The 72089-nt window shown below is 37.6% G+C and overlaps 1 protein-coding gene and 1 long non-coding RNA gene across 2 annotated transcripts; one reads left to right on the top strand and one right to left on the bottom strand.

Annotated features, from left to right (window-relative positions):
- Nucleotides 1–23320: 23320 nt before the first annotated feature.
- On the bottom strand, nt 23321–24386 carry LOC145001046 (uncharacterized). The gene is made up of 3 exons (XR_013661471.1): nt 24287–24386; nt 23541–24199; nt 23321–23450 (listed from the first exon to the last, which is right to left on the bottom strand). It is a non-coding gene; the product is annotated as an uncharacterized LOC145001046 (long non-coding RNA).
- A 19695-nt stretch (nt 24387–44081) lies between these two features.
- Nucleotides 44082–46136, top strand: LOC145045326 (annexin-like protein RJ4). The gene is made up of 6 exons (XM_078993668.1): nt 44082–44253; nt 44347–44492; nt 44587–44805; nt 44889–45101; nt 45212–45301; nt 45741–46136. The coding sequence occupies exons 1-6, from the start codon at nt 44181–44183 to the stop codon at nt 45942–45944; spliced, it is 945 nt and encodes a 314-aa protein (XP_078849794.1). The 5' UTR covers nt 44082–44180; the 3' UTR covers nt 45945–46136.
- The last annotated feature ends 25953 nt before the right edge of the window (nt 46137–72089 follow it).

Raw genomic sequence — 72089 nt, 5'->3', positions numbered from 1 at the left:
ACCAGTAGGGCCCTCACTTGGTGTAATGGCCAAGTTAATTCACTTAGTCTCGTAGTGGCTAACTCCATAAGCTGGGAAGACATGAAAGTTATGATGTTGAAGGAGTATTGCCCAAGGGGCGAGGTGCAAAAACCTGAACAAGAACTTTGGAGTCTCAAGATGTCGGGCTCTGACCTTGAAACTTACATTGCCCGATTCAATGACCTAGCACTTCTTTTTCCAGCCATGGTCACCCCATAAGAGAAGAAGGTGGAACGATACCTTTGGGGACTATCATCCCAGATTCAAGATAGTGTGCTAGCCTCAAGACCAACTACTTTTGACAGTGCCAAGCAATTGGCACAACAACTTACTGACCATAGGGCTAGCCATGGTGCAACAAAAAGAAACAGTCGGTACCAGACTCCGCCAAGAAGCAACACACATTTGTTGTTTGTGCTACCACTACTTCTGCCACTCCAACACCTCTGAGGCAATATGATGGAACCCTTCCCAAGTGCAACAAGTGAAACTTCCACCACACCGGTGCTTGTTGGGAAATAAACTGCAATAATTGAGACAAGAAAGGGCATACCACTCGATTCTATAAAGCAACAGCCCAACCCATCACTCAAGTCACCAACATCAGAGCAAGTCGAGCTTGCTACAACTGTGGGGAAATGGGGCACTTCAAACGAGACTATCCAAAAGCACAAAACGCCAATGTTGGGGTGTAGGAAGAGTCCTGGCCATAGGACACGGGGAAGCAATCAAGGACCCGACGTTGGTTAGTGGTACGTTCCTCCTCAATAACTCATATGCATGCATACTTTTCGATAGTGGAGCAGAGAGGAGCTTCATGAGCCATCAATACAAAGAATTACTTAAACGAAATACCTAGTCACTAAAAGATATATACGTCGTAGAAATGGAAAACGGAAACGCAGAGCGCACTAGTGACATATACATAGGGTGTACCTTCACTTTAGACAACCATTCATTCAAAATCGACCTAAGTTCGGTCACAATAAAAAGTTTCGACATCATCGTTGGTATAGATTGGTTACGTTCTCATCATCACAACATTTTATGTTAGAAAAGGGTCGTCCTCCTTAATCTGGCAAATGGTGAAACCCTTCTCATATATGGCGATAAACCCACTACGAACTTACAAATCATCTCTTGCATCCAGGCTCAAAAGTATCTTCGAAAGGAATACCACGCCTTCTTAGCCCATGTGGTAGATAAGAAACAATAAGCGAAGGACATCAAAGACATCCTAGAGGTCTGTAAATTCCCCAACGTGTTACCAGAAGACCTTCTAGGTATACCACTTACACGGCAAGTCGAATTCCGAATCGATTTGGTCCCTGGAGCTACTCCCGTAGCCAAAGCTCTATACCGTCTTGCACCAGCGGAAATGCAAGAACTGTCCAGTCAACTGAACAAGCTGTTAAGAAAAGGGTTCATCATACCGAGCTTTTCACCTTGGGGAGCGCCAGTCCTCTTTGTGAAGAACAAGGACGGCTTTTTTGACATGTGCATCGACTATCAGGAGTTAAAAAAAATCACCGTCAAGAATCCATATCCTTTACCCCAAATCGACGACCTCTTCGACCAACTTTAAGGAGCGAGTTACTTTTCAAAAATCGACTTGAAGTCGGGTTATCATCAACTACGAGGTCAATAGGATGATATTCGCAAGACAACTTTCAGAACGCGCTACGGTCATTACGATTTTGTAGTGATGCCCTTTGGTCTTACAAATGCACCTGTAGTATTCATGGACCTAATGAACCGAGTGTGCCAACCTTACTTAGACAAATCCGTAATCGTATTCATCGATGATATTTTAGTCTATTTTCGAAGCAAAGAAGAACACATCGAACATCTACGACTAATATTGGAGACACTAGAACCGAGAAGCCTTATGCTAAACTCTTAAAGTGCGAATATTGGATCCGAGAGGTGGGATTCCTAGACCATGTGGTTAGAGAAAACTGGATACACATGAATCCTCTAAAATAAAGGCGATCAAAAACTGGACTATACCGAAAACACCCACGAAAATTCGACAATTCTTAGAGCTTGCGGGTTACTACTAGAGATTCATTCAAAATTTCTCCAAGATCACAAAACCACTCACCACCCTGACTCAGAAGATTGTAACATTTAATTGGGAGGCTAAACAAGAACCTGCCTTCCAAACATTGAAACAAGCCCTGTACAGCGCACCGATCTTGTCTCTCCCAGAAGGGACTGAGGATTTCGTGGTCTATTGTGATGCTTCAAATCAAGGTCTTCGATGTGTACTCATGCAAATAGGAAATGTCATTGCCTATGCCTCGAGACAACATAAAACGCACGAAGTTAACTACACTACCCACAACCCCGAGTTAGGAGTAGTAGTGTTTGTCATGAAGATGTGGAGACACTACCTCTACGGCACAAAGTGCACTATCTTCACTGATCAAAAGAGTCTCCAGCATATCCTAAATCAAAAAAAGCTCAACATGAGATAGATACGATGGGTTAGTCCAAACCACATAACCAAAAACTCATAGTGTCTATATCTTGTTCTAAACGCAGTCTTCTCAATATCCTGCTCTCTCACCTTTAGTTAATGATATCCTAACCTACGATCGATCTTCGAGAAATAGCTCAAACCTTGCAACTGATCAAACATGTCATCAATCCTTGGCAATAGGTACTCGTTCTTTATTGTTACCTTATTCGGCTCTCTATAATCAATACACATTATCATACTCCCATATTTCTTCTTCACGAATAACACTAGAGCTCCCCAGGGTGATGAACGAGGTCTAATGAAAGTGTTGTCCGACAACTCCTAAAGTTTCTTCATAAGATCCTTCATCTCTGTCAGTGCTAATTGATATGGGGCTTTTGCTATCGGTGTTGTTCCTGGTAACAAGTCTATTTTGAACTCCACTTGTCTATCAGGGGGCAATCCAGGAAGGTTTTCGAGAAAAACATCCAGATAGTCACACACCACTGGTATATTGTGCATTCCTTTCTTTTCCTTCTTGGCATGAATCACGAACGTTAAGTATGACGTATATCCTTTAGACAAACATTTTCTAGCTTTCATTATGGAAATGATTCAAGAATTTACTATGTGCTTATCTTTGTACACCATAAATGTTTCTTTTCCAGGAGGATTTACCCTTACTATCTTTTTATTGGATAATATTTCGGCATCATTGGCGCTAAGCCAATCCATCCCAAGAACAATGTTAAAACCATTTAACTCGATGGGTAATAGCTTCTCCTGGGATTCTTTTCTGTTTAAATTGATGACAACGTTCTTAATATAATCGCTAACAGGTATGAATTTGCAACTAGCAACTTCTACAATTATGGCATCATCTAGCTTTTCTATAGGCAATGCTAGTATTTTACCAAATTTATGTGATATAAAGGAGTAATACGCTCTGGAATCAAACAATAAATTGGCAGGCAATCCATTTACTAGAAAGGTACATGATGTGACATCCGTTGCATCTTTTTGTGGCTTCCAAAGTTACTTTGAAAGCTCTCACTTTTGGCTTTGGCGGAAGATTAGGCTTTACTACATCCTTTTTCTTCGGGCAATCCTTCCAAATATGCCCTTCTTCGTGGCACCCGTAGCACACCCTTTTACTGATTGTCCAGTTGCTAGCATAGTGCCCTGGCTTTCCACACTTAAAACAAGTGACCTCTCCATCACATTTTCCATGGTGGTTTTTCTTGCATTTGTCGCACCATTTGGCTTCACCTCCTCCAGACTTCTTTGTACCAGATTTCGAGAACTTTCTCTTCTTGTTGGAATTTGACGACCCATCAAATTTCCTTTTCTCACCAACCTCCTCTCTCTTCATACCCTTTTCTCAAATTTGGGTCTCTACATTCTTAGCAGCCTAGATGGCGACTTTCGGATTGGTTGCTTGCTTGACCATTGGACCAAAGTCCGCTGGTAATCTGTGGGCAAACTTATTAACCTTGGAGAGTTCAGTTGGAACTAGGTATGTAATAAGCTTCGTTTTCTGCATAAAACTTACAGCGTATTCTGTGACGCTCGTTTTTCCCTTCTTTAAATTCTGGAACTCATTGTGGATTTCTAGAATTTCTTGCTCTGAGTAGTATTGCATCTTCAACTGTATCAGAAAATCTTCCCAAGACATCTTACTAGCTTTTCCCTTAGGCACTGAATCACCTAGTAGTTTCCACCAGTTCAGTACTCCATATTTTAATAGAGGAATTGCGAGAGCAGTTTTCTGCTTGTTACTACACTCGCAACTTTCAAACATTGTCTCCATTTCGGAGAGCCAATTCATGACTTCCACCGGTGTCGGGCTTCCAGATTGGCACGGTGGTTTGGATGCCATAAAATCCTTGTATTTGCATCCACGTCCTTCATTTCCTTCATTCTGATGGTTTTGTCTAACTATCGGTTGGTTGGCTTTACTAATAGCCCCACTATAGTTTCCTTCTTCTTACTGCCCTTCATACAGCTCAGGCTGTTCAACACGCACCGAAATTTCATCTTGGTTCCGTTGAAGTAAAAGCCTTGTTTGCACCATTTGACGATCCAAAATCATTTTCATCATCGCTTGTACCCCAGCCATTATCAATGGTTCAGGTGCAGCTGCTACAACAGGTACCTGCTCCCTTTCTTAGGGTTGAGGTTGTTGATTTTTCTTTGCATTTCTGGCTCAATTCTAGGTTTTCGCAATTATCATATACATACCAAATAAGGATAATTTAGATCTTCATTACTCTGAAAAGTTACATGCTTGTTCTAATATCATAATCGCACGCTTAGAATTCTTAACACATAAGGTTTCCAGATCCGGACGACAACAGACCATAGATCCGAACAAATAATGACATATATGGCAAACATATAGCATTTAGCACATAAAAGCATTTTAGGCATCTTTACTAAAATATATTAGTTCTTGTGTCTAAAATATGGTATACACTCATCTCACGATCATTACTTAGCATTCTAAGTTTAGGTCTAGAAATCCTACAAATTCCTAGTTCTCTTAAACTAATGCTCTCATACCAACTTTGACATCCCCAATTTTCTTGACCAGAAAAGACCGATTTAGTTTATGCTTTTAAAGTAAAATTAGTGTAATTTTCCAAAAGATGTTGTAGAATTTGTTCCCAAAAAGAATATAATAAAATTTAACCAAACATTTCTTAAGAAATAAATGTTTTCATTATATATCAAAAATGTCGATATGTCATGTTCGGAAACAAACCAAAAGCATAAACAGTAAATTATAAGCCTTACAACAAATATTTACAACTACTGGCTTATAATTCAAAAATCCCTCTTCAACCTCCAAACTACGCTCAGGGTCCACTACCTATAATACAGAAACTTGAGTCGGTCAAGCTTGGGAGCCTGCTGAGCATATAGGGTTTTCAACCCACAAATAATTAATTTATTAATTTTCATCAACCGAAAATAAATTTATTAACTTCATCACCCAAAACTAAATTTATCAATCTAAAATAAATTTATTAATTTTATCAACCAATAATAACCCTGATTACCCATTCCCGTTATCCTCACTTTACGTCCCTAAACACCTATCACAAGGGATCTTTTCTAAGAATTTTCATCTAGGTGAAAACACTGCTTTAGGGTTTCCTCAACAATTTATGTCAAATTAGGCAACCATGTGGGGGATGGAGTATACCACTAAACACTAAGTTCACAAACACCTACGGGTTGCGAGTCTGCTAGTGTTCCACTAGACTGTCTAGAAAAGTCTGTTGTCGTCATCTATACTCCGTTAGATGACTAAAACAACAACAATATCGAGATCTTTCATCATTTTAACACACACCAACTATTTCATCAGACCATGTTATACACAACATATTTGTATATAAAAATACATACACCGTTTAAATTGTTTTAAAACCTATATAAAACATTCATTCAACACCCATCTCGAATAAACAAACAATGTAATTACACATAGCACGTATTTTATATAAAATACTTCATATCTATGTGTAAGTTGAAAGTGACCACACACTCACTTGATAAGATGATAATCGGGCAGCACCTCGTCTCTTAAAATGATCGTTTCCGATAAAACTGGGATGTTTTCTCAAAAACCGGGCTCCACACAGACAGACTTTCGACTCGAAAACTCTTTTTCTTTGGATCTTCGGGGCTCTCGGACTTTCTTCGGGTGTCGGGATGATACCGGGGCTTCGATGGTACTTCTCTATATGTAAATCGAGGTAATATGGGTGAGAGAAGAGTGAATTAGCAACCTTGGCTGCCTGCCCCTTCAATTCTATTTATAGGGTGCAAATTCAACATTCACGTCGTGAACCAGGCTTGTTCACGTTGTGACTTTTGATCCTGGTCATCCCCTAGGCTTGTCAGGTGTCTTCTAGGCTCGAAATGCATCGTTCACTGAGTTCACGTCGTGAAGACTGTGTTCGCGTTGTGAATGCAGTCAAATTCTCGAAGTTTATGCTCCAAAGTTCAGAAATTCATATCATTCGCATACGAACTCCATTTTTGACGTTCTTTATATCCACGCGTAGGTGAAATTATGCTCTACAACTTTCGTTTGTACTCCATTGGCAAATTTTTAATATTATTATATTATATTTTTAACGGGTCGAGATAAGAAAAGTCCGTTAAAAATTCATAACTTCTTCATCCGACGTCTATTTCCGTCTGTCTTTTTATTATTGAACTACTATCAACAAGATCTCCAATTCTCGTTTAGATTGTTTCAGCTAAAAATCACTTGATCTAAATTTCGAGTTTTTAGCTGTCTACCGTTAAGTTGAAACTTAGAAAAATCATAACTTCCTCATACGAAGTCCGATTTCAGCGTTCTTTTTATGCACACTCTTGGTTTAACGAATATTGGAAATTTTGTTTTGATCACTAATGCTGAAAAGCACTTTATTGTTAATTCATTTTTTACTTCATATAGCGTTGTGTCGGTTTTGTCGTAAAACTTTGACAGACCATAACTTCTTTGTTATAACTCGAATTTTGGTATTCTTTATATCACCGTAATCCTTATTTCAACCACTACAACTTTCTACATATATATCATCTTTATCTAAATGAGTTCGTTCACATAATATTCACATAATTCCTCTTTAATAATTCAAAATGAGGTACAAAGGTCAACCTAGACTATTACATTATCTTTAGTGCTTAGCCTAGAAACACGGGCGTTACAATTCTCTCCCCTTAGGATAATTTCATCCTTGGAATCATACATCAACAAACAAATGTGGATAGCAACTCATTATGTCACTCTCCGTTTTCCAGGTGAGATTTGGCCCATTCGTATGATGCCAAAATAAATTACATATGATGCCAAAATAGTTCAAAAGAATTCTTCGCCTTAGCGTCTTGTCTTCAAAAATCTTGTGGTTACCTGTATTACTGAATACCTGAGAATACAAGTTGTTTTTGAAAGAGTATCAACATTAAAGCTGGTGAGTTCATAAGCAATTTATGAATGAAAAATGGATGTTGTTCCTGAAAGTTTGTTACAAATTTGTTTCCAGAAAATCCAATATTTTTTAAAAGGTTTGTTGTACTCTTAACTGAACCAAGACTTAGTATATGTAAGTAAATAATCATACTTATGTGTGATTTTATATTTAAGTAAAACTCCTTTTTGTGAAATCCTTCAATTCCCGTGAACTGTGAGTTTTGTTAATTTTCCATGTGAGTTGTTATAACCATGCTAAGACTCGTAGACCTCATACTCGACATTTTTCAGGCATTGGAATGTTATGACACTTGTCACCCGAGACCTGCCGGTCTAGCTATTGCAAGCAGCTTAGGTGTGGGTTTGTCAGACCCAATATAGATCTATACACAACTATCACGCTCTCCATTCACGAGATTTTGATTATAACTATAGGACTTTTCTATGGTACTTAAGAGTACCCCGAAGGTGAATGTCACACAAATTTATTCATTAACAAGTTCATGGTGTTTATAATGAAATACCCGTTTTTTAAATTGATTGTATTATCATTTCTTTGTTAAATGAGGTGTTCAAACTATACATATTATAGTTTATTAGTTGTGTGTTATGATGTAATAAAACCTTGATATGTATTAATTTGTATTTCAGTGAAAAGACATTGAAACTACTAAGTGTAAATCTTACAGACCTTGCTCAGCATGTTACAAGGTGTGAAAAGCTCTTAAACTTGTGTTTGACAGTTTTATCCTTAACTGTCACTGTTTTAGAATATTTATCGAAAAATCAATGCGAGTTGAAAACTAAATCCGTAAACTCGGAGAGTTTGGAAAACGAGTCTACTGTGTTCATAAAATTTCCTAGAGTTTTTGGTGGTCTCAAATCAGTGTGAAGGTGTTCATCTCCACAACCTGGTCCGATTTCGTTGCTTTACTGACATGCAGTTTTGTAAAAATCACCATAAATTCTAGGAAAAACTTATGGAGATGGGTAAGTAGTCATTTTAAAGATATAAACCTGAACTATTTGAATATTAAACATTTTTGAAAAATATTAAGTTTAATTTGGGTAAAACAGTTCATGAACAGGTCATAACTTTTCTATTGTAAGTTGTAAAGTTAAGTTTTAAATATGTTTTGGTGTTTTAACTTGTATTCTCCCCCCCCCCCCCCCCTAAAAACTAAAGAAAACTGGAAAATGTAGAGGTATGAACTCACGTTGAGTGATTCTTTTAAGATTGGAAGGTTGAAGACGAGGAGTATCAAGTCGTGAACACTTGATGACCATGTGAAAGTTTGGATGATCCTAAGAACGATTTTTGGTGTTAAAATGTGTGTAGATGATTCAAGGATGTTATCAAACATGGAATAAAACTTGATTTTAGATCAAATAATTACCAACAAGTGAAGTAATATCTCAAGAACACTTCCAAAAAGTGGCTAGAAGTAGAGAGAAAATAAGCATCCTTGTTGGGTAAGAAAAGTGTAAACGTGTGGAAATGATCAAAATAAATCAAGAAATTTTTCAGGTATTTCCTTATATACAGGGTTGCTGGTGTGTGTTCCAAACATGAAAGGATGTTTTCCTTGGTTTGTGTGATGTGGATATGGTTGGGTTAAAAGGGAAGTAACACATGGAGGCAAGTGGGCACACATGACCCACTCATGGGGTAAAATATCCATAAATATTTCTATTAATGAAGTAATGATTTTAAAATTAATAAATCCCTTGGATATGAATAAAATATGAAGATATAGGGTATTATATGTCAAAATATGAATTTGGGTGAAAATCCCACGCTAAAATCATGAAAAATGGGCTTAAAACGCGAAAAGGGTAAAAAACCAGAAAAATGTGCGAATTCAGCGTAATTTCGGAGCTTAAGACCGAAGTTCGGTCCTCATAGGCTTAGAGTCGAGAGTGGGGAGAAGGGGGCGAAGGTAGCTAAATGGACCGAAGATGCGAGGGTAGGGGTGGAGGAGAAGCCGCGTCTCGGAGCCGAAGGTCGGAGGGAAGGGAAATAAGCCTAGGACTCGGTTCGGTTCGGCTGTTGCTGAGGTTCGGTCTTGTGGTCTCGATCCTACCAGCAGTTTCGGTTTCGACCGTTTGTTATTTCAGTCATGAGGGTCGGTTCTAATGGGGCTTCAGTCTTATTAGGGGCTTCGGCACTATATGGCTATTTTCCACAATATCTTCTCGTTTTGCATGATTTTTGGCTAAGTTAAGGGTCATGATGACCCGGATGACTATAAAAAGTTGAGAGAGATTTTTAGAGAGATTTGAGAGATATTTGAATTTAATTAATATCATTGTATAGTCTCGTAATGCAAGGTCTGTAAACCCCGTTATACTTCAATTATAAACATTTTAAGTCCCCAAAAGGGTCAATAGTCGTGTTTTGATGCGTTTAACTCCCTTCTTAGGGTTTTACATTGATAAACACATAAAATATCCGTGAAACTTGAATTCTTGACATACTAATGTACATTTTCATAGAGTAACTTTTAATCATACAAGTATTAGATAATTTTGACTGTTTTGACTTGTTGACTTTGACTTTGATTTGAATTTGACGGTTGCCACATTATCCCCCCGTTAGTAGGAATTTTGTCCCGAAATTTTCATTTTTTAGAGGGACTTCAAGGTTTGGGGAATAGATGTGGATATTTTTGCTTCATTCGGTCCTCACGTTCCCATGTTAATTCGGGTGCTCGCTTGGCATTCCAGCGGACCTTTACGATATGAATGTGGCTTTGTTTCGTCGATTTCACCTATTGATCCATGATTTCAACGGGTTCCTCTATGAAGTGGAGGTTCTCATTAATTTCAATTTCTTCCAAAGGAATAACAAGGGTCTCATCAGACAAACATTTCTTTAAGTTCGACACATGAAAGGTAGGATGAACGTTGTTGAGTTCCTGTGTTAATCGTAGCTTGTATGCCATAGACCAATCCTGGCAAGGATTTCGAATGCTCCGATATACCTTGGATTTAATTTCCCACATTTTTCAAAACATATTAATCCCTTCCAATGTGATACTTTCAGTAGTACTTGATCCCCAACTTCGAACTCCAAAGGCTTCTGTCTCTTATCCGTGTAACTCTTTTGTCGGTCTTGCGAAGCCTTCATCCGTTCACGAATTTAGACAACCTTTTCTGTTGTTTCTCTTATGATCTCCGGGACAGTGAGTGTGCTGTTAGGAACTTTCCCTCTTGCTAGTTGCGTATCCCCCACCTCAGCCCAACACAGGGGTGATTTGCACTTACAACCATAGAGGGCTTCAAACGGAGCAACTTTGATGCTAATGTGATAAATATTATTGTATGAGAATTCGATAAGGGGTAAATGACCATCCCACGCTTTCCTAAATTCCATCACACAAGCTCTTAGCATGTCCTCTAACATCTGAATGGTCCTTTCACTCTGCCCGTCGGTCTGTGGGTGGTAGGCTGTACTCATGTCCAGCCTAGTCCCCATAGCTTGCTACAGTGACTGCCAAAACCGTGAAGTGAACCGACTATCTCTATCGGAGATAATAGATATCGGTACTTCATGAAGTCGTACAACTTCTTTAGTGTAGATCCTTGTCAGTTTGTCCATTTTATCGGTCTCCTTTATTGGTAGGAAGTGTGCGGATTTGGTTAATCTGTCGACGATTACCCAAATGGTGTCCATGCCACCTGTTGTCTTCGGTAACTTGGTAATGAAATCCATCATAATCTGCTCCCACTTACATTCGGGTATCTCTGGGTGTTGAAGTAGTCCCAAGGGCTTCTAATAGTCCACCTTTACCTTGGCGCAAGTCAGGCACTTGCCCACAAAGGTACCTATTTCGACTTTCATGTTTGGCCACCAATACAACTTCTTGAGGTCTAAGTACATTTTGTCTGAACCGGGATGTACGGAGTAACGAGTTTTATGAGCTTCATTCATGACAACGTCCCAGAACCCACCAAATTTTGGTGTCCAAATTCGGTTCATGAGATAGCGAACTCCGTCATCCCTGACTTCAAGGTTTTGTCCATTCCTCTTAACGCTTTGTCTGCCACGTTCTCTGGTTTTAGGGATTCTTCTTGTACCTCTTTAATTTGTGCGGATAGGTGTGAATGGATGGTCATGGTTAATGGATTTACTCGGCGGCCCGAGTATTCCTTTCTGCTCAAAGCGTCTGTAACAACATTGGCTTTTCCTGGGTGATAATTAATCTTGCATTCGTAATCGTTTAGTAATTCCACCCATCGTGTTTGCCTCATGTTGAGTTCTTTTTGATTGAGGATATGTTGAAGGCTTTTGTGGTCGGTGAAGATAGTGCACTTGGTGCGGTAGAGGTAATGACTCTAGATTTTTAGGGCGAAAACTACTGCTCCTAGTTTGAAATCATGCGTCGTATAGTTTACCTCATGCGTCTTCAGCTGTCTTGGGGTGTAGGCAATGAACTTTCCTCGTTGCATTAACACACATCCAAAACCTTGGTTTGAAGCATCGCAATAAACCATAAAGTCTTCTGTTCCTTCTGGTAGGGACAAGATCGGAGCACCGCACAGGGCTTGTTTCAGCGTTTGGAATGCAGCCTCTTGCTTATCCTCTTAGACGAAAGTCACTCCTATTTGATTCAAGTTGGTGAGTGGTTTTGCGATTTTGGAGAAGTTTTGGACGAATCTTCGATAGTAATAGCGAGTCCTAAAAGTTTCCGGATTTCTGTGGGTGTTCTTGATGCTATCCAGCTTTCGATTGCCTTGATCTCTGAAGGGTCCACATGAATTCCTTCCTTACTGACTACATGTCCAAGGAAATCCACTTCTCGAATCTAGAACTCGCACTTTGAGAATTTTGCGTACAATTTCTCTACCCTCAGTGTCTCCATGACTTGACATAAATGTTGGTTGTGTTCTTCCTTACTTCGGGAGTAGACTAGTATATCTTCGATGAAAATAATCACGAACTGGTCTAAGTAAGGTCGACACACCCGATTCATCATGTCCATAGACGCTGCGGGGGCATTTGTTAGGCCGAAAGGCATCACTACAAATTCGTAGTGACCATAGTGGGTTCTGAATGTTGTCTTTGGAATATCCTCCTCTTGAACTCGTAGTTGTTGGTATCCTGATCTAAGGTCAATCATTGAAAATGAACTTGCTCCTTGTAGCTGGTCGAAGAGATCATCGATTCGAGGCAAAGGGTAGCGGTTTTTAATGGTCATTTTATTCAATTCATGGTAGTCAATCAACATACAGAATGATCGATCCTTCTTTTTGCGAATAAGACTTGTGCTCCCTAAGGTGAGAAGCTTGGCCTTATGAAACCTTTGCTTAGTAGTTCATTCAATTGACTAGACAATTTCTGCATTTCGGCTAGGGCTACACGGTATGGCGATTTGGCTACGGGTCTAGCTCCAGGAATTAGGTCAATTCGGAATTCGACTTGTCTAGCAGGGGGCATTCCGGGAAGGTCTTCTGGGAATACGTCGGGGAAGTTACAGACCTCTGGAATGTCTTTTATGCTTTCACTTCTTGTTTCTCGTCTACGATGTGAGCTAGGAAGGCGTGGTACTCCTTGCGGAGATAATTTTGAGCCTTAACACACGAAATGATCTGAATGTTTGAGCTAGGTTTGTCGCCATAGACGATGAGAGTTTTGCCATTTGGCAGATTAAGGTGAACGGCCTTTTCGTGACATAGGATTTCAGCATGGTGAGGGTACAACCAATCTATGCCAATGATGACATCAAAACTTTTTATGGTGACCTGCATAAGGTCGATTTGGAAAGCGTGATTGTTTAGGGTGAGGGTACATCCGGTGTAAATGTCGTTAGTGTTCTCTATTTTTCCATTAGCCATTTCAACGGTGAATGTGTCTTTTAGTGTTTGTGGTTTTTGTTTAAGAAAGCGTTTAAATTGATGGATCACAAAGCTTTCTCCGCACCACTATTGAAATGAATGCATGCGTATGTATTTTTGAGGAGAAACGTACTGGTGACCACAGTTAGATCTGCAACTGCTTCCTTATGACCTATCGCTAGAACTCTGCCCACTTCACCAGGGTTGGGGTTTCTTGCCTTCGAGCAGTTTCGTTTGAAGTGTCCTGCCTATACATAACCATAGCAGGTTTGACTTACTCTGGCATTGGTAGCTTGTGCATTTTGTTGGACTGGAGTTTTACAGTTGGTGCAATGCATTTCACGGCATGCACTGTTGTGGTGAAAGTTGCACTTGTTGCACTTCGGTAGGTTCCCGACGTATTGCCTTATCGGAGTTGGGTTGGCAGTGGTTGTGGCAGCGTGCACAGCAACCACTTGTTTCTTTTTGGCATGGTCTTGAGCAGGTTGACCCTTCTTCTTGTTCTAGAACTTCCTTTTGTTGTTTCCCCCTTTAGCTTGCTCGGGGGTGGTTGTCACAGTGCCATGACTGGCTTTATGGTCGATGAGTTGTTGCGCCATATGTTTGGAACAGTCAAAGGTGGTTGGTTTTGTGGCCAATACGTTTCCTTGAGCTTGGGGATATAGTCCCCATATGTACCTTTCTACCTTTTTGCTTTATGACGGAACCATCCCGGGACACAGTATGGCTAGATCACTAATCCTTGAGGTATAAGACAGGATGTCAGAGCCTGCCATTTTTTAGACCCCAAAGTTCCTCTTCCAATTTCTGTATCCCGCCCCTTGGGCAGTACTCCTTTGTTAACATGGTTTTTAGGTCTTCCCACGTTATCGAGTTAGCCACCTGAAGTGTCAATGTCTTGATGTGGTCGTTCCACCAGGTGAGTGCCCTTTTAGAGAATGTGCATGCTGCCAATTTGACCTTGTTTGCTTCAGGGCATGAACATATTTCAAAGATGGATTCCGTTTTCTCGAACCATTGCAGCAATACTATGACACCCCCACTCCCATTGAAGGTTTTGGGTTTGGCATTAGTAAAGTCTTTGTATGTACACTTTCTCGAGCGTCCTTGACTGTCCCTATTGTTAGAATTTGCAGCACCATTACTCATACTACCCGCATTGTTGGTGCTGATTTGGGATATTGCAGCTGCCACTGCAGCTATTATGGCTGCCTGCAACATTACTTGATCCAACTGAGGGGGTAGTGGAGGCGGTGGTGCTGCTGCATTTCCTATAGCACCGCCACGTCTAGGATTTCTATGAGGTGGAATTTTCTTCCCTATTAAGAATGAAAAGACACTAAGTCTTTGCTAACACTCACAAGTCGAGAGTTAAAACTAAAAATTATTAGTTCTTTATATGCATCATGATTCCTACTTGTAATGACTTTGTATGAATCCTTTCATAATAAATGTCTATAGATAATGAAATATAGACTTTATGAATGCTGATAGTTTTGATTCACATGACATGTCTGTAATAGAATCCATACCGGGCCCATCCATCAATCGTTTGAGGTATAATATTTATATATAATTAAGGATAAATAAACTTTCAAATCTAGTGGGTCTGTTCTGGGCCCACAACCAAACCATGAACATGATCCATGGAGGAACCACCATTTCTAGGTCGACATGGTGTTAATTATACATAACTTTGATTTATACATCAAACAATCATAAATTGGCAACTGGTAATTTAAGCTGAAAATAATCCATGTTATGAACTCGATGTAATGTTTTTAATAGAACAAATAGCGTGTCAATTTCATTGATATAACTTAGTATACAATATTGGAGAAAATTTGACCCTACGAGGGGTCTATGTTACATCAATGTATGGAAAACTTTTGACCACCTAACAGATCCCGAAAATGAAAACACTTTAATCACGAGATCGTACATATAAAACTAGAGATTAATAGTAGTATTTATCCGTGAAACTAGGTTAAACTAAAGCGAGCAGTGCATACACTATTTTAGGCGGTTGAAGCTCTGAGGATCACAAAGTGAAGACACGAAGTTCCTTGTTTCCCTAACTTCAGATCTGGATTCTACTGTTTGGCGCTCTGCTTCTATCAGACGTCCTTCTAAAGTGACTCAGTGTTCTCGGAGTTCTTTCACTTTAGCTCGGGTTACAGCCATTTCCCATTGAAGAACTTGTTGGATTTTGAGCATTCTAACACTCCTAAGTGTACATGCAACCCTAAATACCTTGGATCTATGTTTTCTCTATTATACATGAAAATATGAACTTCCAAGGTATTATAAACAATGAATATAACAAGATAGAATACATACCTCTTTGATGTAGAATGTCTTCATGAAGCTTGAGTGCCTAGTGCCTCAAGTGTGACACCTCAAGTGGTTCACACAACACCAAATACACTTGGAATAACTTGAGATAAATCCACAACTCATGAAATCGACTAGCCCATCTTTTTCACACACTAGTGAACGATTTTGGTCAAGAATAAAATGCATATATAGTTAGGGTTACACCATGTAAACCCTAATTAACACGGCCTTTCATTTCCATGATCGATGGGTAGAAAAACACCATGGAGCATCCATGGATCATCATATGGGTTTTAGCCCAACTAGATAATCCACCGAGCATTACCCACTATATAAGTATGGATGATTTGCACAATCAACCCATACATTTAATTAGTCTTCTTTTGATCACTTAATTAATCATAGATTAATTCTTGATCAATACTAATTAAATAATCTTATTATTCTTATTATTAATATACTAGAACTTATAATATATTAACAACCATAAGTGTCTTATTTCTCTCATTATAGTCTATCCAAATGCATGATGCCATGCAACCCAAATGGACCATGCCGGGTCGGGTCAAGTCTTACCAATTATAGTTATGGACTTAGACATTAATCCAACAGTCTCCCACTTGGATAAGTCTAAAACTATTATTGCGTATGACTACAAGAACCGACCGGCAATCGTAGCTCTCAAAAGCTTCTGTCGAACTCTGACCTTGTCGATAAACTCTGACCTTTGTCAATGATTTATGCATTAGATAAGGGATCATATATTCCTCCGTTCTAGATATCATATGGACTGAGACATGGATTGTAAATCATTCTCTCTGTCCATCTGTTGTTTCCCGATTTCCGATTTATGACGACTGACTAATTGAACAAATCAAATCAGTCCTAGCCCGGCCGAGCACTTCCCTTTGTCGTCATCAAATCTTCGAGGGGCCCACAGATATCGCTTTTATCCCGAAGGTGAAAGGAATGGATAAACTTCGACTCATATGGCTTGTTCTACTACTTGTTGAATCATACACAGAGATACGTTTTATAACATCGAGTTACCAATGCGTTTTGGTGCAATCAATGTACTATCAACTCATAGTAACAACTCATATCTCTAAGTTTGACGAATATAAGATATTATTATCACATGATCACTCGTGATAAAATCCATGAAGTGATTCCAATGAGCGCGGGTTGAATCCAATACTCAGAACTTATGAGCACTCATGAGTGTTGTAGCCCTTTTTCCAACACCTTAGAGCTCTACAAGCCAACTCATAACAGTCTTAATTCATATCTACTTGCAACATATGACCGACTGTGGATGGTTTGAATAACTTTGTCATTCCGAAAGAATAACCTAGTTTATTCTGGAAGTCAAAACATGCAAAATGAAACACAAGAATAATTGAATCCAATATGGTATCAAAACCTATGAACATAAATAAAACACCTTTTATTTATCACCATATGATTACACATTATTCATTGTATATTCTTTCAGCTATCAACTTTATTCTTGAATTTAAAACAATAGAGTCCCATGCTCCAAGCATGTACACTATGTTTTCTAGACTCTAGTCATGCCACACACCAAGTATGCATACTATGTTTGTCTATGATCTTTACTTTGTGAAATAGATCAAGTGAACATAACTCCAATGATCCTCTTTTCACAGTCCCAAATCCTTACTTCAAATGCAAGAATTCCAAATTCATTCCATGTAACACCGAAAATTTCAAACCAATTTTTCAATTTTTTTATAAAACATAATTCCATCAATATTCATAAAAACAACCCTTATAATTGTCCAACAAAAACAGTACAAAATCCCAAGATCATAATGTCAAGCTCCAAACGTGTGTGTGTACGGATCAAGCCGGCGCCTTCCCGCGGTCGTCACTAGTACCTGAAACAAATAACATCAACACTGTAAGCACAAGGCTTAGTGAGTTCCCCAAAATACCACCTATAACACATATTAGCCACTCTAGGCTATAACTCTGTGGGTCCGTGCACCCAAACTCTGTGAACCCTCAGGTTCTAACTCTGATAACATGCACCACATAAATCACATAGAAATCATGCTGTACAACACATAACATACATAGCATACAAATACTCTATCACATAACTCTGGTTACCTACTCAAGGTAAAGTATAGTGAGAAGACTCACCTCGCGTGTCTCGGTAAATCGTAAACCTGAAATCGCTAATCACCCGATCTGTCGAGCTGTAGTCCCCCCCCCCCTATAGCACAATACATCTCTAATTAACACTTTCCCAACTAGGGTAGACCACACTATAACAACTCAATCTAGGTCAACGCTGGTCAACGGTCAACGGTCAACTTTGACTGGACTCGGCGAGTGCGCTATAGCGACTCGGCGAGTCTGAGCGCATGCACCAATTTCCCTGGAACCCTCCCCTGACAAGTCGAGCATTCCCTCAACTCGACGAGTTCCACCTGGCACGAGTTGTGGGGCCTCCACGACTCAACTCGCCGAGTCTCAAGAACAACTCGGCGAGTCCAGTTTGACTCAATCCACCTATCCATTCTGACTCCCCCTTGACTCACTGAGTCCACCCTTCCCAACTCGGCGAGGCCACTCACTGTGTGGTCGGGCAACATTCATGCTACTCGCCGAGTCTGTTCTTCGGACTCGGCGAGTCCGTGCCCTCCACTGACTCAATCTTGCTCTAAAGGTCAGATCCAGTCCATTAATCCATAGATCCAGTCCCTCCAAGCTCATTTAGCACGTAAAGTTACAATCTTGATGCACATACAACCTCTATATGACCATATATGATGTTTTTGACTCAAATACTACAACACAAGGTCAAGGACTCCATTGTCACCCATAAAGCTTGATGAGTGAGGCTCTCTGACCTCTATGGATCCAGATCCATGGCCTCAACTCAAAGAGGGAACCAATGGGCATCAAATCATCCCATAAATGACCACCATAAGCCCTAAATTGCATCATGCTTCACTAAACAGAAAATGGTCCGAGATAATACCTCTAGAGTGATGATCTAAGCTCCAAATCCATGAAATAGCAACCTCCTTTGCTTCCTCTTGCCTAGGGTCTCCTTCTTCTTGCTAAATAACACACACAAGATCAAGAATGGCTCCCTTCTCTTCACAAATCGCTCAAGAACACAAGGGTCACTCACTGAGGGTTGGGTGAGCACAAATGACGGCCATAAGGCCCTTTAAATAGGCCTCAAACCCGGAGATTTAGGGTTTCATTACACAATGCAGACTCACCGAGTCCATATCCTGGACTCGCCGAGTCCAGGCGCGCACCAATGTTCAATTCCGCGTCCCTACTCGGCGAGTCTGAGCTCCAACTCGCCGAGTCCCTCTCACAATATAACAAAATTAGATTTACAAGATACCTAGTAAAATCCGGATGTTACATTCCATTTACTGAAATCTTTTAGATTCTAAGCTTATATGCATTGATCCTCTTGTAATGATTATGCACAAAATCAGAAGGACTTGACAACAACCATCACAAAGTATTCCACAGGAGATCAGCTCCTTGGGAACATCCTTCTTGCGTTAAGTTTCCTAATCTTACACAGATTGAATAACTTCTAACTTTGAAACATTTCCATATTCCATTTTGACTATCCCTACTAAACAAGAGTTGCCTCCTTACAAATTATGTCAATATGGTCCTTCCAGAATTATCACTATACTTCCAACTGTCCTTGAGCAACCAATATTTGGTAAACCATAGATTGTCCTCGACAATTGTTTAATCATTTTAGTCATATCCAGTTCTAAACCGTTTCCCTTCTTAATGCCCCAGGCATTTGGAAAATTTTAGAAAGGATGAATATAGCACATGTAATTGATCCTATATCCGAAGCATATGGGACACGATTCATGATGTCTCCATAAAGACTAAACTAATCTTTTGCTATACTATTTCCATTTCAATTTGCCAAGTTCTCATAATTCATATTATGAAAAGGGATGTCGTAATCATAATCGAATTTTAGAACGCAAATAATGGACCCATATATAGAATTTCCTTATGTTGAGCCATTCCAACATGAATCATATATGTATCCTTGACTAAATACGATTAAAACCTCAGTCTAAGCTTTTAGATTTGAAATGAAGTATAATTTCCTCTCCCTTAATTATAGCAAAACAACTCTTTCCCAATTGAAACTTTTGTTTTCTATAATTAACATTGCTAACTTGCAATACTTATCATAATTATCATGCTCCCACTAACATGCAATACTTATCATAATTAGCATAACACTTATGCTCCCACTAGCTTTGACATATACTCAGAAAGCTCGACTTCTAGAAATCAATACTTTATTGACTTTCTTACCAAAGTTCAGATTTCTGATACTAGATTGTTTTGATAAAACTTTATCAAAATCATACATCTTCCCTTAGATATCTCATAGGTGTGTCTAAACAATTATGAAAAGGGATGTCGTAATTATATTAGTTAGACCTTTTTGCCACTTCTCACTAGTCCAGGTTAGTGTGTCGGTTAACCACACACGCTCCACTAACGACTTTTAGAATACAAATATCGCAATTGCTATCTAGCTAAAATATACTTAGTGAAAGTGTTTCCTCACCATCATTTTCATGAATCGGAGAGAAAACTTATGACACTTAGATTTAATGGTGTATGTGTTCTTATCCATGTGAATTCTCACTACTAGAAAAACAGCCTTTTACGACTCTCATTGCGCATCGTAAAAACGCTCAGATGACGCGCAAATGCGCGTCAAGGAAGGCCTGTCATAAAGAGAGACGACGCGCGGTTATGACACCCAATGCGTATCAAGGAAGGCCCTATCATAAAGGAAGACGACACTTATTTGCGTGTCGTAACCTTACAACGTGCATGTTTATGACACGTAATGCGTATCAAGGAAGCCCCTGTCAAAAAGGTTATGTCATAAATGAAGACGACACACATTTTTGCGTATCGTAATTTTAATTTTAATTTTTTTTTATAGATTTACTGATTTTCAAATTAAATTTGCATTTCATGTCTCATAATAGAAAATAAAATACCATATACAAAAAATACAATACATTGCACAAAAATTAATGTCATACAAATAATCATTCTAATAGTAGACAAATCTAATACATCAAAAAAGCATTCGAATAGTAGAAAAATGTAACATTTCAACAGTTTTTTTTATAATTAACTAAATTATTAGCCAAATTTCGTAAAATACCAACATACTTTTCTATGAAGAGCATTAACACTATTCTTTTCCATCAGAAACTTCAAAACCTACATAATTAAATTAATTTGTAATCAACTACAGGTCAATAAGGTAGGTTTAACCAAGAGAGTTTCATAATAGTAAGATTTTACTTTGAGTTTATTACAACTTTCAGCTCTTAATTGCTCAAGACTTGTCTCATACATATAAATTTTAGGATTAAGAGGTCTTACTTTAGGTAACATATCCATGACTGATGTTAAAAAAAAAAAAAAAAAAAAAAAAAAAAAACATGTACCACACAAAAGTCTAAATTATACCGAGTTTTTATTTGTAGTTGAATGCAACTTTTGTTCATAGTCCCCCTCGTCCTCATATTCTTCCTCTGTTCCCTTCCGTCCGAATTGTTCAACTACAAATAACAATTCGTGTCGTAAAACAAAAAGTTACCCTGTTCATGTTCCACCCAAAATAAACAAATAAATAACACATGTTTCTTTTTGATTTAATGCAGAAAGAATGACTTAATAATAAAGTTACCTATGGATATTTGAATTTGACAGTGCCATGAGCATTACCAGCCTCTTTCCGGTAATTACTAGCTGTTGACCTGGAACACACCCGCATTTTCAGTATTTCAATTATCATGTATCATGTATCATGTATTGTGTTACTGTTACCTATCAAATGGAAGTGGTTGGCCTCCTTACATATGTAGAATATCTCCAAGTGCTATTCTAAGGGCATTTCAGTCAAAACAAATCTCCGCATACCCTACAGCACAGGCTATCGGCCCCCAATTTGGATCCCTCCCATAAATTACCACCTGATAAAACATACATAAAAAATCATCATTATATCATTGGAAACAGTTATTTCACCTTCAAATAACAACATATTAACCATCATGCCTTGGTAAGTGAAGAAGATGCCACTGAACATGTAATCTTTGGTGCTTCACTTTCACTCCGCACCACTCACCATCACCTGCATAATTTCCCATTTCCATAAATACCCTTCTGCCCAAAAAAAACAAACAAACAAACAGACCTCTATCACACATGTTGCCCCTTCTCCATCCCATGCTATATAGATAGCATATTGACTGTATAATTCATTGAAAGGAATCTCATTCCTAACAACTGGTACTCCAGTTCTTGATGTGTCTTCTGCTAATCCATACTGCAACAAAACAAGATTATTCATGAGAAAAATATCAAGTTTCATAAATAGTATACAATGATTTTATTATATTGGGAAAAAGATTACATAGACTAACTGATCAGAACAGTGCCAAGGTTGTAAATTGCTCTGTGGAAGTCAAATTGCAACTGTATTACTGCACGAAACTTCATAGGTGGCTATAAATGTGGTTAATAACAATCCATTCATGGTGAAAAATTATAAGAAAAAAGGTGAAGTTTTTATAATATTTATTTACCTTAGTGATTGCACTTCTTATTATAGTCTGTTTTTCAAGGGCAGGAACAATTGCACTTAATTCCTGTGACACCCATTATTGATGTTAATCAATGTACATAAATAAAACATCTAAAATGTTTAGGATTATATTAGAAAGTTTTAAATGAAACACCTGTAAAGCAAGTCCCCAGTTGTTAAGAGCCTGGATTTAATTTCATCACAAACTCATAAACAAGAAGCAGAGAATTTACAAATGAAATAGAGCTACTTATCTTTTTTTTTTTAAAGTTACCTGTCGATTGTTCCAATTTAGTTTGATGGCTATTTCACAATTCTTTGTTGCTTGTTTCCATATTTCTTCAGCTTCCTTTGTGCGTCCATGGAGTTTGGCTCTATCACATATGGCAATAGCCCAATTATAATAAGCTTGTAGTTGCCCCTTCACAACAACCTGTACCATCTTTCGCCAGATGTGAGTATCTACATGAGCATGGGTTGTTATAACCTGAAAATTGACAATTTTTTTTTAATCAGTTAAATTAATATAACAATATTAGTACATACACCAAGAAGTGTTCCCATGTTTGGGTAATAAATGAAATAAAAAGCTATATGAGCAACCACAACTGAACACATCCCGTGATGGAATCCGAGATTCCAATTCCTTTGGATTCAGTTGGAATCCATAAACCAAACATGTCCCAGAATGGAATTCAGATTGGTTTTAAAGATATTTAAGAAACCAGAAAGTAAAAAAAGATTTGTTTGTGAGGACAATTTAGTCATTTAATAAAAAAAAGTATGGAATTCAATTCTTAGCACCCATTTCCAGTAATGGAATTCAAGATCCAATTCCTTTAGATTCCGTTGGAATCCATGAACCAAACACGCCCTAAGATCATCTTAAACGATAAATTTCAAGACGAGATTGTTTTTGGGGACAAAAAAAGTATAATATTGTAATAGGAAGAAATGTAGGGAAAGATGCTATAATAAATAAATCAACAAAAGTATTACGTTTGAAATACCTTAGACTTATACCCAAACTCCACAAGGTAATTTTCCTCTTGAAAGATCTCAAGAAATCGTTGCTTGACTTCCAACTTCTTGTCCACAGAAGAGACCACTCTGACAACAAGTTCTTCTGCTCCAGCAACCTGATAGTAAAGAAAATATAAGATGCATTGTTCATTCACAATGTATGATATGGAGTTGTATTTTCTTTTTTGGGGGGATTATAACATCACCTCATCATAAGTTTTCCCATAGAACCTTGCACGCTCTAGTCTCTCCTACTTCAGCTTTCAAAACAACCTGCTCTCTATGTGATCACTGAGTATGGTTTTAGGTAAATCTTTTGCTCCAAGTACAAAACTATGTGGTAGAGGCATCCGCTCTCCTCTTTCAACTTCTTTCATATAACAATTTTTACAAGTATAATATGCTTGCCCCTCATCATTTCTGCAACCATTAAATAGTGCACATATTTGATGCTGCCAGGCTTCACACCTGTCACATTGAACCCACTGCAGTGCACAACCCCACAAGAAAATAGAATATAGATATATAGATGTATACTTAGAAAATAGAATTTCTCTTGATGCGAGCACCACAAGGTGTACAATATATAGGCGGGGGTTCAAAACTCAGCTTTTCAACTGCACATAGTTGACACGAGTTCTCACTCATCGAGTGTTCCAGAGCTTGATTCTTTTCTACTTTTTCTTTGCTCTGTATAAAATGAGAGATTCAAAAAAAAAACACAAAACAAGCACAGTTCCATAAAGTAAAATGCAGATTCTGACCTTGCCAACCTACTGCCTGAGACCTGTTATATGCTCATGAACCTACCTGAGACTTGAGACTTGTTATATGCTCACGACCTGTTATATGGTGTATTAGATATCTGAAAATTAATAACAAACGATTAAAAGATAATGAAATGAAATCAATCATAAAAGCTGAAATAAAGAAAATATGTTATAAAACTGACCTTCATTTGCATGTGTTATAAAACTGACCTTCATTGTTGTTAGTTCTTCCACACACTGCATTAGAACTCCATACTTTGGTACCTATTCAACCATTTTTGCATGGATGAGAGGGGGGGGGGGAGTGGGATAGATAGATTTCTTTCAACTTGAAATGAGAGGTGTATAAATGTAACAAAGCTCTTTTGTGTGTTTGTAAGAAAACTCTTTCAAGTAAAGTTACAGGTTTCAACCCATACTATGAGTACATAAGTAGTATAATACCTTAAATGCCCTTAAAGTTGCTATGTAGCGTGATGTATAACATCATATGGCTCACTAAACCCTTTTCCAGATTCCCAAACCAATAATCATAATCAAATCCAGAGGTAGAATAGTCTTCTGGGGAACAATTGGAGCCTGAGTCAGACATTGAAGAAAACGCCTCACGGGCGTCAAAAAATTCATCTTCGTTATCACTGTAACTACCCATCTTTGATTCCTAAAATATCACCTTGTGAAAACCTAACCGACATATGTCATTGAATTAATATAATTTAGCACGGAAGATTGTATCTTGAATAAATGGAATTTTGATTTTGGAAAAGGTGAAACATCCAAACCCTAACGCACCTAAGAAATCAAACAAGAAGAATTAAAATAAGGGAGAATGAACAAAGCATACCTGATATGATTAGAGAGTAGAAGTGAGGACCGTGGAATGATGAAGAAATCGCCATTGAAACCTACATAGTTTTTCAGTTAGGGTTTTCACAGGAGAAGATGAGAAGATCCAAAATCGAAATCAAAGCTATGAATAGAGGAGAGATTAAAGAAATAGAAAAACAAAAACATTAGGATGAGAGAATAAACATAGCATATCTTAGTCGGGCTAGGGTGTGGAAACTTGAGCAGTCTCTAACGAGGTCACATGAGCCCGAGGTCGTCGGAGGAAAATACCCCTAAGGTCGTTGAAGGAGAAGTGAGCAAAGATGTTGCCGAAGAGGTGAGGTGAGATCATCGATCGATTTTTGCAGAGGCCAGAGAGCACCAAGTGTTTCAGTTCTTGAAAAAAAAAAGCCCTAGTCCCTGCGATTTTGTGGAATTTAGTAGTATTATCCTTGCTTGTCTTCTTCTTTTCTTCTTAAATCTTTATAACAATCTCTATCAAAACACAGGTTGGCTTTTTAGGTTAGTGGGGGAGGGGGAGAGAGAGAGAGAGAGAGAGAGAGGAAGACGAAGAGGAGCGGGTTTTAATTTTTCATATGGAATAGGCGGGGTTTTAATTTTTGGGGATTTCATTTCCCCCGTTCAAAAACGCGCGTTTTGAGTAAAACATAAAGCGACATTCACAGAGGGCGCACATTTTAGATAAAGTTTCCTCCGTGTTTTAATTGTTTTTTTACATAAGACACTAATCTAAGGGCACGTGATAATGCGTGACATAAATCCTTCAATTTTTTGAAGAGACGACACTTTTTTAATATCACTCCCTTTTGCGTAACATAAATCACTAAGTGTCGTGGTTTGCGCGTCGTTAAAGGGTCTTTTTCTTGTAGTGTGTCAAAACCATAGTCACAGGACAAGGATAATGACAAATCCAAACTCATATGGACTGAACTCAATCTTAATTTCTTTCCACCTGGCAGGTCAAGGGACTGCCATTGCTTCCAAGTTGTTATGCAACCAATTGAAAACTCTAAGAACTCATATGTAAATCCAACTTTAACTGGAATGGGCACAAAATATGTCAACACGATAGGTTATAAATCTGAAGTTGTGTGCTAGTGAAGAACTTTAGGTTTTATTCTTGATTCGTTCTTGAGAATTTCAAGACTTTTAAGACTCCCACTGTCCTCTTGACATATAAGACTTTCTTGGCAGTTATTCAAGAGATAGTGTGGATTCTAATCAAGACAAAAACTTCACAAAATTGGCCTAAGTTGGTCTTTGTTTTATCGAAAACATCACAACTTACCAATTTCAAATGTACAAGAGTAGAAAACTTTTACTCTTACATTTGACAAGTGTTTTAAACCTTCATTAAGACATGTCACTCAAGTTACAATCTTGGAGTATGACTCTAAAAATTGTTTTTGGAACGAAGTATGAATCATCATCTTGATTTAACCACTTCAACAATTCATAGCTCTTCTTCTTAGCTATAAGAAGGCACTTAGAGGATGAATTGTGATAAGGTCTCTAAATCATTAAGATTATCATAAAAACTAATACTAAAGTACTCTCCCATCTTTTCAGATTTGAGAAACTTTTATCCTTCTACCTAGATTGGTTCTTCTTATTCGCTCTGCCATACATTGGAACCTTATCCAATGTCTCAGAATTACACTTAAGCTTGTAAGTATAACCATATTTACTAAGCTTTAGTAAACTATGACGAATAGTCTTATCAATCTTTTGTGGTGGAATTAATCAGTGCACAAGAATGTGTACTTGATCCCTTAGTCCTTTACTTTACTCACACATCCATGTGAACAAGTAATTAGTCTTAATTTTCCAAAACTTGAAAGTTCTCATTCATCATGCTATACAACTTGCATGATTCCAAGTTCCGATCCAATTGAGACTTGGGTGATGAGAATCTTTCCTTATTTGGTAAGTTTATACATTACCACAAATGAAAGAATCAATTTCATATTTCCACTCTTGCTATTAATGGAATCTTATAAGCAACAAAAATTTTCACAGATGCCATTGTAAGGATATTTTAAAATAAATAAAATCAGAAATTTTCCTTTTATTTTAAAACTTTGCGGAAGAACTTATCCTTAAAATCCATATGAAAACTTGTTGTTATCTATTCCTAAGCAACATCTCATAACTCCTAAGAAGTAGCTCAAGAATCCAATCTTCAAAGTATGCTATAGAAATCCATCTACACGATCAGATTCAGCATATTCTTTCTTTAAGTTTCTTTACTTTTCTTTGATTCTTAAAACATCAACATGTGACCCAATCACATCATGTATCACAAATCTCAGAATAGAAACTTAGCAGAGTTAGATAGTGGACTTTACCTGAAGTAGAGTCAAACTTATTGACTTTAACATCCTTAGGTAAAATTGGCAGCTTCGCAACCAATGCCCCTTCCTTTGGCAATTTAACATATGGATGCTTTGGTAATGTACTATCTCAGACTTAGCTTTTCTCTTTACCATTTGATCAACCGAGTTGACTATGGCCGATCCCTTTCCATTGGGAAGAGAGAGCTTTACTGGATATCCAATGTCATTATTGTTAATGTCCATCAAGTTTTAGGAAGTTGATCTTAGCAAATAGATAAGATCTTTAAGGGTCTTGTCATAGTCTATTTCATATGAGTCCCAAAGGAGCTCTCTATGTGACTTAGAAAGTGATTGAACCACCAACTTTCTCAAGACTTTGACACCTAACTCTCCCAAATTGTCAATATGTGAATACATCTCCAAGATGTGATCACACATAGACCTTGCCTTTCCAATAGGGCTTGAGTGACCTTGAACTTGTGGGTTAGGGAGAATAATTGGAGGAGGTGAAAGAATTATGATTTCCATTGGAGATCATCTTCATTTATGAAAACTTATTTCAAGAGATTTGGGAAGATCATAAATGTCTAAACCAGACATCTTTTGGGAGATCTTTAAGATAGTTGATTTAAAGTCCTTAATATGACACCCAATATGAAATATTAAGGCTAGGACCCAACAATCTATTTTATAACTTAGAAGAGGGATTCCGTAATCCAAGATATAAAATATTTGAAGGTAGCTAAATGACGATTTACCAATTTCCACCAAGATAAACGAAATTTATTATTAGGTTTTAATTGGATTTGAAACTCCTAGATCTTTGGAGATTCATTGAACTGTTCAATGGCATGTTTCATTCTCGTGTGTGCCCTTCAGGTTTTGTGACTGGGATGCCGAGGATCACAAAACAAGGTGTAAAGTAACCATGCAAATTACTTGGTACCCTTAAGTGTTTACCCCTCAATCGATGTGCCGGTTAACCACACACGCTCCACCGATACTAGGATAAACATTAAGTTACCCTATGCCTACCTTGTTAAATACGAGTTAGTGTGTCGATTAACCACACACGCTCCACTAACTGACTTAAACAAAGTGCAAAGTGCAATTTCACGGATTAGCACCTTATTCACATTTTCCTAAGTAACTAAGATTGGATATTTATTAAGAGTTTAGTTACTTAGTATTTATCATTAATACTTTTAATGAAGGGAGAATTCTAGTCCTGGTCCTACCCGTTCGGCTAACGACCCTCCACCAGTCAAGGAAGCGGTGGGTGAGAGTGGACACCCATTAAACTACCATTTTATAAGCAGTAACCTTATACCCCCTTATAGACCGGCTTCGTGAATGAGGCTTACTAACGGTAAGACTGAATTTACTCTTATACATACATATATATATATATATATATATATATATATATATATATATATATATATATATATATATATATATTATTAACTTATAATATTATAAAGTATAAGGGTTGAATTTTAACTTTTAAAATTCTAAGGGCTAACTTGGAATTAAAGTATTCATAAGTGAAAACTTTTCAAATTCCAAAACTTGAAGGCAAGTTTTGAAATTATTCAAAACTAATTAATTCCATAACTTATGTGTTTAAAGTAGTTTTAATCCAAAAACTTTTCAAGTTCCATAACTTGAGCACAAGTTATGGAAGACTTTAAACTAATAAAAGAATTAACTTTTCTTTATTTTAAAACTTATGGAATTAATTAAGGTTACACTTTTTATTTATTTATTATTTAATGAAGAGACTCTTGGTCCTCCACAACTTGAGGAGAAGTTATGGAATCATAAAACCATTTAATTAGAACTAGACTCTTCATTTTGTAACCTTTGCCAACTTTTATGAGTTTTATGAAACTTAAATGTGACTTTTCATATTACTTGAGGAAAAGTTACAAAAACACATTTTAGAATCAACTCTTAGATTAATTTGAATTGAAAACAACTATTTCACTCAATTTGTCTATTAATCTAAGTAACATATAAGAACAAGATAATTCAAATCAAACTTTTTCATGTAATTAGTCTAAACTTTAAACTAATAAAAAACATGAATATATTGACAATTATCTCTTGAAATCTGGATTAGCATGAACATTACCACATCAAAAACAAGTTTATAAGTCCAAAAACATCTTAGGGTAATGTTCCTAGTCCAATTGCAGCCAAAAAAATCGAATTTATGCTATCTGGATGTCCAACTCATCGAGTGCACGAACCAACTCGATGAGTTGGATGCATTTTGCCTTGGACTCGGCGAGTCTGCTGGGCAGACAACATCAAACTCGTTTTTTCATCTACTTTTGCAAGTATAACAAGAAAACAAGCCTAGTCTCTGATACCACTGTTGGGTTTTGAGCATTCTAACACTCCTAAGTGTAGATGCAACCCTAAATACCTTGGATCTATGTTTTCTCTATTATACATGCAAATATGAACTTCCAAGGTATTATCCTAATCTAGCATACAAAACAATGAATATAACAAGATAGAATACATACCTCTTTGATGTAGAATGTCTTCATGAAGCTTGAGTGCCTAGTGCCTCAAGTGTGACACCTCAAATGGTTCACACAACACCAAATATACTTGGAATAACTTGAGAGAAATCCACAACTCATGAAATCGGCTAACCCTTCTTTTTCACACACTAGTGGCCGATTTTGGTCAAGAATAAGATGCATATATAGTTAATGTTAGACCATGTAAACCCTAATTAACATGGCCTTTCATTTCCATGATCCATGGGTACAAAAACACCATGGAGCATCCATGGAGCATCATATGGGTTTTAGCCGAACTAGATAATCCACGGAGCGTTAGCCCACTATATAAGTATGGATGATTTGCACAATCAACCCATATATTTAATTAGTCTTCTTTTGATCACTTAATTAATCCTAGATTAATTCTTGATCAATACTAATTAAATAATCTTATTATTCTTATTATTAATATACTAGAACTTATAATATATTAATAACCATAAGTGTCTTATTGCTCTCATTATAGTCTATCCAAATGCATGATGCCATGCATGTTTAAATCTCGATATGCCCCTCTCGTTTGTGACTGGGATGCTGAGGGTCACAAAGTGGGTGTGAATAACCATGCAAATCTACATGGTGCCATCATTGTTACAATCACCTATTCAATGTGCCAGTAAACCACACACGCTCCATCGAACTATGACAAACAGTGAATCACCCTTTACCACCTTTGCTTAGAACCAATTAGTGTGCAGGTAAACCATACACGCTCCACTAACTTCTTTGCAACGGTGTAAAGTCTAATTTCATGGGATTGCATCAATTTCACTTTTGCCTAAAGTAACTAGGATTGGGAATTTAAAAAATGTTTAGTTACTTTATTTATATTCATTATACTTATTAATGAGGAGAGGATTGCCCTATCCTACCCGTTCGGCTAACGACCCTCCACCAGTTAAGCAAGTGGTGGGTGTGAGTGTACACCCATTAAGCGCCATTTTATAGGGAGCAACCTTATACCCACCTTATAGACCAGCCTCGTGAATGAGGCCTACTAATGGTAAGACTAGCCTTTTAATTATACATACATATATATATATATATATATATATATATTAAGCTTGTAATAATATAATAGTATAGGGTGTATTTTAAACGTTTCAAAATACTAGGGTTTTAATCTTCAATTTAAAATTTTCGAAATTTAATACCATTCAAATTAAAATTTTAAACATTAAAACTCTTGATTTAATAATTATCTCCAATTAAAATATTAATTCAAATTATTAAATCATAAGGGATTATTAAATCTTAAAGGATAATTACCAATTAATAAATCAAATTATCCTAATCCCTTTTATCCCTCTAATTTTCAAAAATAATGGGAGGGGATAATTCAAAATCTTTAATTACCATATTTAACAATTAAGAGATAATTACAAGATATGGGATTATCCAAATCCCTCAAATTTAGGATCTTATATTGGGGAAGGAGGCAAATCTCGAAATCTAAGGGCTTGCAAACCCTAGATCTCGATATCTTGAGTTAAAAGGAAGGGATTCAAAAAACCCTTCAAGATTTTTCACAAATTAGGGTTAGGAAACCGTAATCTCGAAATCTTTAGCCTCCTAGGGTTTATTGGCTATAAACACTAATTTGTCAAGTTCATACAATTGAATAATACTAATTGAAAACAAGTTAACCAAAGGCTCTGATACCACTGATGGGTTTTATACAAACAATCCTATGTGTGCATGCAACCCTAGATTTGGATTTATGTTTTCACTATTAGATATATAACTTTATGATCACATGAATAAAACCCTAAAGTATGTTGCTATTTTCGAAATTCACATATAAGGTTAGATTACATACCTCTTGTTGTTATATTGTAATAACAACTTAAATCTTCAAACCCTAAGTCTTGAAAGCAAGCACCACAAGTGTAGTGCCTCTAATGGCTCACAAACACGACAAGCAATTGGAGAGGCTATAGAGAGAGAAGAGGAGAAGTAGAAATCGGCCTAGGGATATCTTAGGACATGTGGGATGATTTCTCAAGGCCTAGGGGTCTTTATATAGGGTTATGATTAGGGTTTCAATCCTTATCCTTATCCAGTTACTTGCCCACCAAGCAACCATAAGATAATCCTTGAAAACCCTTATCTCTTAGACCATATGGATGATTTCAAGGATATCCGATCCCTTGAATTCGTCCACCCTTGTCCAAGGATAACCATTGCCTTATTTTGCAACTATCACATAATTACAATTTAGCCCCTTTAGTTTAATTAATTACACTTGATCAGAAAATTAATTCCTAATTAATTATTGACCAATATTAATTAAACAAATATCATTTCTCCTTTAATATATTATTCTTATAACATATTAATAAATAATAATAACGTCTTTCTCTATTTATTTCTCCATTCAAGTTGCTTTGGTGAAGGCAACCCAAAAGGACCATGCATAACTGGGTCAAGTATTTACCAAATATGGTTACGGGCTTAGACACTAATCCAACAATATTGTTATTCGTCCGACTGTTGTTGATTTCTTACTTATATATCATATATATTGTGTTAGATATAAAAGTCTTCATCTTATATAATACCTTTGCATATCAAAGGCATACGACTCTACTCTCTATATAACTATAATAGGTATAGTTAATAATGCTCGTTACCTCTATCACTATGATACCCGCTATAATTACTACCATCACGAGTTAAGACACATTTAAGAAAACACTCTCTACACTATACCAAAAGTTACTATACTATAATACAAGTGAATGCACTAATCCAGAATATAACACACTATCCCTCTATACGACACTCTACTACGTAAATAACATGTAACCAGGGCTTCCCGAAAGGAAAGCAACACTACATGTATAGATCTATATAGGACGGACGCTATTACATCCCGACTGTTATTTACAGTCCGAGCCGACTAGGCCCAGGGATGGAACTACATCACTACACTACGGATGACCGGGAAGGTCATCGGACCCTCTATAATCACTCAGTTTGGTTATATGAGAAATCATATCCATATCCAAATTAACACACTATGAATTAAAGTCTAAGCTAATTCCCGAATTAAATAAACATATATTGAAGTTGCAACACTACTACAGACAATCAAAAATACTTTTACCCACTCAAAGGATTAAACTTTTAAATATACCATTTTGGAAAATATTGGATTTTCTATTGATTTCTACTACTCTCAACATTCATTCCATCTTTTCTATTACATGATTATAAACACTTTTATACAAGAAATGACACTAAAATCTTATGAACTCACCAGCTTTATGCTGATACTCGTTTTCAAATTAACTTGTATCCTCAGGTCAAAGATAGACATGTACTGGTGCAGCTTTTAGGAAGATGGAGCATATACAAGACCCATCTTTTATTTTTGTTATACTTTTGGTGTCTATCAATTGTACAGAACACGTTTGTATCTAAAATCACTATATTAATGCAATGGTTGTTGTCGCTTGTTTTTACTATTATACAATTGTTATGATACTGTACATGACGTCCTCCACCCCAGAACGCATGTCGCCGTTCTCAGTTTTGGGGTATGACAGATTGGTATCAGAGCATTGTTTATAGTGAATCAAGTATATCAACCCATAAAAGATATACGAACTATAAACACTTCGGGACTAAAACACTCTGACCAATAATATATACTTTTAAATACTAAAATATATAATTAAGTATATATATGCATTCACTAATACAAAGGGTCAGTATCATTCTAGAACAGAACAGAAGTATTAAAGATTGTTGAACAACACAATTAAGCTTAGAGACATATAGTCACACCTGGGTGGATCTAGCCTGATCAACTACATCTCTCTAGGAGTGACTAGCATGTGTCTATGAATGATTGTGGTGTCGCAACAAGTCTAAAACTTACCAACACTACCACAAGAACGTTAGAACAAGCATACTATAGGAGTATTTTGTACTCTACTAACTGCATATGTGATAACAAAAAGGGTCGTTACTAGTAGGACAATAGTTACTAAGTGGATACATCACGGTTACATGTGACTAGGGCGCTATAGACTCAGAATCTGTGACCTTTGCTTCATTTCCTGTTCTTGTTTGATTGGGGATCTGAAGTTAGGGTCGCTTATTCGAAGTACTATCTTGCTTCGGTTACATGTAATTGGTATACACTATGCAAGTATTGGGTCGACTAGTAACGATCATCTTATAAGTATTCTAGATTAGTACATCTATTAACCTTTCTTTCCCCATTATCGCGTAGATAACATGGTTGGCTTCCACCATCTCGGCGATCCGTATTATCCGAACCAAGGCAATGCAAGATGGCTAGATGAGGAGCAGGAATATGATCACCCGATCCCTTTGGATGATCACCATGCTGAAGGCTTTTCGGATGACTCCGACTCCGAGCCAGAAGTCAACAGCCTGCCCCCAGTAGCTCCAAACCCTAACCCCCGTTCGGTATTTCAAGGCCCCACTCCCATGTGGGCAATAACCCTGAACCGATGGAGCGATGAGCAGGGTCAGCCTGTACCTTTCGACGGAGACCGAAGCTTCTACAACATAAGCGAAGGAGGATTAGCGGACCAATTCTTGCCTATCATGGTTCGTAGGATCGCCAGGAACACCGAACAAGGTCAAGCAACCATCGGCCGAATCGTGGAAATTGATGCCAACTCCAACCTTAACACTGGCCGCATCCGCCAACTAGAAGAAGCCATAGATAGGACTAGTAGGACCAATGAGGTTCTGCAGCAACAGCTAGCTGCATCCCGAGCCGAAGTTAGGGAACTCCGAGCATGTCAGAGGGTTCAGGAGAGGCACCTTCAAGAAGTTGTTCGCCAACTGGCTGATCTTAGGGTTCGCCCAACGAGTACCCGTCGTCAGTAGAAGATATCTACGTGTCTTTCCCTTTCGTTTAAGGAATAGCCTTTTTCTTTTCTATGCTCGGTAGAGCACTTGCTTGTAAACATTCCTAACTTTGAAAGTACTCTAATTAGGCCTCTAGGGTGCCAACATTTTCCTTATGATTTGATGTAAGACCTACTGTTAGGTCACTTTTCCTGAACTCATATTACATCATTAATATCAGTAATATTGGCAGTTATCTACTCTATTACTATGACTCTATCTGATAGTTGTACTATGGTTTAGTCCATGAAACGCTCTCATCATTTATACAATTGATTCTCACTACTGTCATTATCTCTATGAACTTTCAGTATAAGATGCCTCCCCGCAAGCGCCCGAACAAAGGTAGACCTACAGCTCAAACTCCACCTCCACCACCCCCTCCTCCACATATTGATCCTGTGATATTCCAAACAGTTGTAACCGCAGCTGTAACAGCCGCTATGCCTCAAATGAACTCCGACGATGCTAGTGGAGCTGGAATGGGCACCAACTCCAGACACGGTGAAATTCCCTCACGTACACCGGGGTGTACTTATAAAGACTTTATGAGCTGCAAACCGACATTTTTCAATGGGACCGGAGGAATCCTTGCGTTGTCCCAATGGATTGAAAGGATTGAAGTTGTCTTCGAAATGTGCTCATGCCCCGAAGAAAGAAAAATAAAGTTCACTGGCACCACTTGAAAGGGCCTTGACATGGTGGAATGGCCATCTCAAATCACTCTCTTTGGTAACAGCCAACGCCATGGGCTGGGACACCCTAAAAGATCTGATGATGAGTGAGTACTGCCCTAGGGGCGAAGTTCAGAAACTTGAAGAAGAACTTTGGAATCTCAAGATGAAGGGGACTGACATAATAGCTTATACTGCAAGGTTTTGTGACCTAGTAGCTCTGTGTCCCAACATGATACCTTCAGAAAGCAAGAAGATAGAACGATACATCTGGGGTTTAGTGACCCTGTATCAAGGAAATGTGTTGGCATCACGCCCGATGACCTTTGATAGTTCCAAGGAATTGTCCTAGAGGTTAATTGATCATGAAAACTCCTCCACCCCATCAACAACCCCGTCAAGTACTACTGCACCACCCAAATCGACTGACAACAAGAGGAAGCGTTGGGATCAGAAAAAGGGAAAGAAAACTCAATCCTCCTCTAAGAACCGACAGATCGTGGCCGTCCATGCTGCCACCACTCCTGCTACCCCCGTACCAGCCAAATGCTATGCTGGAAAATTACCCAAGTGCCCCTTCCATCACAACGTCCCCTGCCGTGAACTACACTGCACCAACTGCGACCGGAAGGGCCATATTGTTCGGTTTTGTAGGTCCCAACCCAAACCTATCTCCCAAGTCCCCATCTCGGGAGTGAGCCAGGCCTGTTATGGCTGCGGTGAAGTTGGCCATTTCAAGAAAAACTATCCGAAGGCCAGGAATACAAGAGGAACAGGAAGACTACTCGCTATTAGCCATAATGAAGCAGTAGTGAACTCCACAGTAGTCACGGGTACGTTCCTTCTCCACAACTCTTATGCTTGTGTCTTATTTGATAGCGGAGCAGAAAGAAGCTTCATAAACCAAAACTTTAAACACTTACTTAAGAAAACCCCACAACCACTAAAAGAAACATTCGTCGTAGAAATGGCTAACAGAAAGATAGAGAGCTCTAATGAAATCTACATAGGTTGCACTCTCACACTAGATGATCATTCATTCCCAATCGACCTCATACTAGTATCTATCAAAAGTTTCGATGTCATTGTGGGCATGGACTGGTTGAGCCTCCATCGTGCTGATTTTCTATGTTTTGATAAAGCAATCTGTCTGAATTTACTGAATAACGAAACCCTGTTAATCTACGGGGACAAACCCAGTACGAGCCTTCGCATCATCTCAAGTATTCAAGCCCAGAAGTACTTGGGTAAGGAATATCGCGCATTCCTTGCTCACGTTGTCGATACGAGCCAGAAAACGAAATATATAAAAGACTACCCCGTCGTATGTGATTTTCCCGACGTCTTTCCAGAAGAACTCCCAGGTTTACCTCCCAAACGTCAGGTTGAGTTTAGAATCGACCTAATCCCAGGAGCAACCCCCATAGCTAAATCGCCCTATCGTCTAGCATCTACTGAGATGCAAGAACTGTCCGGTCAACTTAACGAGCTGCTCAGCAAGTGCTTTATAAGACCAAGCTTCTAACCCTGGGGAGCACCGGTCTTGTTCATAAAGAAGAAGGACGGATCATTTCGTATGTGTATCGACAATGGAGAGCTCAACAAGCTGACGGTCAAGAATCACTACCCTCTTCCTCCGTATAGACGACCTATTAGACCAACTGCAAGGGGCGAGTTACTTTTCCAAGATTGTTCCTAGGTCCGGGTATCACCAGTTACGAGTACTTGAGGAAGATGTTTCGAAAATAGCCTTCCGAACTCGTTACGGACACTACGAGTTCGTAGTAATACCGTTCAGACTAACCAACGCTCGTACTGGGTTTGTCCCCATAGATTAACAGGGTTTCGTTATTCAGTAGATTCAGACAGATTGCTTTATCAAAACACAGAAAATCAACACGATGGAGGCTCAACCAGTCCATGCCCACAATGACATCGAAACTTTTGATAGATACTGCGCCTTCCCGCGATCATCACTGGTACCTGAAACACATAACACATAACAATGTAAGCATAAAGCTTAGTGAGTTCCCCAAAATACCATACATAACACATACTAGCCACTCGAGGCTATAACTCTATGGACCTCTGGTCCTAACTCTGTGAACCTTTCGGTCCTAACTCTGATATACTCTGATATAAATCACATAGAAACAATGTAGTACAATACATCACATAATAGCATACAATACTACCGACTGCACCGACTCAGCATTCACACCAAGTCCTCCTCCTAGAGCCCCAAATCCAAGGTACGATACTATCTCTAATCATGTGCTACTCACTAGCAAATCTCTCATAAGCTCCTTGCTGCTATCTCAACACTCTCAAGCATTCCTAATAGCAAAATCCCTAGACTAAGGCATCATATATCAGGCCACTCTAGTTCTAATAAGAATATCTAGTTTTATTCTAGCATGCATAATATAATTCATATAGCATAACATTTCTTTTACAACTTATTGTAAGGGTATTTTGGGAAATCACCATTCGGGCGCTGGCTGATCGTACACACGGTTCTGCTCTGTCTGTTTCAAAACTATTTTACTCTTTTTTTCTAAAAAAAAATTACTTTATTATCAATTTTTTCCACAAATCCTTAGTTTGAGTTCAGATACGCCCGAAGATGCATCTGAATCCCTCAAACCAAGGCTCTGATACCAAATTGTAACACCGTAAAATTCAAAACAAATTTTCACATTTTCAAACACGTTTTAACAAACACATTTAACAACAAAATCCCATTGTATCATAACTTTGGTTCACAAAATATTTCCCAAGATCAAAATACATAAAAATCCATGCGTGTGTACGAATCATGTCGGCGCCTTCCCGCGATCATCACTGGTACCTGAATCACATAACACATAACAAATGTAAGCATAAAGCTTAGTGAGTTCCCCAAAATACCATACATAACACATACTAGCCACTCGAGGCTATAACTCTGTGGACCCTCTGGTCCTAACTCTGTAAACCTTTCGGTCCTAACTCTGATATACTCTGATATAAATCAGATAGAAACAATGCAGTACAATACATCACATAATAGCGTACAATAACTCTGGCACATTCTAATCTCAAGACTCCCAAGATAATTCATAAAGCTCCAAGGGTTAAGGTCTCTGGACCTCTTTGAGTCTAGGTCGAAAGCATAAACTTGATAACAGACCAATTGCTCAACATAATCATCCTCAAAAGAGGTTAGAAAACCCTAACTCTAAGAATCAATACCAAAACTAAAGAAGGTCCGAATAAATACCTCAAGTTGAAGTCTCTGGACTCTGAAACCACTAGAATCACACCTCCTTCAGTCTCCTCTTGCTCTTGATCACCTTCTTCTTGCTAAACCAAAGATAGAAAGATCAAATATGGCTTCTCCTTCCTCCCAAACGATCTAGCTCACTAAGGGTGCTCTCAAGGGACTGGTAGCCTAAATGGGTGGCTAAGAGTGCCCTTAAATACGCTCCAACCTCGGAGGATTAGGTTATCATTAAACAATGTGGACTTGCCGAGTGCACTCATGGAATCGTCGAGTCCAAACGCGAACCCGGATGATAATCCGTGACGCTACTTGGCGAGTCTAAGCATCAACTCGCCGAGTTCCTTCACAAATTCCAAAAATAAAATATTAGAATAATATACCTCGGAATCCGGATGTTACAGTTTTATAGGTTTTCAATGTCTCTAAAAATATACAATGGTTACTTTACATCATTTTTTAACGTGTGGTTAAATGTTTAACAATAGCCATAATATACAAGAATTATGAGACTACAATTGATTTAAAATGATGTTTATTCTAAAGTTTTTGTGACTAAGTTAAACAATAACAACATGAAAAACAATTTATGTGGCAAATAAATACCATAATTGATTATTGTTAAGACTAAATACTAGCAAATCATCACTTACATCATTACTTATATGTGTCCATTTACCGAACATGGACATGTTCACCGTAGTTATATGTGTCTAAAATATACCCAATAGTCTTAACACGATACCGAATAATCCTTAATTTTAACAAAATGTGTGTCTTTATAACAACTATGATTGTATTTCACTTAATTGTGTGTCTCTATACGATAGGTTATAGTCACACCAATTTATTGCTTTTTGTGACTAATAATTAGCAATTCGCCACTTATGGACGTAATTACATGTGGCCATTTAGCAAACATGGTCATACTCATCATATATTACATGTTTACAAAAGATACACAATAGTTTTAATAAAATTTAAACTGAGTAACAATATAAAAGAAAACAACTACACTAAAACATCATGAATGTCGCAAGTTGGTGATATACAGTCACCACATTTACTAAATAAATGTGACTACTAACGGTTTAACGCTATAATATTGGATATTTAAGGAACAAAATTCAATACACATTTGCCATACTTTTATAATACGGCCACATATTTTCATATCATACGAACACTACATTTTAAAGTGACCATAAGATCCATACGATGTTGTCACCTTCTGTCACACTTTCAGTGAAAAAACTAAAATGTCAGTATACGTATATGGTCAAACTTTTTTGGTGTGACTGTAAGTCATTTTTCTTGTAATGATCATAAGAGTTGAATTGATTAAATTTCATATTATCTTAAGAATGTAGTTAGTGGTAGATGCAACTTATACGAATGAAATACAAAGTTTATGTAATTAGTGTTACTGATTATAAGAATGGAATCTGGAAAGTAGTATTGGAAATGTCTGTTGTACCATAAGTTAAGCAACCAGAGGATAGATAAATCAATGAACTAATTCCGATGCGACAATTTATCAAACATTTGCTGGTCCAAATGAATATAATATGATGGAATGGGGATTCATCAGTACAGGTCAGATAAACATTTTTATTATTAGAGATAATTCTATTGAGATTAAAACTCTTCAATATGTTATAAAGGAATAAAAAAAAAATCTGAATCTGAAGTAAATACAAACAACGATTCGAGTTAGCATACCGTTTACTTAAAATCCTCACTATGTAAATTATGAAGAATGTCATGGAATTAATCTTAAAATTCCGGAACCAAGAACAAATTTAAGCATCATCACGAAAATTAAAACACATAAACAGTAAAAGCAAACAACATGGTGGTGTCGCGAGGAGGATAATTGTGCAGAAGAAACAATTTCATATTGAAAGCTTTTATGAATGACTTTGAATATTGTCAATACAGTCTGAATTTAGGATTTACTTTAGAAGCGAAGCAATTTTGGAGGCATTATTTATGATATTTATTTTGAGATTGATTTTGCATAAATAATTTAGTGAGTTGTCAACTAAATCTGCTGGAACAAATCAGAAATATACATGTGGAAAATACTTTAAATCAAAAATCTTAGAAAATTTCATGTGTTTAAATCTAGGAGAATATAACACGTGACAAAATGATATTTATTTATTAGCTAGGATTCGTAAATTGTTTTACATATGTATTTTGTATAACATTAAGAGTAAGTTCGTTTCATATTTGTAGTCTTGGTCCCAAAAAGTTCAAAATTTCAATTTTAGTGCCTACTTTGTAATTTTAATGTTTTATAATGATATTGGTCTCTCTTTTAAATAAAAGTGATTCACTATAATAATACCCTTCCATCTTAAATAGTAAATGGAAAGGAGTTTCAGGTCACTGCTTTGACGATGGCACGTAATATGAAAAAAAAAATTAATGTTTTTTTAATGTTTTTTGTATTGATTTTAGATTTATTTGGAAAAGAAATTTAGTATTACTCCTACGAAAATATTCTACGTCTGCCACAACTCTTTATGAATATTTGTAACTTATTCTAAGAATATAAAATATTCTATGTTTTGGGTTTAAAAAAAAAAATTAGTGTGTTAAAAAACCCCACACCCACCCAACTACTACTCCCATAACCATCTTCATATAAGTTACAAGATCACAAGCAAACCTTAAATATTAATGTAATTTGTACCAAAATAACAATACCGTTTTTTGCAAAAGCCTTAGCCCAAAACATCTTTATTTTTAACAGAACTGCAAAAATGTCTTTCTTTTTAAACCCAAAACATCGTCTAACACACTTTTTAAGCCAAAACAACGTATTTTCTCTTTAACCAAAAACAAAATAGTACATTTTTATACCAAAATATTAATGTAATTTATACCAAAATAACAGTATACTTTTACTTATAACCAAAAAAACAAAAACACACTTTTATATTTAACACAAAAACAACAAAACATTTTATTTTGAACACAAAAACAACAACATAGTTTAATTTTAACAAAAAATAGCAACACACGAATCGTTATCCAGAAAAAATTCAATAAAAATAAACCTAATCGCCAACGCTGTAGTGCAAGCTGCCGGCACAAAGTTGTGCATACAAGATTTCTATTTCTCTATGTATTGTGAAGGTTACAAGTATTAGTTGGCCCATAATAGACTTGTGACAATATGTATCATGCGTTCCTTGAAACATACCAAGTTTTAATATAAAATTAAAGAAAATTTCCAGCAAAGTGCAAATATTTTGGTCAAGTTTATCTAAAGGTCCGAAATTTTACTTTCTTAAAAAAATTCCAATTACCGGATAAAAAATTCAAATCATCCACTTTTTGCCGATAAACTATTTTTTACCCGTTCACATCTTAGAAAATGTCTCATTATTTTGGTTAGTTTATGAAAAAGTTTCAATTTTTTTTACTTCAACTATTTTACATTTTCATTAAAAATCTAAAAATTTCTTTGTTGACATTATGAATAGAAATAAATATCATTAATCGCCATAAATGTGAGGATCAAAGTCTTCTATAACTTGCCAAAATATAATAAAATTAATATCATTTTGAACTCATCATCGTCCATATAATTCATTTTCCACATAAATTTATGTTACATGTATTATAAGATATTCAAATTATGTGTAGAAGACCTGATTACAATGTACATAAAAGCAAGTTAACGGAAAACCAATTGTTGTGTTCTTATAAGAGATCATTGACTGATGACAAACCAATCAATACAATAAGTTAGGTGACATTCTCTGAATTCTACAGAAGACCATGCGTTTAATCCTAAAACTTTAAGCATATATGAACAATTTCTTTATGGATCAATTGCTTCAAAAGTTTGTAAATTTAAATTTCGGAGCTCCAAAACATTGAGACTGTAAGAAATGTGGTGCTTGTTCTTCTATAGACTCACCTCTATGATCACAACTTCCTTCTAAACATTAATGCGTCAAACCAAAAGAATCATAGAAATCAATCCTTATAAAAACAAAGACCATATTTTTTACGGTCTTCGCATATTGGGGGTTCGTTTAAAGTTATTGACATTTGAAGTAATAAATCCATGGATGAACACTTTTAGGTAGATTGTAATAATATGTTTAACACATAATTTGTATAACTTATAATACTTAGAACATAAATTTGTGCGGTGAATTGATTATAAAGATGATGATGATTTCATAATGATGACAATGTCATTGTTTTGTGACAAATAATTAGTTATACAATAATTTGATTCTTAATTTTACTGAGTTTAATGATGTTTATTCCTATTCAAAGTTTCAACCAAGAAATTTCTATATTATTAAAGAATGAGTAAAATAGTTGAAATGAATAACAGTTGGGACAATTTTCATAAACTAGTCCAAATACTCAAACATTTTTTTGGAGGTATTCAGACAAAAATAGTTTACCGGTAAAAATGGTTGATTTGAACTTTTTATCCGATAATCAAGATCTTTTTGTAACAAAACTAAACTTTTAGGACCTATGCATAAACTCGACCAAAAAATTTCGATTTTTTTTGAGATTTCATCTTCTTTATTTAAAAAAGATGATCATGAACAATAATGTATTAGGGTTTTTTTTTTTTTTTTTTACAAAAACCTAGGCCTAAGTTAAAAAAAAAAAGTGAGTTATAGTATAATCGAGTGGTTGCACGTACAATCTACATATCTAAACCTCTTCATTTGGTTGTCGAACACTTTAATTTATGATGCTTTGAACTGGTTCCGTGGTTCCTGGATTAATAATACTTTCCTATTGAACATATATATATATATATATATATATATATATATATATATATATATACAAACACAGGGTTTATAATCATAAATGATTATGCACCACCGCCTGTTCCTTTTTCTTCCATCGCCTTTCCACCCATCATAATTGTCACCTTCACCACGGCCACGACCACCACCCCGCCACCAACCGACCATACTACTATCAACTCCATCAAGTATACCAGCACCACTTAATCATATACGATTAAGACTTTCTGAATATACATATATGCATAAACATTTATAATCATATATTTTTACACCTCTTCGTCATATAATCTTTTATGATTAAGCATAATTCGTTGTTGTCTATATGTTGAAGCGTTAGAACAGAAAATAAGAAATATGTAACTGATGTTGAGTCTCAACATCTCTATTTTTTTATTATTTCGAGGGAATCATCACGCGCGCGCTCGCGCACACACACATACATATATATATATATATATATATATATATATATATATATATATATATATATATATATATATATATATATATATTTTGTTAATCTTTGCTTAGTGTAGTGGGTTTCAATATTTAATACTTTTGAAGGAAACCACAAGGGATGAACCCAATGCAAAGACCGAAGAAAAGGCCTTATCTTCAACATCGTTTCCATATAAATTCATCGGTTTATCTCAGTACCCTAATACAAAGAAAGCCATGGCCACCATCGTAACAGTTGAAGATGCTTATCCTGGTGCCGATGCTGAGGTTCTAAATAAGGCTTGCCATGGTTCTAGATCTTATCTCTCTAATTTTTCTTCCTCCTATAACTTATATTAATCTGATTTCTCATTTATATATTTCTTTACATTTATATGAACAGGATGGGGAACAGATGAAAAAGCTGTAATAGCGATTCTGGCACATCGAAATGCTACTCAAAGGAAACTGATTAGGGAGGCTTACCAAGAAATGTATGATGAGGATCTTGTGAACAGACTTGAACATGAGCTATCTGGTGATCTTGAGGTATTCGTAATGATAATCTACTGTGTTTTTTTTTTCTTTTAATTTTTCGATGTAATCTTATGAATAATGTGTGTGGGTTAATCGATGTATGTAGAGAGCAGTGTACCGATGGAATTTGGACACTGCAGATCGGAATGCAGTGCTAGCAAGTGTAGCTATACATAAGGAGCCTCGTGACTATAAAGTGATCATTGAACTATCATCCACTCTTTCTTCGGTAGAGCTTGCTGATGCCAAGCATGCGTATCACTGCCGCTACAAGCGCTCTTTGGAAGAAGACATTGCTTCGCATACTTCTGAAGATCTCCGAAAGGCGAGTCGTATTGGTTTGATTTCCGTTTTAATAAAATATATAAAAACAGCACATCTAACAGAGGATATTTATCTTTGCTACAGTTACTTGTAGGTTTGGTTGGCATACATAGGTACGAAGGTGATGAAGTGAACTTAAAATTGGCAAAGTCCGAGTCGATCATTCTTCGTAATGCCATTGAAGAGAAAGCATTTAACCATGAAGAAATCCTCCGAATTATCACTACAAGGAGCAAGCCGCAACTCATGGCTACTTTGAATCACTACAGAGATGAACATGGTTGCAATATGACCAAGGTACATAGGAATTTCATGATAAGATACTGTGTTTTATGTATTTTTATATATAAATAAATAAATAAATCATCCATATATTGAAAACTCAGTGTTTATCTTAACAATTACAGCACTTGAAGGACGATCGAGACAATGAGTACACAGAAACACTACGTACCACGCTTAGATGTATGAGTGACCCGATTAAGTACTTTGAAAAGGTTAGCCTTTTTGTTATTTCCATTGAACCACATGGGCTAGTGCTATCAGCCATTTTCAAACGTCTTATGAAACATGTTGTAAATCATATATAAATACGAAAATTACGCACAAGAATCCTATTTGAACTCTATATTTGAAGTCCGACTACCAAATTTATAATCAAATAAGCACTTACATGCCAATATTTTACATAAAACGTATTTCAAAACACATATTTAGAAATTTTAATAGTTTATAAAATATAATATATTATATAACAAGTAATAAATTACAAAAATATTTAAATACATGTAATAAATTCAGTCTATAATATGAAATGATTGATAACAAAAAGTGTAGTTTAAAAATAATTAGACAAAAACCGACCATAGCATAAACTACCAATATTATCATTTCTGGAATATCATTTATGTTTATTAGATGTATGCCATCTTATAGGTGATCCGTAACGCAATTAAAAATAGTGGGACTAACGAGGATGCACTAACTCGGGTTATCGTTACACGAGCTGAGAAAGATCTAGAGATTATCATGGAGCAATATTACAAAAGGAACAGTGTGCCACTTGATCATGCTATCGCAAAGGAAACTTCGGGTCATTACAAGAAGTTCCTTCTTGCACTACTTGGGAAGGATGATTAGTTTACAACATTGGTGTCTCGAGTTTGAGTTTTCAAAAATAAAGTTTATGAGAGTTGTTCTTGGTTGAAAATCCGATGTTATTTATTTCTCAGTTGTTTTGTATATGCTTTTCTTGTGTGTGAACAAAGCAAGTGATTGTGTGATGTATGATCAATCATGTACTATTTTATATTAAAAGAACTTTTGGTGATATGTTTCAAGGAGTGAATAATTCCAAGCTTCCTGGCATGCTTAATTAAACTCGATTTAGGAATAACAACCTTCGGCATGCATTTGTTTTCGATTTTGGTGTTCGATAGGGGTGGATCTTTGGATGTCTTCTTGTATTCAATCGTTTAATGGAAGACTTTGATATTCCATCCATCATTGTAATCGATTTGTTTTACATGTATCAATAAAGTTTCTTGGAAAATTTGTTCAACAAATAATGTTAACTGTGTTTATATTGTGATTTTTAATATATCTTAGTGATTTTCTTCATGTACATTGTTTATCGGTTGCTGATTTATGTCTTAATGGTTTTGTATATGTTTTAATTTATCGGTTGTTGAATTGTGTGTTTTGTTTAGATGAAACAACATAATCAACTTTGTTCTTTTCTATGAAAGCAGTATATATATATAAAGACATTAGAATTGAAAAATATTGATATGATTTTATTCGAGTAGAAAGTAAATTTCTGACATATTTATGTTTTCTCCTTCTTTGCATTGGTGTTATTTTTTCAGTTTGTTTGATTGAATCGTAATGTCATGGAAAGTTTGTTTATGGTATCGATGGAAAGAGCCTCGTAGGGAAGCTTAATTGACTGCTCAAATGAGGAAACTTAATGGAAAAGAATTAAGAAGATTTAAATTGTTTCGTTGTTGTTGACAATGTGTGGGTGTGTTGTTTTAAATACTTTATGGAAGATTTGTGCAACAATTATCATATGCTGAAAAATGGTTTTATGTTGCAATCATTCGACACTACAGATATATATCGGATTATAAAGTTTTAGGTTGAGCAGAATAGCACATGAGAAGTATGTAGATGTATTTGTTGGTAAAAATCTTTCCAATTTGACAAATACTATTGATAGAAGTTCGGACACCAAGCATAAGATTATCTGAAGCGAATAGTAATCTATCCGACACGAGATATAAGTTTCCTCTTACATTACGATTCTCATAGAGAACCTTGATGAATTGTTCATGTTAGGAAACGTAGATGTATATGTTGCTTATCTTTCCTGTTTGAAAATTGCAAGTGATAGAAGTTAAAATCCTGGACACTAAACATAAGTTTAACAAAATCAAATAGTAACTATTCTGACACTGTACATAATCAGCGGCCGTGGAATTTCAATTTGACTCGTAATAGCCTATCCAACCCTCCATAACAAGACATTCGATTATGGTACTCCAGACCATCGGGCGAGGACTTAGTCGATGCCATTTTTGACCCCCAATAGAGTTTCCTCACTGTACTCGTAGGTCGAAGGCATCAATGTCGGCCCATTAGGTTTTTCATGCTAGTTGTCTTTGTAACTCTTGCATGGTATGTTGGGCGAGGTCTATTTGTATGCCGGGATATGACCATTTTGTGACGAGCTAAGCCTATTTGTATGATGGCTAGGCCCATAGAACAGGAAGGGCCAGGCCCATTCTCTGTTATGTAGGTGCTAACTTTCTTTGTGAATTTTGCATTTGTATGATTGGGCTAGGGCTATTGGTTTAGAAGGGCTATGCCCATTATGGTGGGTTGGGCCTAATATGTCGGATAAGCCCAACATGAGCACTAGGACCAATGGTATGTGCTATTTTGGGGAACTCACTAAGCTTTGTGCTTACAATTTTTATGTTTGTGGTTTCAGGTACTTCCGGTTCGAAAGGGAAAGGCCAGATTTGATCGTAATGCATCCAACCATGTTTCCACATCATGATGATTTTGGGATTGTACTCTGATAACTGTTTCCTTATAAAAGTACTTCTAGATATTTGGATAGGAAATTATTGAATGTTTACTAAAAGATAATTAACATTTTGGTTGAATTAAATATGAAATTTTTACCTCATAATTTTGGGTCGTTACAAGTTGGTATCAGAACCTTGGTTCGGGGATTATGGCACACTCTCGAGTGTGACTGAACTCAAACTGAGGAATTGGTAATTTTCTTAAAAGAAAGGGGACAACGAGTTTAAAAAGATTTATATAAAAGGAAGGAAATTTCTAAAAGGATTTTTGTAAAGACAAAAGGGGGGGGGGGGTGATGTGTGCAATCGGCCGAGCTCAAGAAAGTGATTCCCATAATACCCGTACATGTTTGTTATGATTATATGTTATGAGGTGCATGCTAGGATGAGGCTAAGGATACTTTCAGGAATCGCATGACAGATTTGCTAGATATGTGATACTTTGTAGCCTAGGGAGCATTGGATGCTATCTTAGATTCAGCATATGTATTGGTATAGTAATTGCTAAGTGTATGCTTTAAAAATTGTATACGGTTAGGATCTTATAGCCCTAGGATGATTGATTTGACCTTATTTCCTGATACTCGTTTGCTTGTGGTCCTAGGGCAAAGTCTTTTATTAGATAATCCATTTGATCCTGTATTGTGTACATTTTCATGCATAAGGCAACCGACGGTGAGAGTGGAAGTGCCTAGCATGAGTTGTAGTATGTGAGCTTGAATGTTCGTTGGCTATTCTATGGATTATAGTGTATAACATGAATGATGCTTGCTTTGTGCTTTGTGGAACTCTTAAGTGATGTGTGTTTGTCATTAAGTGAATATGTTAAGTCACATGTGACAAAGGTTTAATAATCTTAGGGTGATGGATTTGACCATATTGTGCAGCTGTTGTTTGAGTCTAACTGTTGTAAGGATGACTCTTTTACTTGAAGTATTATCTGAGCTTTGTTACATGTGAATGTATTCATGAGATAGTTAACTGACATTAGGAGGAGTTCTTTAGTAGCCGATGGTAGGGTGATGTCGAAAACCTAGGAAAGCCTAGGGAATGCTTCAGTGAGTTTTGTTGCACTGTTTAGCAATTGCACATGATATCATTTTGAGAAGGTGACTTAGAGGATTCAGGATAATTCTTGAGCAAACTATGGACAGGTGTGGAAGGTATTATTAGGCCCGTACTAATGAAAGAACAGGATCCATAATCAAATTGGGGAGAGTTTCATAGAATCCAGAAAGCCAATGGGATGTGGATTCTTGGGTATGCTCCGATCATTTGCATGTTGTTTTTTAGTATGGTGATGAGCACTCAGGAAGGATGATCAGGTTCCGGTTCCGGCACAATTGCAGGTACTGATCCGATTGACGAGCTGATGCAGGAGTTCATCTCGTCGGAGATTACCCGTGACATTTTGGAGCAGATTCTTGTTATCATTTGTATGGTCAACGAGCGATTTAGGAGACTTTGGATGAGCATCTGGGCGCATTCTGCGCTGATGTTATGGCTATTTTTGGAGCTCACATTCTTTCTTTCTATGAGTTTTGTGCTTGTGGAGCTCCAACGTTCTTTGGGGAGAAGGACCCCATTTCCAGTAGGAAATGATTAGCAGATATGGCTAACGCGTTCATGATGATTTTCTGCGTCGAGGGGTCGAAGTTAAAATTTGCCTCTTGTCTTCAGAAGGACAAAGCCCGAGATATGTGGGAGGAGGCAGACTTCACCCTTTGGGAGGCAAAGCCCGATAGACGATGACTTAGGATGAGTTTGTGACCCGGTTTAGAGCCAAGTTTGCACCAGCTATTGAGGTGCAGTAGTTGGAAATGGAGTTTCAGGACCTTCGCCAGACGAATGAGACTGTGGCAAAGATCACTGCCATGTTTCGAGAGAGGGCTTAGTTTGTTCCGTAATATGCAGCCGATGAGGATATGAAGAAAGTAACGTATCATGACATGTTGAGATATGACATCAGGGAGTTTGTGAGTTTATAAGGGTATGATACCCTCAATGATATGATTTCTAGAGCCCGGGAGCATAAGATTGATTTAGAGCATCTCGGGAGGAGGAATCCAGAGTAGACTCATATTTCAGTGGGCCAGGCGAAGAGGCCCAAGACTCAGGATTCACGATTGGGTGGTCGTCAAGGTCGGGTCTGTTGTGCCCAGTGTGGGAGGAATCATGAGGGAGGATTTCGGGAGACAGGTCGAGGATGTTTCAGTTGTGGTCAGATGGGTCATTTTAGTCGGGATTGCCCCAGTCGGTCAGATCCAATGTGTTTTCACAACAATCAAATGACCCACAAGAAGGATAATTGTATGATGTTGAGGGGTGGAGCAGTGAGTACACATTCTACAGTTACTTTGAGGATCACTGATAGTTGTGTGGGTAGGGTAAGAGATCCAGCAAGTCGTTCATTTCAGTGTTAGTCAGGGGAGGCAAGTGTTTCATCAGGTGCTATTGCGGGTATGTAATCTTTGATTCCTTCTTGCTTATTATTAGCATTTATATTGCTTTGGAATCCAGTATTGTTTGGGTAAGTAATTGTTGGTTTAGGTGTCTAAGTCGATTACTATAATTGGTATCTACTTGACCAAATAGTAGCATGGTCCTTTTGGGTTGCCTTCACCAGAGCAATTTGATAGGAATGATATTTGACAAAGAGATTATTTCTGATTTATTAATATATTATAGGAATAATATGTTAATTGAGAAATCATATTATTTAATTGGTATTGATCAAGAATTAATTTGTAATTAATTTAGTGATCAAAAGAGAGTGATTAAATTTACATGGACTAGTTAGGTAAATCAGTAATACTTATAGTTTGGGCTAATGATCCGTGCTGATTAGGGATGGGAAAAATCTATGTGTGAGTCCATGAAGATTTAGTCCAAAGGGACTATCATATGGATCATTGGAATACCTAAAGGCTTAGGCAAATTAGGGTTTTATGTATGAAACCCTAGGAATTTCACACTATAAATGTAATCCTTAACTTCCTAAAATCGTGCACTCTAACTTCTCTCTCATATTCCTCCATTTGCTTTTGGTATTTGTAACTAATTAGACGTATCACACTTGAGGTGCTAAGCCCTTCAAAGGCCAATGATTACAAGCTACAACAAAGAGGTATTCATATAACCAGTTTTTATGTTGTATATCTCCAATTGCATGCTAGCTAGGGTATATGCTTTGTATAGAACTGAAATTGCATGTATAACTTGAGAAAACTTAGATCCAAAGAATCTAGGGTTGTATGTACACCATAGGATTGTTATAGTGCTCAAAAACTCATTAGTGGTATCTGAGCCTAGGGAGTTTTTTGTTATATTGATGCAATTGTGTTATTTTCAAAGCTGCAAAAGTTTCATTTTTTGCCTCTGACTACTGGAATCGACGAGTCCCATGTGGGAACTCGAACAGTTGGATCATTTGGTGATGAACTTGTCGAGTCAATGTCCTGGCTCGACGAGTTAAACCATCTGTTGGCAGATTTTTCGAGTTTTTGGCCTGAATTGGATTAGGATCATTACTACAAACTATTTTGAATCATAAAATACGATTTTTCTGATATGGTAGTGATTGTCCTCATCCAATTAAAAGATAAATTGTCAAATTTTAAGATAATTATTTGATTATATGATAAGTTGATTATTTGTATTATTTGATTTGAATTGTCTTGCTATTAGAGTTGACTTAGGTCAAATTAGTAATAGATAAAATTATATCATTATTTTATTTGTTTAAAAATTTGTTCAAAACGATTTTAAAGAGTTTCAAAATTTTTCCTTAAGTTTTGGAATTTGAAAAGTCTTAATTATGAAATATTAAATTCTAAAACCCTAGTAATTTGAAAATGTTCAAAAGTGCACCTCTTGGTTTTGTAACTAAAAATTTAATTAAAGAGTCTTAATTTTGAAATCTTAAATTTAGAACCTTGATATTTTGAATAGTTCAAATTACACCCTTATGGTTTTATTAAATTAATTAAGTGTATAATTAAAAGAAAAAATTAATAAATCCATAATGAGATGGTTTAAGTTTAACTAAATTTATTAATATGTTAAACCACTTAGTATTTAAAAATTGTAAAATACACCCTTATACTATATAAAATTAAAAGTTGAATATATTATATATGTATAAGTAAAAGGTCAGTCTTACCGTTAGTAGGCCTTACTAACGAGGCTGGTCTATAAGGGGTGTTCAAGGAAATTGCCTATAAAATGATGATTGAATGTGTGTCCACTCTCACCCACCACACTCTTGGGCAGTGGAGGGTCGTTATCCGAATGGGTTTAATACGACATTTAAATCCTCATTAAAAGTATAATGAAATATAAACTAACTAAATGTTTTATAAATTCCCAATCTTAGTTATTTAGGAAAAACGTGAATTTGATACTAACACATGAAATTGCACATTGCACCTTATTGGTCGTTAGTGGAGTGTGTGTGGTTAACCGGCACACTAATATGGGACTAATGAAGGATCGAAGTAGGTAGCTCATAGGTTATCATAGATCAATGGAGCGTGTGTGGTTAACCGACACATTGATTAGGTGATAAATGACTTCGAGAGTAACAAGCTAATTCTAATGGTTATTTATACCTTGTTTGTGATCCTCGGTATTCCAATCACAAACCTTGAAGGGCATAATCGAGATTAAACATGACATTGAAAAGTGCAACGAATCTCTAAAAGATCTAGTAGTTTCATCTAAAAACCTAATTCATTTAAAATTACGTTTTCGTGGTGGAATTGGTAAATCGTCATTTACCTACCACAGATAGTTTACAAATGGATTACGGCATCCCTCTTCAAAATTGTAAATTATTGTGTTGGTTCCTTGCCTTAATATATCATTTGGGTGTTATATTAAGGATTGAATCAACTAACTTGAATTTCTCCCCTTGTAGATGTCTAGTTTTGACAACTATGGTCTACCTTATCCTTTTGGAAAAAGCTTTCCTCATGAAGATGATATTCCACATTTTGATCGAGGAACTAGAAATCATTCTTCACTTCCTCCACGTACTAAAATAATTCTCCCTGACCCACATGTTTGTCGACTTGAAAAGTTCAAGGTCACTCAAGCCCTATTGGCAAGCAAACACAAAGATGGAAAGTTTGTATGTGCTCACATCTTGAAGATGAAGTTGTATATTGATAGGCTGGGAATCTTGGGTGTCGTTTTCCCGAGGAAGTTAGCTGTTGACTTGATTCTTTAGTCACTTCCCGAGTCATATGGACAGTTTGTTAAAGACTGCTATATGACAGATAACGACGTGACTCTTATTGATCTTACATATTCGCTAATTGTTGTTGAATCAACAATGATTTGGTGCATTGGTCAAGCGAATTTGACTGGAAGATCTACATCCCAAATTTCCATGGATATAGGTAATGACATAAACATCCCATAAATGATTCCTTCTACTAAGGGAAAGGAATTGGCCATTGTCAAAAGATTTTACCATAAGAGAAAATCCAGTTCTAGGATAGTTTCATGTGCGAATGCCAAAGAGTCCACTTGTTTCTACTGCCATTTAAAGGGACATTAGAAGTGAAGCTTCCCCTACTACCTGAGAGATCTAAGAGACGGTAAAATCAAATTGTGTGGTTCTACTTCAGGTAAGTCCACTATCTAACTCTATTAAGTTCCTATATATAGATTCTGAATACATGATATGATTATATTGCATTTTGATGTTCTGTAGGATCGAAGAAAAGAAAGGAAACTTAAAAGGAGAGTGAATTGAGTCTGGTCACGAAGAGATGGATTTCGATCACATGGTTCGATGATCAGATTTTTGAGCTGATGTTTAGGAGTTACGATAGATTGCTTAAGAATATTTAGAAAGATAGTTTACATATGTATTTGCATTATGAGGATAAGTTTTCCGCATTTTATAAATAAATAAACTTTTGATTTTATCTTATATACGTTTCCTTGCAATGACATTTGTGAAAATTGTTGTTTATATGTTTCTATTAATAGCAATATTGAAAATGGTTTGATTCTTAGTTATATCGATTCTGATAGTGTCGTAATTTTCTAAGCAAGGAAAGATTCTCATCGCCTAGGCTTCAATTGGACAGAAACATGGAATCATGTGATTTGAATTATATGTTGTATGAAGATCTTAGTACATGGGAAAATGGGGACTAATTCCTTGTTCACGTATGTATGTGAGTCAACTGAAGGAATAAAAGTTCTAGTACACATTGATGCGCACTGGTCTGATCCACCATAAAGGACGATAAAATCTATTCATCATGATTTACTGAAAGTCCCGTAAATATGGTTATGCTTACATGATTAAGTGTAATTTTGAATCATTGAAAAAGTTTCAATGTATAGTAGAACGAGTAAGGAGAACCAATTAGGCTCAAAGATAAAAGTTTCTTTAATCTGAAAGGAAAGGAAAGTACTTTAGTATCGTGTTTTATAATCATCCTAATGATTATGGAACCATGTCACAATTGATCCTCAAAGTACACCTTAGTACATTTCCATGATTAAGAAGAATTATCGAAAACTGTTGAAATGCTTAAATCAAGAAAGTGAGTCATACTTCGTTCCAAAATCAAGTCTTAGAGTTATACTCCAAGACTGTGTCTTGATTGACGTGTCCTAAATAGGTTTATAATAGATCATGAAATGTGGAGTAGAAAATTTTTCTTACTCGTGCACATTTGAGATTGGTAGTTGTGATGTGTTGGTTAAAATAAAGACCAACTAAGACCGATTGTATGAAGTGTTTTTCTTGATAAGAATCCACACTAACTTTTGAATATTTTTTTGTCAAGGAATGTTTCTTGACAATAGAATCTTATATGTCAAGAGGTTAGTGGGAGTCTTGATGATATTGAATAAGAACTAATAAAGAATAAACCTATTGCTTATCACTAGCACAGGACTTGAGGTTTGTAACCTATCGTGTTGACACATTCTTGTTTTTGTGTCATTCCAATTAAGTTGACTATGCATATGCGTCCTATGAGTTCTCATTTGACTGTGTAAGGCAAAGCACCTTGATCAGTGAAAATTTCATTGGTCAGTGAGGGTGAGCTGATTAATAACTTGGAAGCATTGATAAGTCGTTGTGCTATCAAATGGAAAGAAATTAAGATAAAAAAAGTTTAGTTTATATGAGTTTGGATTTTTCATAAAACTTGTCTTATGATAGGAGTTGGAAATGAAAAATTCACATGGATAGGAACACATACACCATAACAATCTAAGTGCTAATAGGTTTCTCTCTACATCATGAAAATGATTGTGAGGAAACACTTACATGAGTAGTTTTTAAAGGATTAGAGTAATCAGTTGTGATAATTGTGTTCTCAAATTCGAGTATGATTACGACATTCCTCTTCATGGTTCGAATTATGAGAAACAGAAAAAGGTTTGAACATTTTGGACTTATCACTATAAGTTCTGAAAAGAGTTAGACACAAACATGAGTTGTCTAATGAATGGTGTATGAACTTGATAAGCATAGATTAAGGCTTATAGAAGCATCTCGTATCATAAATCTGAACTTTGGTAAGAAAGTCAATAAGTATTGATTTTTAGAAGTCCAGCTGATTTCTAGGTACATGTCAAAGCTAGTGGGAGCATAAGTGTATGCTTGTAAGTATGTAATCATTATGCCAGTGGGAGCACAATTATCACATAGAGTGTTGCAAGTTAACAATGCTATATATAGGAAACAAAGTTTTAATTTGCAAAGTTGCTGAGTTTGAAAATTTATCTCGTTATAGTAGGATTTAAGGGAGAAGATGCCCGTACTTCATTTCAAATCTAAAAGCTTAGATTTAAATTTTCATGGAACTTAGCCATGGATATATGTGAATGTCGTGTTGAAATGTTTCAACATTTTAAATTATATATATGGAAATATTATAGCAAGAGAATGGTCTAGAATCATGTCTTTACGTGAGACATTATGAATCGTATCCCATATGCTTCAGATATAGGATCGATTGCATATGCTATAAGATTCGCCTGTTCTGATTTTAACAAATGCCTAGCGCATTAAGAGGGAAAAGGTAACAGAACTTGATATGCCTAAAAATGTTAAACAACTGTTAAGGACAATCTAAGGTTCACCGAACACTGGTTGCTTGTGAACACTTGGAGGTATGGTAATTGATGGACCATATTGATATAATTCAAAATAGATAGCATTCTATTTAGAATAGATAGTCATATGGCAATTATGGAAATGCTTCCATAAAGGAGTTGGATATTAAGAATCTTTGTGTGATTTAGAAACTTTAATGCGAGAAGGATGTTCAAGGAATGCTCTTTGAATTTGAGACTTCAATTCCAGGGAATTGTCTTGTTACATTCTCAAATGGAATACTTTGTAATATCATTGGCCAAGTCTCTATGACTATTTATCCTAGACATTACAAAAGGATCATTGAATGTAAGTTTAGACTCGAACATATTCTAGTAGTGGAAAGAATCTAGTATTCTCACACTTGTGATAAGGATTAGGAAATTGTGAAACGAGCATCATTAGAATTCTGTTCAATTGATCTATTTCATAAGGAAAGGACCATAGGTGAACATAGTATGCATGCTTGGAGCACGGGCTAACTATTGTTTTAATTCAAGTATTAAATTGATTGTTTGAAACATTATACAATGAATAAGTTCTAATCAATAAGGTGATTAAATAATAAGTGTTTTATTTATATTCAAAGTTTTGAGTCCATATTTGATTTATTTATTCTTGTGTTTCACTTCGCATGTTTTACTTCCCAAATGATAAGATTATTCAAACATCCACAGTCGATCATACTTTGGAAGTAAGTAATGAGGCAAGACTGTCATGAAACTGACTATAGATTGTCTATGTGCTTAGACATGGCACAAGTTTGTTGTAGTGTTCATGAGTACTCCTGAAATAAGAATATGAGTATTGGATTAAACCCACGCTCATTTGAATCACTTCATGGATTTTATCACGAGTGATTGTGAGACGATAATATCTTCTATTCTTGAAACAGAGAGATATGATTTGTTGTTTACAAGTCAGTTGCATACAAGGTTCTAAAAAGCTCGCCATGGGACCGTCATGGCACACCACGACTCCAAGGCTTGCACATGCCACCAAGCTCTACCAAAACGCCGCCTTAACACATATATGTGTATAAAAATGAATAATAGTTGAAAATACATATGAAAATATTAATTATGTAAAAATTGCCGCCTTAATCACGCCTTACAAATGTCATGACTCGCCAAGTCTCAGAAAAGCTTAAGGCATGACATTGCCTCCACGTCACGACTTACGTTAGTTAGAACATTGGTTGCATATTGATAATACGTAAATGCATCAGTAAATTGATGTTATAAAGTGTATTGTTATGTGTGATTTGATGATTAAATAGTACACACATATAGCTATACATACATGCATATCTATACATACATATATAGATAGAAATACATGTATGTATGCATATAGATACATGTATGTATGCATCTATGTGTGCCTCCTTGTCATTTTTTGCCTATTTAAAAAAAATAATGAATATGGATATATCATAGACATGATCAAACTTGCTTCATGAATGCAGTTCTCAAATGTAGATTCTCTTGAACCTCATGGATTTGCTAGAAACATATTATGGAGTGTTGACAATAACCCTTCTCCCTTCCCTACTAATCCCACAAATAGAGATTTCATTGACTTGATCTTCAAGTCCACTGAAGATGATTTGAAGACATGGCCTCACAGGTGACCTTAATAGCACCCCTTTTTTTCTACTAGACATTCTTATATATAACATATTCTTTTCAATTCAGGCATGTGTCACACTTGCTACGAATGTTGGAGAGATGCGAACAGAAACAAAGTTGCTTCCCCAATGTTGGAAGCAAGTGAGGATAAAAGGATTTCATTTTATTTTTTTATAGTTTTGTGATTTATTTATTTATTTTTATTTAATTTTATGCAGATTAGTCACATGTATGAGGAATGCAGGCTACTTGTAGCTCAATCATGTGGGGAGCTTGCAGGATTTGTAAGGCTAGAGATTCGAGACTCCCTCATCCTATCTATTGTGCAACACCCACTTTAACTTTTCTAAATTATATTTATTTATTTATTGATAGTGGACGTTTAGATTGGCCTACATTTAAGTGGCTTCATGATGATTGCTTTCCCAGTCTGATTCAGATTCTCTCTCTCTTACCACAAAAGGAAGATAGTTTAAGAAAACGCATCTCAAGTGTACAAAATATTTCCAACTTTATTATATTTACATTTTTACCCTTACTCATATCTTAAACAAACCTTTATTCATCATTATTTCATTATCTCAGTTTTTACTAGCAGTTTCCACAAGATTTGGGGAAGATTTTTTAACACATATAATCCTTCCTCTATTCTTAGTGGCTGTTGGCGATAATGCTGACTTGCCATGCTTCCGCTCAACATACAACCTAAAATTAAAGGTACAAACTTATTTTACCCTTTTTTTACAAAATATTCCATATTAAATTTTTTTATTTTTTCAGCTCGAAGACCAATAATTGAAATGGATGCAAGAATTTCCACCTTGTGTGTCCTACCAGTTCTATTCGCAGGTGCTCTTGGATTCCCTAGCAAACATGAACTATTAACTGAATACTTAAGGAATCTCTTGATCTAAAGTGCTGACAAGACAACCCAGTCAACAATCCATAGTGTTGACGTGTACAACTCTGTCCGTTTCCTTTGGTGCATATTCCTCCATTTTTTAAATCAAAATTACTTGTAGAATTGGATTAGATTACATTATTCTGTTTTGCAACTTGTTTGAAGAGCACCATAATCTGGTTTTTAATATCTTATGGGAGATAAGGAAGGTAGATCCGACTTGGGACATGAAGGCAGTTGTAACAGCCGGATTTTATTAGGTATTTTGTTTGTTGTATTTTGTTGATTTGTGAGGGGGACTCGGCAAGTTGGAGCTCAGAATCGCCGAGTAGGGACGTGGATTTGGACGCAGGATCGCACTTGGACTCGACGAGTCCAGGATATGGACTCGGCGAGTCAGCGCTGTGTAATGAAACCCTAATTTCTCGGGTTTGAGACTTATTTAAAGGGCCTAATGGCCGTCATTTGTGCTCACCAGCCCCTTGAGTGAAACCCTAATCGAGTGTGAGCATTGGAGCTAAGTAGGAGGCCATTATTGACCTTGGAGGTGCCATTGTTGCAAGGAAAGGAGAAGAACTAGCCAAGGGAAAGCAAGAAGGAGCCACTTCTGTGGGTTTGGAGTCCAGAGCATCACTTTTGTGGTAATAAATCCGAGTTACCTTGTTGTTGTTGTTGTTGTTTATCTAGATTTAGGGTTTGTTGAACCCTTTTATGGCAAGATTTGGTGTTCTTTTGGTCCCTTATGAGGTTGGAACCATAGATCTGGACCCTTAGAGGTCTAGAGTGTCCCTTTACCCAATCTTTTTGGGAATCAATGGAGGCTTTGGATTGGAATCCTCATGCCTTAGGTCAAAAACGCCATTATTGAGTTATAGGGTGTGTTATGAGCACCAAGATAGGAGCTTTACGTGATGAATCAGTCGAGGGAGGCCAGATCTATAGTTTTTGGAAGCAGATCTGACCTTAGAAGCGAGTTGGAGTGATTGCATGGCATGGACTCGCCGAGTCTGTTCATCCAACTCGGCGAGTAGCTTGAAGATTGCCTTGGGACTGCACATCGAGTGGTCCAATCGAGTCATTGGTAGACTCAGTGAGTCAGGGTGAGTTGGAGAGGGTTGACGAGTGGACTAAGTCAAACTTGGACTCGCCGAGTTGTCCTTGAGACTCGGCGAGTTGAGTCGGGGTGGCCCCGCGATTCATTCAGGTGAAACTCGTCGAGTAAAGGGGGGGATACTCGACGTGTAGTAAGAGGATTTTAGAGGGTTAGTGAAAACGTCTAGACTCGCCGAGTCACCGTGGGACTCGTCGAGTCCGGTCAGAGTTGGCCGTTGACCGTTGACCAGAGTTGACCTGTGTTGACTTCTTATAGTTAGTCAACCTTAGAGATATAAAGTGTTAATTAGAAACATATAACGTTATAGGAGATTAGAGCTCGGAGGATCGAGCACGAGGGATTTCCAGGATTCGTGAGATACCGAGATACGCGAGGTGAGTCTTCTCACTATACTATATTACCTTGAGTAGGTAACCTGAGTTATGTGATAGAGTATTGTATGCTATGTATGTTACATGTTGTACTGCATTATTGCTATGTAATTTATGTAGTGCATGTTTATCAGAGCTAGAACCTGAGGGTTCACAGAGTTTAGGTGCACGGACCCACAGAGTTATAGCCTCGAGTGGCTAATATGTGTTATATGTGGTATTTTGGGGAACTCACTAAGCCTTGTGCTTACAGTGTTTGATGTTATTGTTTCAGGTACTAGTGACGACCGCGGGAAGGCGCCGGCTTGATCCGTACACACACACTCGGAGTTTTTACATTGTGATCTTGGGATTTTGTATTAACTTATATTGGATAATTAATATGGTTGTTTGGTGAATATTAATCGAAGTATGTTTATAAGAAAATTGAAAAAAAATTGGTTTCGAAATTTACGGTGTTACAATTTGGTATCAGAGCCTTGGTTTGAGGGATTCGGGTACACCTTCGGGAGTATTTGAACTCAAACTGAGGAATTGGAAAGATATTTTCAAAAGAAAACCTAACTTTTCTAAGAGTAAAAGATTTTCTTGAAAAAGAAACAAATTCTAGGAAGAAACGTGTGTACGATCAGTCAGCGCCCGAACGGTGAATTCCCAAAATACCTTTATATTACGTGATATTAGTATTGATATGATGTATCTGCATGCTAGAGTAGGCTAGGTGTTGCTAATAGGACTAGAGTGGCCTGATTTGTGATGCCTTAGCCTAGGGAGGGGTGAGCTGCTATGAGATGCTGAGAGTGAGTAGGTAGCAGCAAGGGGTTTACGAGAGATCTATTACAGAGTGGTATACGCATGATAGAGTACTTGGGAATTGGGATCCGAAGAGGAAGGTTTGGGGTGTGTACTGAGACGGTGTGGACAGTAGTATTGGGCCCGTACTACTGAAAGCACCGGGGCAGTACACAGTCCAAATAAGAATCCGTCGAGTCCGCGCTGCACCTGACGTTGTGGCTGGTACGTTTCCTTTTATATATTTATTTTTGTTGTTGAGACATTATGCTTATATTATGCTATGAATAGGTACCTTCCTTGTGAACTCTGTGCCTGCTTTAGTGTTATTTGACTCGGGTGCGAGTCGGTCTTTTGTATCTTTGGCCTTTAGTCAGCATATCAGTCTTAGTCGTGAGGCATTGAGTCGGCCTCTGCGGGTTTCCATAGCCGCCGACAGAGTGATTTGTGCCACGGAGGTCCTCCGGGGATGTGTGTTAGAGATTTTTGGGGTTGAGTTTCCGATCGACCTGGTTCCTATTGTGATGGGTGATGTCTGTGTCATAGTGGGCATGGACTGGTTGAGCCGATTCGGCGCGGTTATCGACTGCGAGCGTCAGCTGGTGACCATACGAGATCCTAGTCGGGGAGTTCTTTCGGTATACGGCGAGGGTACACGTTCTGGATCAGCCTTTTGTTCGGCCGCTAGGGCGAGGCAGTGTTTATAGCAGGGCTGTAAGGGTTTTGTGGCGTATGTGATGGATACGCGAGTGATCTCCGAGAGACCGAGTTCAGTGGATGAAGTTCCGGTGGTGCGTGAGTTTCCTGATGTTTTTCCCGAAGAATTACCAGGTGTGCCTCCCGTGAGGCAAGTGGAGTTCGGTATCGATTTGGTTCCGGGAGCCGCACCTATCGCTAAGGTGCCTTATCGCCTTGCACCTCCAAAGATGCAAGAGTTATCCTCGCAGCTTCAGGAGCTGCTGGGGAAGGGGTTTATTCGGCCGAGTAGCTCACCATGGGGAGCACCCATTCTATTTGTGAAGAAGAAGGACGGCTCGCATCGAATGTGTATTGATTACCGAGAATTGAATAAGCTGACGGTCAAGAACCGTTACCCGTTGCCGAGGATCGACGATTTATTCGATCAGTTGCAGGGAGCATCTTGGTTCTCCAAGATCGATTTGAGGTCGGGCTATCATCAGGTGAGAGTGCGGGACGAGGACGTCCAGAAGACAGCATTCAGGACGCGTTATGGGCATTATGAGTTTGTGGTGATGCCTTTTGGACTCACCAATGCCCCGACTGTGTTCATGGACCTCATGAACAGGGTATGTAGGCCGATGTTGGATCGGTCGGTGATTGTGTTTATCGATGATATTCTGGTATATTCGAGATCTAGAGAGCAACATGAGGAGCATTTGAGGGAGGTTCTTGGAGTTTTGAGATCGGAGAAACTTTATGCAAAGTTTTCCAAGTGCGATTTCTGGTTGCGGGAGGTCCAGTTTCTGGGGCAACTCGTTAATCAGAAAGGGATATTGGTCGATCCGGCCAAGGTTGATGCGGTGATGAGGTGGGAGGTGCCAAAGTCACCTTTTGAGATCAGGAGCTTCCTTGGGTTGGCAGGGTACTATCGGAGGTTTATCAAGGATTTCTCCAAGATTGCAGTGCCACTTACCAGATTGACCCGGAAGGGTGTTACATTTTTATGGGGTCCCGAGCAGCAGACCTCCTTTGAGACGCTTCGCCAAAGGTTGTGTGAAGCTTCGGTATTAGCTCTTCCGGAAGGGATGGCAGATTTTGTGGTATTCTATGATGCATCGATTTTAGGGCTGGGAGCGGTGCTGATGCAGAAGGGACATGTGATAGTATATGCATCGAGGCAGTTGAAGCCTCATGAGACGAGATATCCCACACATGATTTGGAGTTGGGGGCAGTGGTGTTCGCTCTCAAGATTTGGCGGCACTACTTGTATGGGGTTCGTTGTACGATATACACGGACCATAAGAGCTTGAAGTACTTGATGGATCAGCCTAACCTAAATATGCAGTAGAGGAGGTGGTTAGATGTAGTCAAGGATTATGATTGCGAGATCTTGTACCACCCGGGCAAGGCTAATGTGGTAGCCGACGTATTGAGTCGCAGGGCGGAGAGTACTCCACTGCGAAATGTATGTTTGAGATTGACCGTGATAGCTCCAGTTCTGGACACCATTCGTGGGGCACAGGCCGAGGCTGCGCATCCGGAGATGCAGAAGAGAGAACGGGTTGTTGGTTTGGTTTCTGAGTTTGTGTCGGATAGTCGAGGGCTTATGACTTATCAGGGCCGGATTTGGGTACCGTTTGTGGGCGGTATGCGTACTACATTGATGGAGGAAGCTCATAGATCGAAATTTTCAATCCATCCCGGGGCTACGAAAATGTATTTGGATTTGAGGAAAGAGTATTGGTGGCCTTGTATGAAGAGGGACGTCGCATGGTTTGTCGAAAGGTGTTTGACCTGTCGAAGGGTGAAGGCCGAGCACCAGAGGCCGCATGGTAAGTTGCAGCCATTGGAGGTTCCCGAGTGGAAGTGGGAACAGATCACTATGGACTTCATCACCAAATTGCCGAGGACTACCAGAGGGGTTGATGCAATTTGGGTGATTGTGGATAGGTTGACGAAGAGCGCTCACTTTCTTGCCATCAGTGAGAGTTCTTCGGCGGAGAAGTTGGCGGAGGTTTATGTGAGAGAAGTAGTGTCTCAGCATGGGGTGCCGATCGATTGTTTCGGACCGTGATGTGCGTTTCACTTCCCGATTCTGGAAGAAATTTCATGAGGAGTTGGGTACTAAGCTGCATTTTAGTACCGCATATCACCCCCAGACAGACGGCCATAGTGAGCGGATGATTCAGACGCTTGAGGACATGCTTCGAGCATGTGTATTGGATTTTGGGGGTAGTTGGGATACGTATTTACCCTTGGCAGAGTTTTCCTACAATAACAGCCATCATTCGAGCATCGGTATGCCGTCCTTTGAGCTGTTGTATGGTAGGAGGTGTCGGACTCCCATTTGTTGGGGTGAGGTTGGGCAGAGAGTGATGGGCAGTACAGAGATCGTGATTCAGACGACCGAGCAGATACAGCAGGTCAGACAGAGATTATTGACCGCCCAGAGCCGACAAAAGAGTTATGCGGACAGACGCTGGTCCGAGCTTGAATTTCAGGTCGGTGACTTCGTTCTCTTGAAGGTTTCTCCTTGGAAAGGGGTGATCCGGTTCAGGAAGAGGGGTAAGTTGGGGCCCCGGTTTATAGGTCCATTTCGTGTGATTGCAAGGGTAGGCCGAGTAGCCTATCGATTGGAGTTGCCAGCAGAGTTGGGACAGATTCACGACACTTTTCATGTGTCGCAGTTGAGGAAGTGTATAGCCGATGAATCGGCAGTGGTTCTGTTAGAGGATATTCAGGTAGATGCAAGCCTGAATTATGCCGAGAGACCAGTGGCCATCAGGGATCGGAAGATCAAGGTTCTGAGAAACAAGGAGGTACCTCTAGTGTTGGTTCAGTGGCAACACCGTAGGGGATTAGAGATGACCTGGGAGCCAGAGCGTATGATGCAGGAGCAGCACCCGGAGCTGTTTTTAGAGCGAGACTTCGAGGGCGAAGTCTAGTCCAAGTGGGGGAGAGTTGTAACAGCCGGATTTTATCAGGTATTTTGTTTGTTGTATTTTGTTGATTTGTGAGGGGGACTCGGCGAGTTGGAGCTCAAACTTGCCGAGTAGGGACGCGGATTTGGACGCAGGATCGCGCCTGGACTCGACGAGTCCAGGATATGGACTCGGCGAGTCAGCGCTGTGTAATGAAACCCTAATTTCTCGGGTTTGAGACTTATTTAAAGGGCCTAATGGTCGTCATTTGTTCTCACCAGCCCCTTGAGTGAAACCCTAATCGAGCGTGAGCATTGGAGTTAAGTAGGAGGCCATTATTGACCTTGGAGGTGCCATTGTTGCAAGGAAAGGAGAAGAACTAGCCAAGGGAAAGCAAGAAGGAGCCACTTCTGTGGGTTTGGAGTCCAGAGCATCACTTTTGTGGTAATAAATCCGAGTTACCTTCTTCTTGTTGTTGTTTATCTAGATTTAGGGTTTGTTGAACCCTTTTATGGCAAGATTTGGTGTTCTTTTGGTCCCTTATGAGGTTGGAACCATAGATCTGGACCCTTAGAGGTCCAGAGTGTCCCTTTACCCAAGCTTTTTGGGAATCAATGGAGGCTTTGGATTGGAATCCTCATGCCTTAGGTCAAAAACGCCATTATTGAGTTATAGGGTGTGTTATGAGCACCAAGATAGGAGCTTTACGTGATGAATCAGTCGAGGGAGGCCAGATCTATAGTTTTTGGAAGCAGATCTGACCTTAGAAGCAAGTTGGAGTGATTGCATGGCATGGACTCGCCGAGTCTGTTCATCCGACTCGGCGAGTAGCTTGAAGATTGCCTTGGGACTGCTCAGCGAGTGGTCCAATCGAGTCATGGGTAGACTCAGTGAGTCAGGGTGAGTTGGAGAGGGTTGACGAGTGGACTAAGTCAAACTTGGACTCGCCTAGTTGTCCTTGAGACTCGGCGAGTTGAGTCGGGGTGGCCCCGCGATTCATTCAGGTGAAACTCGTAAAGTAAAGGGGGGGATACTCGACGTGTAGTAAGAGGATTTCAGAGGGTTGGTGAAAACGTCTAGACTCGCCGAGTCACCGTGGGACTCGCCGAGTCCGGTCAGAATTGACCGTTGACCGTTGACCAGAGTTGATCTGTGTTGACTTGTTATAGTTAGTCAACCTTAGAGATATAAAGTGTTAATTAGAAACATATAACGTTATAGGAGGATTAGAGCTCGGAGGATCGAGCACGAGGGATTTCCAGGATTCGTGAGATACCGAGATACGCGAGGTGAGTCTTCTCACTATACTATATTACCTTGAGTAGGTAACCTGAGTTATGTGATAGAGTATTGTATGCTATGTATGTTACGTATTGTACTGCATTACTGCTATGTGATTTATGTAGTGCATGTTTATCATAGCTAGAACCTGAGGGTTCACAGAGTTTGGGTGCACGGACCCACAGAGTTATAGCCTCGAGTGGCTAATATGTGTTATATGTGGTATTTTGGGGAACTCACTAAGCCTTGTGCTTACAGTGTTTGATGTTATTCTTTTAGGTACTAGTGACGACCGCGGGAAGGTGCCGACTTGATCCGTACACACACACTCGGAGTTTTTACATTGTGATCTTGGGATTTTGTATTAACTTATATTGGATAATTAATATGGTTGTTTGGTGAATATTAATCGAAGTATGTTTATAAGAAAATTGAAAAAAATTGGTTTCGAAATTTACGGTGTTACAGATGATGAATGAGATAATTACACACATATTCCACGAAGAAACAGAGTTAGTTGATTATTTGTTAGTTTTATAGGAATGTATAACCCATGTTAGCAATGTATTATTTTTGTTTAGCATTTGAATGGTTATTTGTATGACATATTACAATTTGTGCAATTTATTTTATTTTTTGTGTATGAAATTTTATTTTATATTATGCAGTGGATTGTATTTTTTATATATGGTATTTTATTTCTATTAAGAGACATTAAATACAAATTTAATTTAAAATTAATAAATATATAAATATATTTTTTTAAACATTTAAATTACGATACGCAAAAATGTGTATCATCTTTGTTTATGACATGGACTTTCTTGACAGGGGTTTTAATGATACGCATTGTGTGTCATAAATGTGTGTCGTAAATGCGCATCATCTATAGACGACGTGCAAAAGCGTATCGCCTCTCGTTATGACAGGGCCTTCCTTGACACGCATTTGCGCGTCGTCTGAGCATTTTACGACACACATTGCACGTCGTAAAAGGTTGTTTTTCTAGTAGTGAATGTACCAAAAACTACGGGGGGATCAATGACAACTTCCTCCTGGCCTATAGCTAGCACTTTTCCCGTGTTTCCAGTTGTTGCTTTTGGGCAACTCTTCTTGTAATGCCCAGTCTCAGCATATCCATAATAGGCTTGTCTAACTCCAGCTCCAGGAGCCTGATTAGTGGGTTGGACTTGTGTCTTACAAAAATGAGTTGTGTGCCCTTTCTTGCCACAGATATTGCACAACATTTCACGGAACGGTCCGTGAGGGTGGAAGTTACACTTGTCACACCTTGGGAGGTTTCCAGCATATGTACTTTCAGGTTCTTGGGTTGCAGGGACAGCGGCAGGAGTAGTAGCGGCATGCACGGCCACTACCTGTTGCTTCTTGGAGGGCTCCTACAGAGACTTTCCCTTGCGCTTATTCCAAAACTTTTTATTTCCACCTCTCTCCTTGGGTGCTTTGTAGGTGGCTGTCATGGGATCCTAGCGATCTCCATGATCAATCAAAGTCTGAGCCAACCGCTTGGCATTATCAAACGTCAGCAATCTTGCAGCCAGGACATTCTGCTGAGTTAGGAGTGTTAATCCCCAAATGTATCTTTCTACTTTCTTGCTGTCCGAGGTAACCATTCCCGAGAAGAGAAGAGCAAGATCAATGAATCTCTCAGTGTAAGTAGTAATGTTGGATCCTTTCATCTTTAAATTTTAGAGCTCCTCCTCCAGCTTCTGCATCTCGCCTCGTATGCAGTACTTAACGAGCATCAGTTCTTTTAGATCCTTTTAACTCATGGCATTAGCCACCCGAATAGTTAGGGATTTGACTTTGCCATTCCACCAAGTTAGTGCTCTGCTGGTGAAGGTGCATGCTAAAAACTTCACCTTACTAGATTCGGGGCAAGCACATATCTCAAAGATTCACTCAGTCTTCTCGTACCATTGAGTCAGGGAAATGACACCTCCAGTGCCATCAAAAGACCATGACTTACCATTCGAAAAGTCCTTGTATGTATATTCCCTGGTGTGACCATGACTGTCACTGAGGTTGGACATGGGGGCACCACTACCCACCCCACTTGTAGAGCTAGCATTGATCTAGGACATTTCAGCAGCCACGACGGCTGTCACAGCTAATTGGAAGACAGTTGGGTTGAACTGAGGCGGTGGTGGTGTCGAATCTGTCGGGGTATTGTTGTTCTTTCTACTGGGTCTCGTCCTCAGAGGCATTTTATTCTAAAAGAATCAAGAAGATAGGATGGTAAGTCCCCTAAAATCAAGTGATACGGAACAAGACATATCTCAACCTGATAGATAAAGTGTTCTACTAAGAGATATACAAAGAAATGCCACTAATATAAGTAAACTATCGCTATAAAAAAATAAGTAGCAACACTGGGAATGAATCTCTATACTTAGTTCGGCCCTAGCTAAAAGACTTTTATAGTATTTTAAAGTGTTGTGTTTTGTTCTATCGATCTCTTGTCGCATATAGCTTGGTAAGTTTTAGGCATGTTGCAACATCACAGTCACTCCAAAACACATGTTGGTCATGTCTCAAATAAATATAGTTGATCAGGCTATATTGATTCAATACATGATTACATAACTATCCAGGTTTAACTGTAGTGTCCAACATCCAAATACTTTTGGTTTGTTCTACTTGCGATAGTGTTTCTGGTATGTATATATACTTCTATACTTCATATAAGATATTTATATTTTAAAAAGTATACATTTAGTACAGAGCACTTCAGCCCCTTACTGTTTATAGTTATATACCATGTAACGTTCGATATACGTAGCTCACTATAAACAATTGCTTTGATACCAATCTGTCACACCCCCAAACCGAAACGGTGGAAACGTTCGGGGGGGGGGGGGGAGGACGTCATGTACAGTATCACAACAATTGCATCATAGTAATCAAAGTAAACACAACCATTACATTAATATACGTATATACATCTGTTTGTCACATAGTTTGTATACATCAAAAGTATGACAAAATATAAAAGACATGATTGTATACACTCTGTCTTCTCAAAAACCTAAGGGATTACCTATCTATTGATTTCATGAGAATACAAGCGATTTTGAAAGATTATCATCATTAAGCTGGTGAGTTCATAAGGACGGTTTTGTAATGAAAACCTATCATTGAATCTGTAAAAATGTTTGTATGCTTCCCAAGAAAATCTAATATTTTCTAACATATACGTTTGTTACTGTGTATATCCTTGTTTTGAATGAAAACCCTTTGTATGAAAACACTAGCTATCACCAGTATTGTATATAACGTTCTGTTTGAAAGCCATGGTCACCACTAGTATGTATAGTAGTTTCATTACTTAAAATAAAACCATGAATTGCATCCCCTGGAATCCTCCAGTGTAATGTAAAGTAGTTCTGTTAATTAAAATAAAACTAATGAAGAATGAAATCTCATAAACAAAGGTTAGTTTATACTATTGTGAGTCGTATAACCATGCTTGATATGACCTAGTGACCCCTACGATGTTCTTCAAGCATCGGACGTTATGACATTTGTCACCCCAGGCATGCCTGCCTAACTTTAGCTAGCAGTTCAGGTGTGGGATAGTCAGTCACAAAAAGATTTATTCACAAATCTCATGTTGTCCCTCCAGGAGATTTTGGTTATACTATGATGGGATTTAGCAAGCACTTCGAAGGGTACAGTTAAAGTAGTGTCTCATACTATGTATTAACTAGTTTACATGTGATTATGTATTATTCTCTTGTCTTTGAATCTAATTGTATACTTGTAGAGTGAAATGATTATACTTCAATGATTATTAAGTAATGTATTCTTTTTAACCAAAAATTAGCATTAAATATCATAAACTAAGTTTGTCTAGTTTATAAGCCGGTTAATGTATAAACTTTAAATTTGTAAAACCGTGTATTGAATTCCCAAACTATACCTATTATAGTTTGCATGTATCTTTTGTACTTGGTTCATGTATTGATCTAAAAACTATGCAATTATGTTTATAAGTTGAAAACATCCCTTATGATCAGCATGTTACAAAAAGGATAAATATGTAAATATTTTATGAAATGTGGAAATCATTTGGTTGTATCAATTAAATCAGTATTTAAACAAGTTGAAATTCTTTTGTATAAATTCACATAATCATTTGTGTTTGCCTTATATCCCCCCCCCCCCCCCCCCCCCCGCCCCCTCTGAAAACTTTAAAAATAGTAAAAGCATAGGAGCATGAACTTATTGTTAGCCGCGTGAAAGTGTCGGACTATGAAACTAAATGAGGACCTTCAAGTTGTTCCACACGGAATTAACGGAATCCTAATAATCATTAAACACATATACGCGTAATATTAGCGAAACCATTAATTATATATAGTGTTGGAAAAACACTTTCTTTTAGTTTAGGAATGTTTCGGGGCTCGAGTAAATCGGAAAAATAGGGTTTTCAGCCAACATCACGACTTAGAGAGGTTTGCGGTCGTGAACTGTTCTCGACCGTGAATTGTTCTCGGTCGTGAACATCCCCTTGAATGGTTTACGCCTGTGAACGGTGTTCTTGAAGAAAATATGAAGGTTTGTAGGGTTCACGGTCGTGAACTGATTTTGGGGTCGTGAACTCAAGAACACAATGCTTAATTTGATGAAAAACGCATTTTTAGAGGCTTCACAACAACACCCAAAGGTGACTTTTTGCTGATTTTCGAAGAAACTCGGGTTTTCGTGTGATTTTGGTTCCAACTCATATAAAATTTATTTATATAACCTAAATGATTTTCTAAACCATAAGAATTTGACGGAACTAAATAAAAATTCAAAATTTAATTAATGAAAATCGGCTGACGTTAATGGAAAAAGGTTCGGGTTGCCACAGATTAGTATTATATGCTTGCATGTGTATAGTAGGTAGGGCCTAGTATAAATAGTTATGTGTATCGAGCGGGGCTCGATGTCACGAGGGGCCTGATGCCAGACGGGGCCTGATGTTAGATTCGTCCGATGTAGCGGGCTAGGCCCAATATTTGCAGTATGTGATGATGTGTATGATATATGGTAGTTTAGGGAGACTCATTAAGCTTCATGCTTATAATTTTTCAGTTTTGGTTTCAGGTACTTCATCTTGCCAGGGGAAGAGCTTGGGATGACTGCATGGCACACACCATAGCTTTTAGCCTAGGATAATTACTATGATATTTTGATAAATGATTTTGATACAGTGCTTGATACGATGTTTTGAAATATTTCTACTTATGTTTGCATGAGATGATTTGGATTACTATGGTTTATTGATGATTTAAAAAGAAGTTTTTGGACCATATTTTAGGGATGTTTCAAGTTGGTATCATATCCTTGGTTTGAGGGATTCGAACACACTCTCGGGTGTGTCTGGACTCAAATTGAGGGCTTGGTATGAAAATTTTCAAAAGAAAATCATTTATATAAAAGGAATTTGAGAAAATGAAAAGAGTTTTATAAAAAGCAAAAAGAATTTTGAAAAAGAGAAAAGGGTGTGGTGCATGAAATCAACCAAGATCAAGTAAGTACTCCCAAATTACCCATACAAGTTTATGTTATGATATGCTTATCAGCTTTATGAGAACTGCATGTTGGATTAGTACTAAGGATCTAGGAAGGATGCTTTATGTGCCTGTTATATGTGTATTAGATTTATGAATGGCATGAAAGTACAGATTAGTCAATATGATGGCCTGATTAGTATATGCTTGATTATGTGTACTCAATGCTTGAATCCTACTTTCTTTGTGCTTTTAGGAGTTCTAATTATCTTTTACTAACTAGTAAACGAATATGTTAAGTTACATATTGCAAGGACTAAATAATTTTAGAAGGTTAGGTTTAGCCTTATTTCACAGTTCTCGTTTGAGTCTAACCATTGTAGGGTAGAACCTCTCATTCGAAGAATTATCTAGTCTTAGTGATATGTAATACTATTCACAAGCTAGTTAGGGGATAATAATAGGGGCTTCTTATGCAGCTGATAACAGAGAGTAGGATGGTGATTATCCTAGGGCAAGCCTAGGATGAGAGTAGTGTTGGGAGCAGTAGTAGTAGTGAGGGACTTGATGGAGTCGAGGCAATCCTTGAGGAAAGTACAGAGAGATGTGGAAGGTAGTATGGGGCCGTACTACTAAAATCATAGGATCCATACTCGAGTCAAGGAGGGTTGAGATAAAACCAGGAAACTTGGAGTGCGTGTGTGATACCTCGATAGTGATGTGTATTCTGATGATTGTTATGTAATATTGTAGTATGGTGACGCTACAGGATAGACCAATGGGTAGTTCAGGTGCCGATGAGGTATCAGGATTGGGTTCACGAGCCGAGCAGCTCGGGGAGCAGATC

The sequence above is a fragment of the Lactuca saligna genome, chromosome 1 (genome assembly GCF_052625555.1).
Source record: "Lactuca saligna cultivar CGN05327 chromosome 1, ASM5262555v1, whole genome shotgun sequence".
Taxonomy (NCBI): Eukaryota; Viridiplantae; Streptophyta; class Magnoliopsida; order Asterales; family Asteraceae; genus Lactuca; species Lactuca saligna.
Note: the sequence above shows the minus strand (reverse complement) of the source record. Positions and strands in the feature narration are given on the sequence as shown.

Coding starts and splice junctions, on each gene's coding strand:
- LOC145045326 (XM_078993668.1), top strand. CDS start 44,181: ATGGCCACCATCGTAACAGTTGAAGATGCTTATCCTGGTGCCGATGCT. Junction 44,254..44,346: donor TCTAAATAAGGCTTGCCATG/GTTCTAGATCTT, acceptor TTATATGAACAG/GATGGGGAACAGATGAAAAA. Junction 44,493..44,586: donor AGCTATCTGGTGATCTTGAG/GTATTCGTAATG, acceptor CGATGTATGTAG/AGAGCAGTGTACCGATGGAA.